This window comes from Camelina sativa, chromosome 7 (assembly GCF_030686135.1).
Source record: "Camelina sativa cultivar CO46 ecotype springtype chromosome 7, ASM3068613v1".
Classification (NCBI taxonomy): Eukaryota; Viridiplantae; Streptophyta; class Magnoliopsida; order Brassicales; family Brassicaceae; genus Camelina; species Camelina sativa.
Window position 1 is genome coordinate 10,029,061 of NC_141886.1, and position 60,948 is coordinate 10,090,008.

The following is a 60,948-nucleotide window of genomic DNA, read 5'->3' on the forward strand; positions in this document are numbered from 1 at the left end:
AACGTTGTTTACATTGTTCACTTCTATTTTTCTTCTTCTTCGACTTTCTTCCTTTTTTATTAACTCTCTCTTTGTTTTTATGTGATTTTAGAGGTTATTTCTTCATTGTTTTGTGCATATTCATGAGCATTTAGGTTCTTAAAGTTACATTTTGCATCATTGTCTGATTAGAGCTTAAGAAGTATATTTATGTGCAATTAGATTCATAAAATCCAAAAATTTTAAACAAAGCAGACCTTATATAGTGATCAACCATTATAAACACAAAAAATCATTAGAAATTCAGTAATTATTTTAAACCATAGTTAAATGTTGACCTGATTTCGACCCGACCATAGTTAAATGTTGACCGGATTTAAATCAACTGCAGACCCGATTTTAGGTTTAATATTGGGGGGAAAAATACACATTAGGGTTTTTCTTTTCCGATTCTCTCTTCTTCTTCTTCCCCGATACTCTTTCTTCTTCATTTTTTTTTTGTTTCAACTGACTGGAGCCATGAGCCAACTTTCTTCGGCTGGTTCGTCTGGGCTAACTTCGAGAAGTTCTCAGGTTGGAGTTCTGAGTAGGTGCTGGTGTGGTGGAGCGATTACGACCTACACCTCAAAGACGGATGAGAATCCATATCGAAGATTTTATAGATGTGTTGTAGGTGTGAAGGTAATCTACTTTAATCTGCCCTTATTCATCATAATAACTGAAATTTACAATTGATTGTTATCAAAAAATCATTTTAGGAGAAGAAGGAGAAACCCATGTTCCGTTGGGTTGATGATGCTCTTCTAGAGGAGATTAGGATTGTTGAAAGCAAACAAAACCAACTCTTAGAGGATCTAAAGAATATGGTAACAAACAATGTGGAGCTCCAAAAGGAGATGGTGCGGGAGATGGAAGAAAAGGTGGAAAAGAATATGATTGAGATCATGAGGCAAGAGCTAATGGATGCAAAGGAGAGTATGGAGAATTCGAACAAGAAGAGGATTTGTGTACTCGTTGTAGTGGCAGTTTCAATGGCATGGCTTTATGGAAAGATGATCTGATGTGTTTGGTTTCTGTATTGTGTTGTTATGCTTAAGACCCTTTGTTTGTTTGTTTTTGTGTACCCTGGTTGTTTAAATGCAACACCATCAAGGAATTTCAAAACTGCTTAAGACCCTTTGTCGTTGTTTGTTTGTTTCAAAGAAAACACCATCAAGGAATTTTAAAAATAAATTCATTAGAATATCAATAAAAGTACTGAAAAATTTAACAAAGGTCTACAAACTGAGAAGAATACATTGGAGGTTCATATGACTCCATTCAATTAATTAGCACAGGGTCTCTTGCTGCTACCCAAAGATCAACTGCCATCTTCAAATGAGCTTCCTTGATATTTTCATCGTTTATCAAATCAAAAGGTAGATTAAGCATGTGACACTCGATATATTTCAGGGCATAAACTCCACAATCACAATTAGAACGATTTAATTTAGGTGGCAAACAGACCTCGATGATCTCATATTGAGTCAACAACGGAGCTTTCCCATCAATCTTTCTGTGAATCTCCATCAAAAGACGAGGGATGATGTGTTCGAATGACTCAACGTGTCTTCTGTTGTGATATTGATTACAATCGAAGACTTCAATTGTTCTTAGGATGAAGTTAATGCAAACTGAGATCCAATGATTACTGTTAACGAAGACCGGCACATAAATTATGTCGAAATCTACAGCCTAACTTTTCCCCGTCTTTCCATGAGATGGCAATTCAACTTTGGTGTAGCCTAACAAAATTTTATTCCACGCGTGGCTTCGTCCTGCTGATCTAAACTTGAAGTACTCGCTTTTGCCGTGCATGCTAAACTGACAATTCATGAAACCAACACGATCTAACTTTAGGCGGCCTAAAGATGTATGCTCCCGAAATATATACATCATTGCACCATCCTTTTTCGTGTCTCTGCTTCTTTTTCATCTTCTTCAAGCTAGACACTTCTGGAATATTAGCTTGCTTCTCACTAGTTTCTACATCACTGGCGGAACTTCGTTGTCCCCTCCAACAGAAAATTGTTCTTCAACATCCTCAATATTGTCATCTTCCACACCATATCCTTCAACACTTTTCCAAATCTGATCTCCAAAATCATAGCCTGATCAAAGCATCCAAGTTATCTACTTCACAATCTGTAATTTCATCACACCTCATAAATTCTTCGGACTCCAATACATCATAGTTTCCTGTGGAGGAAATGTATGAATAAATTACATCCTGCCAAAAAAAAAACAAATCAACATACATTCAATTTGTTTATCAATAACAAAAAAATTCAACATATTCAAAGACAATGGAGATAAATAAAGAATGAATAGTAGTCAACTAACCTTTTTTCCAATTGATTTTTCTACAAGGACGAGTTCATCATAGGATACTTTTGCAGCACCTTTCCAATTAGAACATTGAGTAGCTGTAATCTCCTTGTCAATCTTCTCTCCCAACAGTTCTCCAATGACAAGAATTGCTTCCATAACCCAAACTTGAAGAGCATATGAGAAACCATTGAGGATGTAACTTATGGGGTTCTTCAGTTTTTTTCTTGCTTCCATAATAGAGTTAACTAAATGGTCAAAAGCTACAAGACCCCAAGGATAATTCCTAACCTTATCAAGATCCATGACCAGCTTGATGTATGAATGTGGTATAGCTTTCTTCTCATCTTTAGCCATTACCAACCCAACAATTACACAAACATACACAAACCGAATTATGTCTTCTTTTTTTCCCCACGTGGGAGCTGCTTCATGGTGGGTCTTCATCAAACTTTGAATGGTAATGATACCACCTCTCCTCAACAATTTACTCCAAAACCCATTATCATCTGTCCAATTCTCTGAATCACCACTAAAATCATCATTGTACTTTAGCCCAGTAACTGCATGAAATTCTTGCATGGAGAATCTAAGCGACTTCTTACCAAACACAAACCACAGCTCATGTCTTCTCTTAGTCACCAACTGCCTACACATGATGTTGTGTATCAACCGAGCTGAGTACTCAAGACCATTCTCATACAATGCAAATATATGTGCGAAAACCGGATCACCCTTCACAATCTCATACTCCTCTGGTAATGCGCTCTTGATTTTGTGTAAAATAGACATCCGACATGAGTTATTTATCTGGCCAACTTGTGGCTCATTTCCAACTTCCATAAGTCGCTTAGGATACTTGTTTTCCATTCCTGCCGAATAAAATAAAAGATGAATTAGTATGAATTAGCCACAACTGAAATAAATCAAATATTACAAATCACATATTTAGACATGATAAATGGTTTCAAAAAAAAATGTAATGGAATTCTACATACCTAAGAAGCGGTGAAGATGCAACAAGCGAAGATGCGAGAAGCTAAGAAGCAATGAGAGAAGGAAACACCTCTGAAATCATAACAAAAATCAACAAAGATATGAGAAAATTAAATACTAAAGAATTCAATTTTGCAAAACGAAAAAAGCGAGATTACTAAAACTATGATTAAAGTCTGAAATCGGAGAGCTTCAACCTCATCATTTTCACATTATTAAGAAAATCATTGGAAATTTGTTAATTTACTTATAATTATACAATTATGGGTAGAAATCGAGATTAAAAAGGACAAAGTCATACATGCAAAAAAAAAATTCCACAAATCAACTACCTAATTCGATCGAGATGGAGAAATGGTGAAGAGAAATCCAAACTGAAAATTTGTTAATTTACTTATGATTATACAATTCTGGGTAGAAATCGAGATTAAAAAAGGGACAAAAGTTAAACATGCAAAAAAACTTCCACAATTCAACATACCTAATTCGATCGGGATGGCAATTCAATGGTAAAGAGAAATCCAAACTGATCGAGCTTCAGATAGTGAAGAAAAGACCACCAAAACAAACAAGAACCCTAATATGAGCAATCAGATGAAGAATCAAAGAACCCAAATTACTCGTGAAGCTTCACCATCTACAATGGCAGAGACAGCTCTAACACTCGACCTTTGTTTTTTTTTTCCAAAACTCAAACTCATATTTGAACAAGTTGATCCAATAAGCCCGACTTTTGAATTTTGTTTTTTAATTTTTTTTGTTTGGTTTTAATGTGAAGAAAATAAGGAAACTAATTTTTAACGTTGATTGTTTTTCTAATTTCAGTTAATAAAAATAAAAATTTAATTTGAATTGTGATTAAGGGTAAATTTGACTATAATTTTTCTCTAAAACCTATTTGACCAAACTTAAAAAAAAAAGTGTAGATGGACAAAGTTTTTTAAAAAGTTCCTTTATTTCCAATTTTCCCTTTTGAATTTAAACTTAACCTTAACATTTTAACTTTAACTATAATTTAACCTGTGGTACACCGCGTGCATATTATTTTCATTATTATTTATATTTATATTGTATTTGTTATTTAAATATTGGATGTTTTGCAAATAGGGAGGAAATAACTAAATTTTCCGGTTGTTTGTGCGGCTAAATCTTTATATTATTTTTTTAACCCGTAATATACTTCATGATCATTTGTTGTTATATTTAGTTTTTTTTTGTTTAGTGTTTGAAATTCTATTTTGGTTTTTAAATATTATAACAAAAATAAGTGATATAAATACATAATAAGTCATTTATACGCTATGATTAAGTCACATTTTTCTTAATGATTTAATTATTTTACACAATCTTAGTTAAATCAACTTAGTTTTATATGTCAAGTATTTTAATATTAATAGTATTTACAAATAATAAAATGAGGATTTAACCCGTGTTAGCACAAATTTAATGATATTTTATTAATTCCAAAATGTCCTTTTTATAGCTCATTTACTATATAACCATATAATATAGTATTTAAACTTTTTTAATTTTACATATTCGTAATATTTTAAAATTTTATTAAGTTTTTATATATTAATTATAATTATTTAAATAAATTTGAATCGGAGTTTTTCTTACATTAATAATCAAAGCTCACAGGTTTTAGAAAATAAAATGGGAATCAAATTGTTGTTTTCTTTGTTTGCAAAGTATTAAGTGATAGAATATTATCAAAACACAATAGATTATGTGGTTAAATATATCATAGTTTTTTCCATATTGATTTTGTTGTATTTTTTTTAGTTGGAATGTAATGTAATATTTAGGAAACGAAATCTGAAGTAATACTATTTTTGGAAATTTTTTAGGGATTAACTTTGTAAATAAGTATAAATAAAAGGGTAGAACCCAAAATGTACTTCAAAAATGTATATATAGATTTGGGAATATTGGTTTCCTAATCATTCAAAATTTGGGTTCTGGTTTTTAGGGACTTTATTATTGTTAAAATAATTATGAGGATTGTAAACTTTTCTTATGGAATATCAGTTGTATCATTTAAATTTGAGAGATTATACCATCTCTAAAGATAGTTTTGAATTTTTTATGTAAATAAAACTTTAATGGGTAGAGTAGTTTTTAGAAAAAAGCGAAACATATAGATGTTGTCTAGATTTTATTGCAATAAACGTTACAAATTTTGGTCGATTTAAGAAGTTTTAGTAATTGAAGTTCTGTGCAATGTTATTTTTGGAAATTGTTTAGGGGTTAATGTTGTAAAAAAAATTAAATAAATAAAACTTAAAAGGCATAACACTAAATCAATATAATAAAAGAAGAATGTGTTGTATTCCTTGTGTGACACATCAGCTTCAACATTGAAGTTGGTGTTGACACCTCAATTGAAATCAATAGCCAATAAAAACATTTGAATTAATAGAGCTAAGATTTCTAAACCAATAAAAAAACTATGTGTCACTAGGCATATCAATTAGGCCTAAATCCCGCAGGTTGGTCCATTCCGATCTTGAAAAATACCGGGTTCGGACTTAAATATATTTCCAGAAAAATTGGACCTTTTGGACTCAGTCCGTTTAGGCGCTTTAGAGTTTTTAGGGCTTAGCCCGATCGGGCTCGGGCCGGCCTGAAAAGCCCTTGTACAAATATAATTGTACTTTTTGGTTACCATTATTGTTTGATTGCAATATTTGATTGTAAATAAAGTTTAAAACTCTAATCTTAGTTTTCATATTTACTTAATAACCTTATTTAATATTTTTAAAATCTTTATCTTTGATATTTTATATGAATTATATATATTTTTATTTGGAATTAAGTATTAAATTTTATTTGGTTTTTTTTTTTTTTTATTATAGATTAAGTTGGTTTTAGTGAATATAAATGAGTTCTTTAAATTTTGATTGATTTATTTTACATTACACCTTTAAACATTGCTTTTTAAGACATGTTATAAAATAACTTATAAGTTTGAATTTTTGATTCGTAAGATAAGTCTGGAAAAGGCCGAAAAGTCTTGTAACCCTGTTAAAGTCGGGTCGGGCTTTGAAATATAGGCTCAGAAATATTTTGGGCCGGGCCAAGAAGGGCTCAAATATATGCGGATTTTACGAATTTCGGGCCGGACCGAGTCGAGCCAGCCCGATTGACACCTCTATGTGCCACATCACGTTATCTTTCACTTCATAAACCCTTGCCGACATAATAATAATAAAATGAAAAAAAAAACAAAGCCTCTAAGGGTTTGTTCGTCTCCTTCACACTATAAGACTGCTCTTGAATTCAGTTAGAGAGAAGAAACAAAAGAATCGTCACAAAGTTTTGCTTTCAATGAAACAAACATAAAGAGAAGAAAACGCACGACTCGTGCGGCACGAGACATGGAAGAAGCATAGGTCATTGTTAAAGGGGCAAAGCAATCTCACCAAATTCACCTTTGATTAATTCGAACAAGAATTTCATCAAAATCTACAGATTCTGAAATCAAATTCTCCGGTTATCGAGAACTCTTTGGAAGAAGAAGCAAGGTTAAAAATTAGGATAGTGAAGAAATTTGAAAAAATAGAATAGAGAGAGAGAAGGAGAAAAGAGAGAGAGAGAGACATAGTGATGTGAAGATGAAGGAAGAAGAGAAGAGAGACATATAGATATCAATTCCTCAGGTAAGTCCCTCCCTAACTACACAATTGTCGTCTGATATACAAAAGATTAAAAACTTCACAAAATAGCAACTTGGGCATGACAAAGTTCATTAATTTCTTTTAGAATTGCAGGTCTAATTGAGGTAAAGATGTTAATTTTATTCAAGCTTTTAGAGTTGCTTCAAGAAGAAATATTAGTGTTTGCGTAAATTGACTCACCTCTTCTTTGTTGACTTAGGTCTTGAATGAAGATGATATTGAGCAAATTGCTGCTTGGGATCCAAACGTTTTCTTTTTTCAAGGTTTAGTATAATACATGTTACTTACTACTACTTCCAGAACTCTCTATGTTATCATTTTTTATTTCTTTTTCGATCTTAGTAAATTTCAAAAGCTACATCTTTGATTTGTAGCAAACAACAGATGATAGATTGGAATCATGGTCGGTTATATAGTTGCAATATATTGAATGGTTGGAGGCGCACTTCGAAGTGCATGCAGGCTTCAATATATGAGTTATGGACAGAACGAAACAACCGACTTCATCGCAATATTCATCGCTCACCTACTACAGTCACATGCCTAGAGAACACCATTAAAAACAGAATCACCACCTTAATATCACAAAGTGATTCAATATGTTTGGTTCAAGTCGTTGGTTCTCCTAAGCATGACCAAGACTTCAAAGCTTTATAAAGGATATCTTGTGGAGAAGGAGACAATGATTTAAACCAAACACTTTATTCTAAAGTCGTCAAGCTAGTTTATCAACGTCCACGAATAATTTTTACAAAGGCAAATCTTATCCCATTTATCATGTTGTATTGAAAAATTGAACTAAATTGGATGGCTTCAATTATTGAGCTTGATTGGCAAAAATATTGTACTTGGTAGTGATATATAATGAGTAAGTTCGAGTTATAATAAAAAATAATCTCATTTATATACAATATCATCTAATTTATATATCATTAAAATAAATTTTAATGTTTATTTATCTAAGTATTTAATTTTTTGAAAATCATTTATGTAGACTCACGCACCAATGTGTAATAAAAATTACTTTAATCAGAATTTGTTTAAGTCTAATTTTTTTCTTCATTTTTTACTTTGAAAATTACAACAAATTATAAAAATACAAAAACAAAAAAAGAATACTATTGACCACTACAAAAAACTTATTAATTATGATATTCGATTTCAAACAACATAAAAACAAATAGTATTTCAAAAAATATAAAAATAAAATTAATAATAAAAAATAAATTAAAACAATATGCGGTGTAGCGCGGATACCAGCATAACACAGTGTACTTCAAAAAATTTAATATGGATTAAAGTTTTTTTTTTATGAGAAAGTAGAACAATGAATCAATGAAGATATAAATGACTAGAAGAGTCCTAAAAGTTTATTATAGCTCTCTGACCTCTATGATCCGACTCCCCAAGCGACACAGTTGTAAATTTACTCGCCTTCCTTTATTAACTTTAACTACAAAAAGACATCTCAAACGTCTTTTTACCCAATAAAACCACCGAGTTTACGCTACACCTCCCCACACCAGATCCTCACCTTACTCCATCGACCATCGTCGCCAGTCACACATGGTCATCCATCAGACCAGCCAAACACTCTCTCTCTCTCCTTCTTAGCTCTCTCTTTCTCTCTCTAACGATCACACTCCCAGAAACCTCGCGGATCGGATCTTTCTTCTATGGAGAAAGCTCTCTAGTCTCACAATTTTGACTGATTTTGAAACGGTTAGGGTTTATTCTCTCGGACTTGGGAACTGTGATGGTGTTTTCTTCAGAAATCGTTTGTTTTAGTGCCGACGGTGGGTGAGAGAATTAGTTAATTCATCCGGCGGAGTTAGTTTCTCTCTCTCTCTCTCTCTGCTTCGGCGGTGGTGGAATATGGCTGCTTCACCTGCGAAGTTCTTCTTCGGGTTTCTAATTGTTTCCATCGTTTTGTGGATGATCTTCATGTGAGTTATTCTCTTCCTGCTCGAGTTGTTTTGTTGCTGATCTTAGTTCTATTGATGAAACAAGTTCAAATCGAAGTGTTTCCAATTCTATTATATGATAATTTACTTGATCTAGTGGTGCAAATCGTGGCTTATAGTTCCAATTCTCGTGCAGACTTTGTTCCAGGTTGTTTGCCTGGATGCTTAGTAGAGTGCTGGGAGCATCTGTTGTGTTCCGGATTGGTGGGTGGAAATGCCTTAAGGATGTGGTGGTGAAGTTTAAGAAGGTGAGCATTGTGTACTTGACCTGAACTTATTATTTGTTAAGGGAGGGAAGAGAAGACTTAAGAGTGTTTTTGCCGTAGCTGAGAAAGAATGTGTCTGTAGAGGCTTGAGAATAAGATCAATGTAGTGGATGTTGTGTTTTTGCTGTAGCTAAGAGAGAATGTTTCTGTCGAAGCCTGAATCAGATATATGTAGATGTTGTTACTTTGCTGTAGCTGAGATAGAATGTTTTCTTAGAAGCTCGAGTCAGATCAATGTAGTGAATATAATCAGATTAATGTAGTGAATGTAGAAGCTTAAACCAGATCAATGTAATGGATTATGGATGTAGTGTTTTTTCTGTAGCTGAGAGTTCTGTAGAAGCTTGAATCAGGGAAATGTAGTGGATTGCACCTTTCCTTTTTACATTTCACTTTCTTGGGATTGGTACTATAGTCATCTTGGTTTTAAATAGTGCCATTTAAAACCCAGGTAGTCATATCATTTTTACATGATGGATTGTGTTCTACTGGCCACTGGAACAATAGTTCTTTGCCAATAATTTCTTCGACAACAAAGTTTATCTCAAGGAATGATTTCCTGCTGATTTGAGTGTTTTCCAGGGTGCCATTGAGTCGGTGTCTGCTAGTGAAATTAAACTAAGCTTACGCCAGTCCTTGGTCAAACTTGGCGTTGGTTTTCTTTCTAGAGATCCAAAAGTGCAAGTCTTGATATCTGATCTTGAAGTTGTGATGAGGTCCTCAACTTCAACGACAAATTTACAGAAAGCTAAAAGTCAGAAATCTCGAACTTCAGGCAGGGGAAAGTGGATGGTGGTGGCTAATGTTGCAAGGTTTCTTTCACTTTCTGTCGCAGATATGGTTGTGAAGGTAATTGATTTGAGTCCAAATTCTAGATGTAGCTTTTATTTTATCTTGAATAGGGACTTCTCTGGAAACCACTTTCATACCTATGTGAAATGCAGACTCGAAAGGTGATTGTGGAAGTCAAGGAGCTGAAGTTGGATATAAATAAGGATGGTGGGACAAAGCCAAATCTATATGTTAAGCTAAATGTTCTGCCAATTCTGGTTCATTTATGTGAATCACGCATAATTTCTGATCAGTCATCTAATGTAAGCTTTGAAAGTTGTACTTCCCCCCAAGCATCTTCGGCCTCTCCAGACAGATCCTCTGCTGCTTTATTTTGTGATGAACTCTCACTTTCTTCCGAGTTTGGACATGACAGGTACCGTCACTGGTTCTGATTTTAAGTGAAGTAAATCCTCCTTAACTGGATGAGTTTTGTCGACGGTTTTAGGAAATTTGTTTCACTGTCTAGAATTCTTCGTGACTTTCAAGATGGCTGTGCCCTTATGTTAAGACAATAAATCTATATTGAAACAGTGGTTTGCTCACTGTTGGTACTTTTTTTTCTTCTGAATTTAGGGCAGTAGGTATTGTTGTACGAAATGTGGAAGTTATATCTGGTGATGTGATTCTGAATTTTGACGAGGATTCATTTCCCAAGAGCAAACAATCATCTGCTCCAGTTCATTCAGATGAAGTTAGAGCGTCAGCTACTGTTGCCTCATTTGCCAAGAAACCCCATAAAGAGAATCAGCTGTTGGCAGCTCTTGCAAAGTATTCTCCCTCGTTTCCTGATAAGGTCAGGTTGGCTTAATAGAAAGTGACTTGACTCTTTTCTTTGTGTAGTTTTGTAACTTTAGAAGAATTTATCCAAGATCTACTGACAGTTTGGTAATACCGAGCAGGTTTCCTTCAGTTTACCCAAACTGGATGTCAGATGTGTGAATCGAGAACATGATCTTCTTGCTGAGAATAACATCACAGGAATTCATCTAAGAAGTGTTAAATCAAAATCTTTTGAAGACACAGGGGAGAGTACACGTCTTGATGTTCAGATGGAACTCAGTGAGATTCATGTATGCTCGTGTGATGGAAAAATTTCAGATATTTGATTTCCAAAAACTATTATTTACTATTTCTGTGCTGATGCTATGGTCTCGTGGTTCTTTGCAGTTTTTTAAGGAAGCTGAGGCATCTATTCTGGAGATAATGAAAGTTGATGTGGTCTCTTTCATCTACATCCCAATTCAGGTTTGAAAGCCATGACATTATATTTCTATATTTCAAGGTTCTCTAAATTTGACTCAATACTCTGGCTTGTGATAAAAGATGCCTATTTATTTGTGTCTTAACAACTGAATTTCGATTGACACGCTTCCTGCTGTGCAGTATTCTTTTGTCTGTTCTTTCATCATTGTGTGGCTTTTTATATGAGTGTTCATCATCAATAAGGTTTTCAGTAGCTTCAGTTTAATTTCCAGTACCGATGCCGGAACTGTTGCAGGATACGTCGGAAGTACATATGTTTTTGAAGAGTTTATCTCTCCTGCTTATCAGCTTTTAAATTTTATTCCAAATATTCCCTTGTACGTTTTTGACTAAGGAAAGCACCTAACCATTTCATAACAGAGAGAAGTGTTTTCCGATTTGTTATTTGTTGTGTATTTTCTGCAGAGTGGAGTTTAATTTAAATGATTTTTCTCTGCTACTCAGATTTCTGTTTGTAGTTTTACTTCTCGATTTGCCTATGAGTTCATGGGCTCTTTTAGTTCCTGCTTGACATTGGTAACAGTAGTTCAATCGCCAAATATTCCTGCATGATATGCATTTATGTAGAACAGACAGTATGCTATGTTGGTATGCATCAGATTAAGATTTATTTTTCTAAACTATGTAAGTTTATGTTGTTACATATTATTTTGATGGCTACCTTCTCTTTTCAGCCAGTTCTGCCTGTTAGAGCTGAAGTTGATATAAAGCTAGGAGGTACCCGATGCAATCTATTCATTTCTAGACTACAGCCATGGTTGCGCCTTCATTTCTTAAGAAAGAAAAAACTGGTCCTGCAAGAAAAAGCTCACACACTTGAGAAAACAAAAGCTGCTGATATGAAGGCTATAATGTGGACAGGCACAGTTTCAGCCCCGGAGATGACGGTTATGCTATATGGTGTTGATGATTTGCCTATGTATCATGTAAGTAACCTTTTCCATGTATATCTGTAGTGGTTGAACATGAATCAAACTGTATCGTGCTGCATCCCATTATGGGCATCTTGTTCTAGTTATTATTCGACGTAAATAGGTTAATTTTAGACTTTGTACATTAACTGAACCTTATCTGTAGTTATGAGATAGGGCGATAAACCTTCAGATGCTTGATTGTTGAGTTCTTAATTTTGTTGTGCAATATATAAAATGGCTTACTAAATGCTAAACAGTATTTTATTCTTGGTGTTTTATATGCAGTTTTGTTCGCAGTCTTCACATGTGTTTGCAAATAACATCTCAAGTCTGGGCACATCAGTTCATGTTGAACTTGGTGAATTGAATCTGCATTTGGCAGATGAGTACCAAGAATGCTTTAAAGAACACCTTTTCGGAATAGAGCCAAACTCTGGTTCATTGATGCATATAGCAAAGATTAGCTTGGATTGGGGAAGGAGAGATAGGACATCATCTGACGAGGTTGGTTTCAGAAGTAAATTGGTACTCTCAGTAGATGTGACCGGAATGGGTATCTATTTATCTTTCAAGCGTGTTGAATCTATCATAACAAATGCTATGACCTACAACGTTCTCTTTAAGACATTATCTGTTGCTGGCAAAAAGAGAAATAAGACTGGTGGAGTGCAACCATCCAAAGCATCTGGGAAAGGAACTAGGCTTGTAAACCTCAATCTAGAACGTTGCTGTGTAAATTTCTGTGATGATACAGGATTGGATAATACTATCATTGACGATCCTAAATCTGTCAATTATGGATCCCAAGGTGGTCGGGTTTCATTTAAATCACTGGCTGACGGCACACCACGCACTGCGAGCATTCTGTCTACTGCTCCTGAAGCTTATAAAAGACTGAAGTACTCAGTCTCTCTTGAAATATCACAGTTTAGCGTTTGTCTCAACAAGGATAAACACTCAACCCAAGTGGAACTTGAAAGAGCAAAATCCATCTACCAGGAGTATCTGGAGGAGCATAAGCCTTGTTCGAATGTCACATTGTTTGATATGCACAATGCGAAGCTTGTACGTCGATCTGGTGGTCTTAATGAAATTGATGTCTGTTCTCTCTTCAGTGCTACTCATATTTCACTTGGTTGGGAACCTGACGTCCATCTATCTTTTTATGAACTGTTTTTGCGGTTGAGATCCCTGGTGTATGCACAGAGGCATAATGGACCTGAAAGCGGGTGCGATAAAGGCATCTCTAGTGTGAAAGATGGTGGCCCGAGTGAAAAAACAAATCAGTCCAGTTCTGTTGACAAGCAGAAGAAAAAGGAATCTATGTTTGCTATTGATGTGGAAACGTTGACTATATCAGCTGAGGTAGGAGATGGGGTGGAGGTTACGTTGGAGGCACAATCAATTTTTTCTGAGAATGCCTGTATAGGAGTGCTTCTTGAGGGGCTTATGCTTGCTTTCAATGGATCTCGAGTATTTAAAACTACAAGAATGCAAATATCAAGAATCCCTACTGCTTCTTTGAATCTGTCTGATACAGTCCCTGTAATGACAGGTGGTCCGTGGGACTGGGTTGTACAAGGGCTTGACATGCATATTTGTATGCCATACAAACTACAGTTGCGTGCTATAGATGATTCAATTGAAGAGATGTTGCGAGGCTTGAAACTTATATCTGCAGCAAAAGGAAGATATATTTTATCAAGAAAGAGAGAAAGCTCAAAGCCTAAGAAATCTGGTCCAAAATTTGGCCGCATAAGATTTTGCATACGCAGACTTACTGCAGATATTGAGGAAGAACCAATTCAGGGTTGGCTTGATGAACACTATCAGCTGGTGAAGAAAGAAGCCTGCGAGTTGGCTGTCCGATTGAAATTCCTTGAAGATCTTATACACAAAGCTAGTCAGGCTCCTAAAGGTGCAGAAACAAGTGATGCTTCAGATGAAAGAAGGATGTTTTTTGATGGGGTTGAAATTGATGTCGAGGATCCTTTAGCTATTAACAAAGTGAAGGAGGAGATTCATAAACGTTCGTTTCAATCGTATTATCAGGCATGCCAGGGTTTAGCTCCCTCAGAGGGTTCAGGTGCCTGTAGGGAAGGATTCCAGGCAGGCTTTAAGCCAAGTGCTAGGAGAACCTCTCTTCTTTCTGTTTCTGCCACAGATTTTGATTTGAGCTTGACGGCAGTTCATGGTGGTGATGCTGGTTTGATAGAAGTCTTGAAGAAGCTTGATCCTATTTGTCAAGAAAACGATATACCCTTTTCACGCTTATATGGAAGCAATATCTACTTGAATACTGGATGCTTGGTTGTTCAGTTAAGGGATTACACACTTCCTCTCCTCTCTGGCACCTCTGGCAAATGTGAAGGTCGCATAGTACTGGCTCAGCAGGTATTATTATTTTTGTGTTATCCTTTCCCATGCCGTCTCTATATGGTGGATTACTTCTCTTTTGTGATTGATTTTTTTTGTTAATGTTTTTTTCTGTGATTATTTTTTTTATTCTAGAGCATAGTAATGGTAGTAGCTGATTTATTTCCTGGGACCTTTAGTTTTATTGGTCTGCTCCAGTACTATATATTTCTGAAATCCAACAAATTTAGTGGTTTCGGATAGTTTCCATCCCCAGACGATTTGTTTCTCACTTCATTCTCAATCTACGCAGAACATAAATGCTCCTATTAGTAAGAGATCAATATTCTTTTCTTCTCGTCCAATGCATGCTTGTTTGGATTATTATTCTTCTTTGCACGCTAGACAAGTTCTCGTAGATCTGTAGTTGTGCATTTGTATGGAGCTGGGATTGCTTATAGATGTAGTATTTTAGTTCATCGTCACAGTGAATTTACTAGCACAATGAAATGCCTGTTGTTATCAGTTGACTGATTATTTAACTGCTTGTAATTGTTTTTTTAAACTAGGCGACATGTTTTCAGCCACAAATTTCCCAAGACGTCTTTGTAGGAAGATGGAGAAAAGTGCGAATGTTCCGGTCAGCCAGTGGCACAACTCCACCGTTGAAGACTTACTCAGATCTGCGTATACACTTTGAACAAGGAGAAGTTTCTTTTGGGGTTGGATATGAACCAGCTTTTGCAGACATAAGCTATGCCTTCACAGTGGCTCTTCGTAGAGCTAATCTGAGTCATAGGAATCCAGGTATGGCACAGGTTATCAAAAAAGAACGAAGCTTACCCTGGTGGGATGACATGAGAAACTACGTTCATGGCAATATTACTTTGTCTTTTTCTGAATCAAATTGGTCTGTTCTTGCTACAACGGATCCATATGAGAGTCTTGATAAACTTCAAATTGTGACTGGTCCTATTGAACTTCAGCAGTCAGATGGTCGTGTGTTTGTCAATGCTAAAGACTTTAAGATAAAATTGAGCAGTCTGGAGAGTTTGATTAGTCGACATTCCTTAAAAGTTCCAGTCGATGCCTCTGGAGCTGCATTTATAGAAGCTCCAGATTTTAATCTTGAAGTTACAATGGACTGGGATTGTGAGTCTGGGAATTCTTTGAATCATTATCTATATGCATTTCCAGCTGAAGGAAAGCCTCGTGAAAAGGTCTTTGATCCATTCAGATCAACATCACTCTCGCTTCGGTGGAATTTCTCACTAAGACCCGAAAAGTTCCATCAGTCTTCCTCAGGAACTGAGAACCCAACAGACGTTGGAACTGTCTACACTTCGCAAGACAAGCCGGACAGCATACCTCTTGCACCACCAGTTATGAATCTTGGAGCTCATGATTTGGCATGGATACTTAAGTTTTGGGGTATGAATTACTATCCTCCACACAAGTTACGTTCTTTCTCCAGATGGCCTAGGTTTGGAGTCGCAAGAGCTGCAAGGTCGGGAAATTTGTCTATGGATAAGGTAATGACGGAATTTATGCTCCGTGTAGATGCCACTCCTTCCCTGATAAAGTACATGCCTTGGGATTCTGATGACCCTGCCAAAGGATTGACCTTTAACATGGCAAAGCTAAAATACGAATTATGCTATAGTCGCGGGAAGCAAAAGTATACATTTGAATGCAAGCGGGATGCACTTGACCTTGTATATCAGGGTCTGGACCTTCATGTGCCTAAGGCTTTTATTGACAAAGATGAGCATCCATGCATTCCAGGAAGTGGTCAGTTTTTGAGAAAAAGTACTCAGAATGCTTTGATAGACAGAGTACCCTCTGGGAAGGACCATAAGAGGGATGAGAAGCATCGCGATGAAGGGTTTTTATTGTTTTCTGATTATTTTACAATCAGAAGGCAGGCCCCAAAAGCAGATCCTGAAAGACTGTTGGCATGGCAAGAGGCTGGACGAAGAAATCTTGAGATGACGTATGTGCGGTCTGAGTTTGAGAATGGTAGTGAAAGTGATGAACACATACGATCAGATCCTAGTGATGATGACGGATACAATGTTGTCATTGCTGACAATTGTCAGCGGGTCTTTGTTTATGGCCTCAAACTCTTGTGGACGATAGAGAACAGGGATGCTGTTTGGTCTTTTGTTGGTGGAATTTCAAAAGCATTTGAACCTCCTAAACCTTCTCCTTCTCGTCAGTATACACAGAGGAAGCTTCATGAAGAAAACCAAAAGGATTCCTGTCCCGAAACGCATCAAGGGGAAATGTCGAGATCTTCTGCAAGCCCGGGAAGAAATCTCCCTTCTCAGCCTATGGAAATGGCTAAACCTCCTTCATCACCGTCACACTCGTTAAAAATTGAGAAATCAGATGACAGAGTTGGTATGTCTTGTTTTCTTTCAATGTCTGTTATCTATCTTGTTACTCAAACTTTATCAAATTACTGGAATTTCTTAATATAATGAATTTCTAAAAAGATTAGCATTTGACCTGGATGTATGAACAGGTATAGTTGAGACCATTGAATCTGAGGAAGAAGGAACTCGTCACTTCATGGTGAATGTCATTGAGCCACAGTTTAATCTTCACTCAGAAGATGCTAATGTAAGTATTTACTGATGCATAAGAATGCACATTTAATACCCACTTTAGAGCGTTTCAACACTATGGTTCTTGGGTGATTAAGTTTACCAAGCTCGCATACAAACTTCTCTTGCCATGTGTTATAGCTGTGCATTGTAGATTTTTGTACAAGCTACATGGTAAATATTATTAATAAACAAAATTGTCTTTGTGTCTTGGGTTTAAAAAGTGTTGCACTGACTCGTTGATAAACTTTACTTTGATGGATATCAGGGTCGCTTTCTGCTAGCTGCTGTCAGTGGTCGTGTTCTTGCGCGATCATTTCATTCCGTTATGCGTGTTGGTGTGGAAGTGATTGAACAGGCTCTTGGCAGTGGAAGTGTCCAAATTCCAGATAGTAGTCCTGAAATGACATGGACACGGATGGAAGTTTCTGTAATGTTAGAGCATGTGCAAGCCCATGTTGCTCCTACTGATGTTGATCCAGGTGCTGGATTGCAGTGGCTCCCGAAAATTCGCAGAAACTCCCCAAAAGTGAAGCGTACTGGGGCTCTACTTGAAAGAGTTTTCATGCCTTGTGACATGTATTTCCGGTATACTAGACACAAAGGTGGAACCCCTGATCTAAAGGTAACACCAATTCCTTAGTGTTTTTTAGTCAAAATTTCATTACATCGTCTCTAGAGACATGTTTCGTCGCTTTCTTGTGCATAGGAGAACAGTTAGAGTTGCTCGTTGATAGTGCAATAGTTATAGGAGAATTCTGAAACATGTCATATGTATTCTGCATTGGATCATGGAAGGAGATGAAATGTCTCAAAAGAGAGAAAAAAAAGTCTCTTCATTTTCATGATAATACAACACCATATGCTGGAAATTGGTGTACATTTTAAATTCTTTGAAGTGAGTGGTGTAGCAACTTTACTTCACATTTACTGATTGAAGATTTTCTCATATAGACTAGTACAATTCTATGAACGACTGAATTTCTGTTGGCTCTCAGGAGTAATTCAGGCAATTTACACATGTGATTGATACCTTCATGTCTCTGAGCAAAAATGTTTCTTTTGTTTCCGGGTCTAATCAGAGACTTAACCTCATTATTAATTTCTTTCAAGTAATTTAATTCTTATTTATACATTTGCAGGTGAAACCACTAAAAGAGCTCACTTTTAATTCACACAATATAATAGCTACAATGACATCTCGGCAATTCCAAGTTATGCTGGATGTGTTGACAAACCTTCTCTTTGCAAGGCTTCCAAAGTGAGTATTTAACCTGAATAATATTATAGGGACCCACATTTTCATGTCAATATTCTGCATTTTCTCTTGTTTCTTGCTATAAATAGCCTTAAATAAACATATGTGATATTTTGAATCCATACCCCCTTCAGTTCGCTGATGATTAGGGCTAAACTTCAAATACTTTTTTCTTCTTTGTTAATTTTTTAAACATGTCCTAGCATTAAGGAGATCCGTTTTATGATCCAGGCCTAGGAAAAGTAGTCTCCAATGTCCCACTGAAGATGAAGATGTTGAAGAGGAGGCTGATGAGGTAGTTCCATACGGAGTTGAAGAAGTAGAACTTGCAAAAATCAACCTTGAAGAGAAAGAGCGAGAACGAAAGTTGCTTCTTGATGATATTAGAAAATTGTCACATTGTTCTGACAATACGGATGACACACATATGGAAAGGGAAGGTGAATTGTGGATGATTAGTACCAGAAGATCCATTCTGGTAAGACTCTACGGAATGAATTTGCTTCATGATTCATTGGTTACTGCTTCAACTTGTTTCATTAACTAGTGTTAGCTGTGCATGCAACTATTCGATTAGAGATTTCTGGTCTTCCTAAGCATCAGCATTATGTTTCTGTTCTTGATGTTGACTATTATAAAGTTGATGTTACAATTTCTGCTGGTCTGTTTTAGGTGCAAGGATTAAAAAAAGAGCTCACATATGCACAAAAGTCTAGAAAGGCGGCTTCTGCATCTTTAAGAATGGCGTTGCAAAAGGCTGCACAGCTGCGAATAATGGAGAAGGAGAAGAACAAAAGCCCATCATATGCTATGTGTATTTCCTTGCAAATAAATAAAGTTGTTTGGAGCATGCTTGTAGATGGTAAATCCTTTGCTGAGGCAGAGATAAATGACTTGGTACGTTTATACATTATGTTCTTAGTCCAATGCCTCTAAAGTGATAGCATCAAAATTATGTTCTTCTATTGTTCACTTACTGTTTACTCTTTAGAATATAGAATGATGAGAGTAACTTGCAGAGAAATTTGCTTACAATCTTTCCTTTGTTTACTTAATTTATCACTGTCTTGGTCTGTTGGATGTATGCAGCCTGTTTAAATTTAAAGCCGTACATATTAAATTGGGTTTGCTCATGCAGATATATGACTTTGATCGGGACTACAAAGACATTGGTGTTGCTCGATTCACCACCAAGTACTTTGTTGTTAGGAACTGTCTAGCCAATGCAAAGTCAGATATGCTCTTATCAGCATGGAATCCTCCACCTGAATGGGGAAAGTAAGTTTTCTTTACATGCTTCTCCACAGCGCCTGTTTTATTTTCCATGGACATACTACATACTTTGCACTTTGTCTTTGGATTTTCATACAGTAGTGTATATTAAGGATCTTATTTAGTGTGATGTGACTCTTCTTTACTTTATAATCATTATTTTATGCTGGTTCTGACTTCGGGAGTGTGATTCCTTTTTATTTCCACATATGTTATAGTTGGCTACAGCCACTTAACTTTTGTATCAATTCTGATAAGTTGAAGTTGAATTTCATTAGAAGTGATGTGATTTTATTTACAGGAAAGTTATGCTACGTGTGGATGCAAAGCAGGGAGCGCCAAGAGATGGGCATTATCCACTTGAGCTTTTCCATGTAAGTTTCCTCTTTCAACACTCTGTTACTGGATTTGCAAATTTACAAAAGACCCAACGGGACCAGTAGAATTAATTATCACTAAATTTATATGACTGTTTTACATCTTTTAACTGAGCTATATTTCCTTTCTTGGGTTAAATATGTCTGATAATCGCTGCAAATCTTGTAGGTGGAGATTTATCCTCTCAGAATCCATTTGACAGAGACAATGTACAGAATGATGTGGGAGTATTTCTTCCCAGAGGAAGAGCAGGATTCACAAAGGCGACAGGTCAGATATAACATCCTAATTGCGCCTACAGATGAAAGTCTGATTAAAGTAAGTTTATATGAATGCTTTTTGGGTTAATTTTGTGTCCTGCAGGAAGTTTGGAAAATTTCGACAACAGCTGGTTCAAAACGTGTAAAGAAAGGGTTGGCAGGTCATGAATCTTCTGGAACAACTAGCCACGCCTTTAGGGATGTTGAAGCATCTCGAGTTAGTTCTGCAGCTCTCTCTTCTTCTGCGATTGTGCAGTCACAAACCAATGCAGACTCTGTCCAAGTAGGCTTTAACCCTAGTCTGAATTCAAAGTTTTAAATTTCTTCTCTATTATTTTTTTTTTTTTTTTTTCTGATTTTACTTGCATTCTCTTTGCAGAAATCCAATATCCTAAGCCTCAGATCTAGCACTGGTGGTTCAGCTCAGGAGTTGAGAAGAACATCTTCTTTCGATAGGAGCTGGGAAGAAAATGTGGCAGAATCGGTAGCTAATGAACTTGTCCTACAGGCTCACTCTTGCACTGTGTCATCTTCCATTGAACAACAGGAGGATTCCTCTAAACAGAAGGTCAAAGAGATGAAACCTGTCAAGTCTGGCCGCTCTTCTCATGAAGAAAAGAAGGCTGGGAAATCACACGAGGAGAAGAAATCTAGGCCTAGAAAGATGATGGAGTTTCACAATATTAAAATTAGTCAGGTAAGTAAAGCTAATTTCTAAACCACTTTAAATTAAGGTCGGAAAATGGTTAATTGGTTTGCTTTAACTAGTTTAAATAATTTCAACTCAGGTGGAGCTTCTAGTTACCTATGAGGGCTCAAGATTTGTTGTTAACGACCTCAAATTGTTGATGGATACATTTCATGGTCTTGAGTTTACCGGGACTTGGAGAAGGCTTTTTTCCCGAGTTAAGAAGCACATAATTTGGGGAGTATTGAAGTCAGTTACTGGAATGCAGGTCAGAAATGTCTTGCGTGAATGAATATAGTCATTATGAATCCTCTTACTTATGAAAATGATGTTTAGGTTATGACAAAGATAAGCAAGCTTATTCTTTTTCCATTCAAACTTTCAGGGGAAGAAATTCAAAGATAAGTCACATAACAATCGAGAGTCTACTGACAATGACCTGAATCTAAGTGACAATGATCAAACTGGGAAACCTGATCAACAACAAGTCACATGGTTCAAGCGTCAAAGTGATGGAGCGGGCGATGGTTTTGTTACTTCGATTCGAGGACTCTTCAATACCCAAAGGCGCAAGGCTAAAGCATTCGTCTTGAGAACTATGAGAGGTGAAGCAGAGAATGACTTCCACGGGGATTGGAGTGACAGTGATGTAGAATTTTCTCCTTTTGCTCGGCAATTAACTATAACAAAAGCTAAGAGACTCCTCAAACGGCACACGAAGAAATTCCGTCCAAGATCTCAAAGAGGTGACGAGAACACTCTTAACCCTACTTAGCTGTTCCCAGTCAGTAACTACTGATTCCTATAGAACTGTTCAAGAAAGTGACCCCCTTGATAAATTCAATATTTTTAATTTGATAGATAAGGATAGCAGTCACATTGGCAATTTTATTGTCAGCCTCTGTCATTAACTCAGCATTTTGATTTGTTTTTTCTTCTTAGATTCAACATCTCAGCAAAGGGAATCACTTCCATCATCTCCAAGAGAGACCACTGCATTTGAAAGTGGCTATTCAAGCGGATCTTCACCCTACGAAGATTTTCGCGATTAGAAACACGTTCTGACCAAATTTTGTTATCCCGGGTAATATAGGAGAAGGAAAAAAAAAGTAAATTAAGAGAGAGAGACATCAACAATATTGTACAGACGTTAGTATATTGGAATATAAATTAAAACCACAGGTCACTTGTTCAATCAATCTTTCCATTTACTTGAGTTTACAAAACGTAGGCCCTGCTTGGAGAAGTGCGTATCAGAGTCGCACAGACAGCTTTGATTTCAGACAAGGCATAAAAAGATGGCTGTTTGGGAGTCGCTGAATTCACTGGCGTGGAATCACAGCGGCAAGGGATCACCATTCCAGCGACAGAGATGAAAGTGGGATGAAGGGAAATAAACTTCTTCCAGTATGTCCCTAACACGGTCATCACTGTTCATTGAGGGAAAAATGCAATAAAAGCAAAACAAAACGCCCAAAATAACAGTTAACTTCGATTTTTATATAGTATGAAAAGCTTCCAACTATAAACCTGCGTGAAAGGAAAAAGCATTATCTACCAGATTCGTAAATGTCTTCTTATTTTCTGTAATATTATACCACTTTAATCGATGTTAATGCACTGACAACTGAGTTTAATTTCTTAATATGCAATAAACATGTTAATTATATATATCGCTAAACCTTGATGGCTTGATATATATATATTAGGGATAATGACGTAATCCTTAGCATATATTTGTGTTGTATTTATCGTCCTAGTGTGATAAAGGGTTCCGGACCGATATATTAGCATCTAGAGCTTATCATATGTAAAGTCTCTCTTGTATAAATACCACATGGTCGTTAATCAATAAGGTAACTCAGTTTGATATCTATTTCTACATAGTATCAGATCCAAATTTAAAAAAAAAAAAAAAAAAAAAAAACTTCTTTTTGTTTTAAAGTGTCAGATAGTTTCGACTTCTCTTGCGTGCCAAGTAATACGATGTCTACTGTTGGAGAACAATTATCTGGTTCATCCGGAGCTCTTATCTCAACGTCGTCTTCAACGATGGTGTCACCATACGCTCTGTCCAGCTCCGACAACCCAGATACCGTGATCTCCTCTGTTCTGTTGAATGGAGAAAATTACAATGAATGGTCTAAGGAGATGTTGAATGCTCTTCAAGCCAAGAGGAAGACTGGTTTCATTAATGGGTCCATCAAGAAACCTTTAAGCGATGATCCTGATTTTGAGAATTGGAAAACGGTGAATTCGATGATTGTGGGTTGGATTCGAGCTTCGATTCAGCCCAAGGTGAAATCCACTGTTACGTTTATCTTCGATGCTCACCTATTGTGGGATGAATTGCGACAGCGGTTTACAGTAAGTAATAATGTCCAGGTCCATCAAATCAAACCTCACCTGAAAGACCGTAAATCATATCAACTTCCCTAAAATCTATCAAAATTTCAAATTTACTAAATCCCATGAAATCCTCCAAAATCATTGTTTCAATACACCCCTTAATTTAAAAGAAAAAATGTAAAACAAAATAAAATTTTATATTTTAACCAAATAAAACAATATATAATTCATATAAAATATCGTAGATAAAAATTTTAAAAGTATTAAGCAAGATTAATTGTATACTAATCGTATCACCTCTTCAAGCACATCTCTATTGTCTAGTATAGTATTGTTACATCAATTAACATCTCTCTATTGTCTATGCATCTTAACTGCTTAAGATGAGATATATTGCACATTTACAAGGCAGTGAAAAGTGTCAAGTCCCCTCTGCAGAACACAAGATTAGCCCAAAATCTAGAACCCCATTGCTAAACCAATGGATTAATCGGACATAAATTTACATACACAAGATAGAATCAGGATTTTGTGCTCCAGATTGGGCTCGGTTTCCAATGTTGAGGATTCTCGATAGAATAAACAAGAAGGGCTCCATCTTTTGTCCCTGCTAAGAAACACTCTTCCTGAGTTACAGTTAGAGAAGTGATTATTTTTCCCGCTCCATTATACCTTCTTACTACGTCAAGTGTGTTCATAGACCGGACAACTATCTGTCCTTGGTCACCGGCACTGACCAAGAACTCTCCACATTTACTAAGTTCAAGACAGTTGATGCGTCCATTTGACTCCGAGCTAGCCAGATGTTTTCCGTTAATGGAGTAGAGGTGCAGACTAAGATCATCATCACCGTACAAAACAATTCGTCCATGGTGCGATGCAGCAAGCTTCGACACTGCACTGCCTGAAGGATGTTTTAAAGATCTTATGTATCTTCCTTCCCGCAATGTGTGGAATACACAGGTTCCATCTTTTGACCCACTAATGACTATATCAAGATCAGTGCTGACGTATAGGCAGGTTATGATATCATCATGACCGCAAAGAATATGAGAAGGAGCATCGGCGAGGACAATATCTTTCCGCATTACGTCTGCCTGCGTATTTTTGACCCTCTTTTCAGGTGTTCTCATGCGGAGAATGTCCCACACCATCACAGTCGTGTCATAGCTACCAGTAGCAAGGATACTCGAATCAGCAGTCACTGCAGCATCACGATATATTCAGTAACGCATCAGTGGCTTGTGGAATTACAAAACATGATATATGTAGACCTGGTTAACGAGAACCCTATTTTGATAAACAAGTTAAAGCACCTAGGTTGTGGAACTGGCTGAATCCAACTCTTACTATTCTTCACATAATTTCATATTGGAGTATTTCTCGAACATTAACAGCATCCTATTCTAGAAGTCTAATATTGGCTAGGAGCTCATCTACGTGATCATTTATTCATTTCTAAGAAAGCAGCAGTATCTTCAACCAGGCAAAAGAAGCAGAGAACAAAGAGCATACCTGCAACACAACTTACGACATCTTTATGATGTCGGATGCTCTGGACTACCCGTCCATCAGACAAGGATATGACGTGAAAACTGTTCTCCCAGTTTCCACATGAAACCAGAAAATTTTCCAGTGGTGCATGCATTGCGGCAAAGCACTGTGATCCGAGTTCAACATTGTCTGCTAGGGGACTTCCAATGTTACGGGGAGAGAGAACATCAGAACCAACTCCAAAGAATGGATCCTGCAATGACCGAGGCCTCAACTGAAGTGAATTAAAGAATATCGAACTGAAAGAGTCCAAAAGGATGACACTGAACATACCTGAGCGCTAGAAAAAGTAAAATTTCCGCCAGAATGTAGTTGAGTTGTCAACCAAATCTTGACTGACAAAGTTAGACCTTGGTTAACGAGAACTATATTTGAATCCACTACACCAACATATAGAACTGCTGATGGGGGATGAGTTGTAGCGGGAAGAATGGAAGTCAAATTAATGGAAGCAGGCGCAAAGTACAACGGATGTGCAATTGGAATAGGTGGCCCTCTTCTTGGATGTTTCTTCCGGAAAATTTGGATGGGAGTTTGACCAAAATTAGCGATCTGATCTTCTATTGCTGATATTTGCAATTCATCTTCCATATTTTCGGGGTCGACAGCACCTTCATATGTAAGGTAGTAAAAGATATTTGCTGCCTGCAATTCAAGTTTTTTTTTTTAGTACGAACAATTCGGGAAGCTTCAATACCATGTAAACAAAAAAAAAGAGAAATGCTTATGAAATATGAACTATCACAGCTGGCAAGAAATAAGGTAGTTTTCGAATATTAATCAGGAGTACCTCCACAGCTGGTTTGCCACGCTGTTTGTGTCCAAATATCAAGTCAATCCAATCATGGAGATGAGAACTAACATACTCGCTCTCTAGGGCTTCTCTATTACGAGCAATGAACATCTCTGGAGAACCCTGCATATATAATCCGTACCTAAGTTCTCATGGAGATAAAACAACAGAAGAATGCAACAATGGATTGGAGGTACATTCAGGATTTCTGGAATCCAACCCCGTCACTACGATTCCTTAACGCCCAAACACCACCAAAATAAAGTTCTAATTTTAGTTTGTTACTGAACATTGCTATAGTCTCCAAATAATAATTATCCTATAGGTGTTATCCTTTTTAAAGGACCAAAAACGGCTCATGAACATGTTTACCATATTTCAAGATTGGGTAGCAAACATTAATAAATTACTCTTAGGAATCACATATGTAGTGGCATATTCAGTTTTCGCACCAAACTTCAAACTAATTCAGCGTTCAACTACAAACTACCGTGTAAATCCTATGTGTGAGAAGCATACCTTAGCCCATGGAGGTAGACAAACATCTCCAAGAGGTTCACCATCTTGTTTCACTCCAAGATGGTAAGAGTTAGAATTCACCAGAAATTCAGGCATGTAGAAGAACTCAGGGATCAATTCTTTTACATCGCTTGTATTGGACAAGCAATTCCGAAAGGACCCCTCAACACTTTGGAAAAGACGATCTGCGTGATCAAATTTACCACCCTGGCCACGGACGGAACTATTTAGTGGATACATTTGTATTCACCATTTTTCATAATCTATTTCAAAACAGAATTGCCTATAATACTCCAGAAATCTGCTATTGGTCAAAGTGGGAAACAAATACCTGTAGACTACGATGAAGGGATGTAAACGGCTCTAACCTCAAAAGGTAATACAACACACTTCCCATACTTGAATAATGGGATCCGTAATAGAAACTGCATTAAGTTCATAAACAAAAATTACTAAGGTGCCGAGGGGGGAAAGTATCTCTTCAATACAGAAAAAATGCCTGCAGTGTACCTGGGTATATCAGGGTCAGAGAAGCTGTGATCTGTCCTCAAAAATCTGTCAAAAAAAAAAAAAAAAAGTCATATGGTAATACATTCATGCCACTAATCTCAGAAACTAAATTCATGTCGTTGCTTTATACTAACCTCAAACCTTCTTGTATCTAAAGCTCCAACCGGTTTAGAAAGATCACGAAAGGTAGACGCTTTGCTAAAATCAAGAGTCTCTGATGAGTAGTCAGCCACTACCCAAGGGAAAACAGGATACTGAGTCAAATCATTATAAGATCTGCCTGCAAGGGTATTGAGAATCATCAAGTATTCAAAGTTTGTAATTTCTCTCCTTCTCCATCTGTCTCTGGCTGTTTCTGCCATCTCCATAGCTACACGTCTATCGACAAACGAAATAATTGCAGTCCTATCCCTAGCAACATTCTTTGGGAACAGGAAGTCGTTCCTGGTAGAAACAATTAACATCCCGACCTCCTTTGCATTCTTTTGCGACGCAAAATTTAGAAAGACTGGGGGTACAGATTCCTGGAAGAAAATCTCCAGAGCTGTGTATTGAAGCAAATACCGCGTCGAATGAACACCTTTCACCTATCAGCAACATGACCATCAAACGTTATCTAATATGCTGAAAAGATGCATGAATTTCCAAATTAGTTTAATGTTTTTTACCTTCCCTATTTTCCATCTTCTGTGGCGCTTAACCTTTTTTAATGGTTTCTTATTGTTGTTTCCTGATTCCAAATCTAGGAATGTCTCACTATCATAAGGTGAAGACCATTTGACAAGGTTCTGTTTATTGTCAGCCTTTGTTACATCACTACCCTTTGTAGTGCTAAAGTTCTTGAAGACAGCTGATCCACCCGTTCCTTCCACCAAAAACTCCCCAGAGAAATGCAATACATTTTTCATAACTGCCAACCAACCAGCCAGTTTCCTCTTCGGAGTTATAAGAACACAAGGAACTGATGTCAAAACCTGAGAAATAAAGCGAAAGCATGTTATACATAACCACTTTATTGTCTACTTCTTCAAAATCTGTGAAATATGTACCTCGCTGGTATCAACTTCTAGAGAGGATGCATCCACTTTATCCTGTACGACATCCTTGAGGCCACTGCTAGTTCTCACAAGCTCCGAGAACTGGATATCAGCAGAAGTATCCATGAAAGTTTGCTCACTTTGACTGCTGTCGTTCTCACAGGATTCTGAGCCACCCTCATCAGTTATCCTGCGAATGCCTTTTAGTAAAAATCTCTTCATCTGTTCAGGTATATGTATCACACCAGACTTGCTTTCATTAATAACGTTTAAAGTCTCATTTTCAGTGGCGGTGGAAGTAGAAGGTGGATGACACAGCCTTTCGTCAAAATGATAATTTCGTCTCAATTTTGGCCTACGCCTCCAAGAATCTTCTGTCCTGTCGAGTTTCCAGTGGTTTAAAATGCTATTAGGAAAAGGAGTTGCAGACCAAGGACCTCTCTCATCCATCAAAGATCGCAGCATGTGAATCCATTTCTCAGTAACATTTTGCTGTTGCTCTTCATGGCTTAATTGCACTGCAACTCGTCTATTTTCATCCCATGTAAGAACAGTTTTTAATAAGTTTTCCAGCTCATCATCAAAAGCTTTCCTGCTGTTGCATTCTAAAGACGATGTTTCATTATTTCTTTCAGAAAGGGTTTGCACTTGACGAGTACGATCAGATATCAATGTTTTCATGTATGTTGTTTCATCAGTGATTGCAGCAAGCACACGGTCTTTGTGTATAAGATTCTGGATAGAGCCCATTTCTTTGAAGATTCCACCAGAATCAGAGCTGTCATCCTTAACCATACCACTGGTGGCAAGGATGGACTTTCCGCAACTAACAGTTTCACGTATCAAGTGTGATATGACATGAAAACGAGCCCCGTCATCTAACTTTCCATACTGGTGTCTCACATACAGCAAACACCCAATAAAGAGATGCAATCTGCTCTTGCTTTGTTCATCATCGGCAGCTAAAAAGGAAGGCAAGAGTGAGGTCACCTGCTGTACACATCTAGTGGCTTTTTCGAGCGAAGACATGCACAGATAAAGGGTGACGAGCCTAAACACGATTCGCGGGCATTTCTCCCCCCTTAGGAGCATGGCTTTATCAACGGTTTTGTTCATTTTTCCACTCAATGCACTGCCAATCCCTCCTGACACAACAACTGCGGCCATTTCAGCAGCTGGAACATTCAATGATTCTACTAAACCTCTTGCTCTTTGGCCAATAGAGGGACCAGTAGCCGAAGATTTGGGAGATATCTTGACCGGACCCCTTCCATTAATATCACATATTATTCTCCACAAATTGTCATACAAATTCCACCATCTTTCATTGGTCATAAGTTCAGTTACTGTGGTGCAAGACTGCTGACTTTCTGTGTTTCTGGAAAATGAATGATAAATTACATCATAACCAAAACTAGCAACCAAGAAAATGAAACAGCAAATATTACGAATCAGAGTCACTGAAAAACTTTCTCTTTCTAATCAATATACTGGAATGTTGTACTATATCGTAAAAGAAAAGTAATATAGATGGTGTATTATCTGTTAAAGCAGCTTCTCATATATTTTAGAACAAGTGAAATATACTAAGAGAATCGCAGAAAGAAACCAAGTAATATGCTTTATATCACATAGAAAACACTAGCCACAATTACCCAAACTCACGTGTCATAATTTTTATTGGAAGGCCAGTTATGTTTCTCTACAACAATATCATGGACTTAAAGTTATGCTACCCATACAATGTACTCATAATGGATACTATGCTATCCACACTGGAGATGATTGCATGTCTTATTACAATTTATACTTTATACAGATAATCAACTCCTTATACAATACTTTCTTATGAGAACTTTGTAACAATAGTGTAAATGGCACGAAACTAATGATGCAGTGAAATGAAATCCATAAAGAACATACCTAGAGGTTTCTTCCGTCAAAAATTGTTGAAAATTTTCGTCTAGCCCCAAACTGTGGTCTTCACGATTTCCAAGTTGTAATAAATCCTCTGAAAAATCAGTGCTAATTGCTGGAAACTGGAAGAAAACATTTGACATCATGTAAAGGAAAGCACATATATGATTTTCTCAACAGCAGGAAACTAGATCAAACCACTTATTAGCATTTACCTTAAATACAATTAAGTTATTTGAGTTTAGAGAGCGTCAAGTAACTTTTGTTAATCCAAGATGTCTCACTAAATAATTTTACTAATACCTTCACCACCCTGACTAACTGTTCATAGCAAGTACATGTAATGAATGAATGGAAAAGACACCAAAAAATCTAAATATCAACCTAGTTAACAATCCTTGGAAACGTAAAAAACGCAACCAAAAACTCCATAAATCTCAAGCAACACGTAGGACAAGAAGGGAGTTTCAGAAGATTTTGCAGCATGTCAACATGGATTTAGTACAATTTAGTTCAACAATCAACTGCATGAAAAAAAATGAAAAACCAAGAATAGGTAGGTCATACCAGGAGCCTACTGCCAAATTCACGGACAAGCATCTCATCAACGAGCCGCAAGAGATACAGTACATTGTCGCGACATGGATGCGAAAGGAAGATATTATCTTCAGATGAGAGTTCCACCAAACGCTGAATCAAGTCCTCATAGAGATCGCGGAGAAAAGACCGGTATGGGGCATCATTCTGTGATGAAATAGAATAAGCACAGAATAACAACAAATTTGTTCTAAGATTTAAGGAAAAAAAAAGTTTTGATTAACTTACATGCTCACTCTGCAAGAGTATGAAATTCACAGTTTCTTCTAGCTGCTGCCAACCTCCCTTCACAGATAAAATATAGTGGCAGAGAACAACACAAAAGAGACCTCTGACAAAATGTTGCTCATTTAATGCCAAGTCATCATGATTAATCAACTCAGATCTGTAGTCTTTTATAACATCAAGTTTCACAGACGCTGATAACCATGCACTCCATCCAAATTCCTACACATAAGATTTTGTATTTTAAATTGCCATTTTAACACTTGCATAACTAAAAATTACAGCCATATGTGTCTATACCATCAAAGCTTCAACATTCATAGGATTTGAATCTAGAAGATCGAGTATGTCACTGATTATTTTCATTCGTGCTAATCCATCCTTGCAGCCGGACAGGAATTCGAAAATAAAAACAAAAACTTGTGGAAGAAAAAAGTGAGAGCTGCTTGGTTTGCCTTTGAGCTTATCAACCTGGTTGTGTTTCTGCAAAACCTACAAGAAGAAAAAGAAACTAAAATTGATCTTCCAACTATATTTTCTGGAAAGTTGAGAACAAATTATTTGCATTCTTCAGCTGATACCTGCTTTGGGCTGGCCCCCCCAAGAAGCACATCAAACAAGGTCGCACGCAAGTTATCTGTCTGAGGATATTGAAACAACCTATCAGACATGGCCAAAAAAATTGGTTGCGTTCTAGAACCAATTTTCTTATGGCCTTGTGATAGAGACTTAGTTCTTCCAACAGCAAGATTGAAAAACTTAGGTCCTTTTTTCTCGGAAGGAATATCATAAAGAAGCCTTCCAAGGAACTGCAAGCCGAGTAACCTTATAGGCTCGTAATCCCTGCCAAACACAAAATGTTAAAGTATGTGACTGATATTGTGTTTGCCTCATAATATAGAGGGAAAAAGCTGGGTAACATAACAAAAAGTTACCTCTGCAGAAGATTGACAAAAATGTGACATCCACCGATAAGATTGACTTGTTCAAGAAAATAAACAAGGACTGATGTTTGAGAAATGGCACGGATAATCATATGCAGAACATCTTCGATACATGCTACATCTTGGCATGTCTCAAAAAATGCTGTCAAAGCTTTCACGTCCCCTGATGAGATATTCTGCCTGAAAAACAGAGGAAATTTTTGAATAAAACTGAATACATGGACTTGAGTACAAGTTTCAAAAAATATCCTATGATGTATTTGAAGCTAGCTACATAAAGGGTAAAAATATAGAGGCGAAAGAAACTGTATTTTTACAGTGGATGACATGCCTCAGACTCATTTCACCTAGGCTCAGCAAAAGGAGACGAATTTTATGAATTTCATCTTTACTTGGTCTTTCTGTAATAGTCCGAGCTGGATGCATAAGAGTTTTGCTTCCTTTAAGGTATTTTTCAGATTCCCAGTAAAAGTTCCATACTATGTCGATAACTCTTGGGAGTCGACAAAGGCTTCCCAGAAGTCGTGGATCATTATCTAGCTGTTGGATGAGAAACATGTAAAGTTCACGCTGCACATTATAGGCCGCATGGAGCCAAATGTGAGGATTCAGGAAAATGCTAGATATCGCATCCTCCACAAGCTGCTCAGCAAACCCTGGATAGACAAAAATAAAATAAAAAGAAACTTAAAGAACCAGCCCCATGATCTACAAACAACTTTAAATACTGAATTAACAGACGGAAAAAGGCAAGAATCCGACTAAATATACGAGCTACAGAAAACAGTATATGATTCCAACCATTGGAGGAAAAAAAACAATTCTAAAAGAAACCAAAATTAGAAAAACGTTTCCACTTCATGTATAAACACGACTGCAATATATAGTACATGAAGTGAAGCATTAGTATGAGGCAATCATAGCACATACCAGAGCTTGAAATAACGTTGAATAGGTGTGTCAAGGATGAAAGCGTCTCTAGATTGAGCTGCTTCGGTTGAATAGACTGTAACAAAAATCCTAGTATGGGGAATCCAGAGAGAAGATGCATCTGTTGCTGATTTGCTGGATTTTCATCCAAGACAGACGCAATAAGTTCAATAACTTCTGCTATCATACGCTCTTTTGTTGGCATAGCTGAATTTTCCTCTTTAAATGCTTCACTTTCACATCTATCAGATTGTGTAATCAAAGGAAAGAAAACCGATATCCCTCCGACACAGTAAATAATCTGCTGGAGCAAGCGCCGCGAGCATAGCTGAGTACCAACCATAATATCGGCCTCAAATGCGAGCCTTTCTTGTAAATGATCTGACACCCGAGACACATTAAACAATCTCCTACCATCGCTCGCCTAAAAGGAGGAAAATTTTGTTTGGTTAAATAGGAAAAAGAAAGTTGTTATTAAAGATTGGCATAAATGATAGCAAATAACTGCTTAAAAGGGTGGATGACCTGTGCATTCAGTCCAAAGGAAACCTTAGATGCAAGCCCATCTTTTCCATCAAGAATACCACTCGGAAATGGATTATCAGAAAAGGGACCAGTCATCTCATTCTCCAAGAATGCATACATATAGCTTGGTCCTAGCGAATAAATGGCCTGAACTTGCTCGGAAGACAAGGAATCATTAAACAAGTAAACAGGGCCAATTTGGCCAAAAAACGGGAAAACATCTCGGATCGATTCCAGGCCATCGTTATCTTGGATTTGTGGCAAGGTGATTCTTGTACCAATTAAGCAGCTGGTAAGTACATCAGCAACTTTGGGATAGCTGAAATATAAGATAACGGAATCAACTACTGTAAATAGAAAAAATAAAGCAACCAAGCATTACACAATCTGACTTGTCAATAATTCTATAAATATTACAACAAGCCCTTAAAAAATGTAGTAGAAAAAACCTATGTGGAATCACCTGCATCTTTCAGATGACACAAGATCCCCATCAACATAACACCTCAAGAGGCTTCCACCCCAAAATGCTCTTCCAATACTATGAGATACACAAATAAAATGCCATTTTTTACAGACCAAGTTGGTATGCACATTTACACATTGCCGTTTCAGATTCAGAGACTGAAAAAAAAAACAGAGAAAATTGTGTTAGGAGAGGCGTAAGTAAATTTAAAGAATGAAAAAAAAAAAAAAAAAAAAAAAAAAAAAAAAAAAAAAACCCCTCAAAAAAGTGTCTTACAACATACGATAGCCCATCCTTCCCAATAGCAGCAAAGCAACCCTTTCCATTTTTTGACATAAAACTGAAGATACCCATTTTGCCATCTCCAGGAAAGCTTTCTACCCTAAGCCAACAGCAAAAGGAAAACCCCTTATTTGCAGGCCACTGAACGGTTGTTCTGATTACAATCCCCTGCGAATGTGAAAACAATTTACAAAAAAGGTAAGAATTAAGTATAAAAAAATTGTCAGAATTTCTCTACTCACCAAGAAAAGTGTAACACATTAGCATCAATATCTCCAATAGAGTACCACCATTTCTTGGTATCAAAAATGCAAATACTTTCCACCTCTACAAAGCCGCCACTATGTCTAAACATTTACCATTTAAATTTGAGGCATGTTTGATACAGTTACGGCAGTGTAAATTAATCAGTATGCAAAAGCAGCTTTAAATAACTGATGAGCTTATACTTTATCTCAACTAGTTGTAGCAGTACGATAGCACATATATTTTAAGTATGAAAACTTTCTCAAGTGGGACAAAGACTTACAGAATCAACCCCGTTCATGTCAAAAAAGCCTGTTGGTCCTTTCTCATTCAGCATTGACAACAAACAAGCCAATAAAAGTGAGCGGTATCTCTGTTGATTCCCCACTCTTTCACTCCGAAGAAGTGCAAATATCTTACGTATATCCTTCCCAGAAATACTGTGGCCACCATTTGTCTGAGTTAGCTGTGTTATTTTCAAGATTACACTATCATCATTTTCCAGAGAAAACCAATCAAGAAGCAGGTGAAGCATTCCCGCCCGAACACATGAAGCACGATTCGATATGGAATCCCTAAGGAGTTGCTGAAACAAATTTAGCCCATAACACTGCAAAGACTCGCTGCTCTGCCATATCATACACCTCCACAGTAAGGATATATCCCAAAACCAAAATATGGGAAAAGGCAAATCTAAGTAACGAGAATTGCACCAACCTTCTGAAGTACATTTAAGTAAAGTATGATAACATCTTCATTCTGGATAGGAAGAACAAATTAACCATGGAAACAGGAAAATTAGAGTTAGCCCCAGTGAACTAGGTATTACAAGAAAATTAAAAGATAAATCATTAACTGATAAATTAAGGAAACTACATCACCTTTATAAGAGCACTGCCTTTATCGTCAAATTTTCCATCAACAAGCATATCAAGTAACGCGTCTAAGAGCCTTTGGGTAGGTTTCCATTGGAAGAAATCCAACAATAAGCTTTGCAGTGTCTGATAACCCTTGCCCGCAAGGGCTTTAAATGCAAACTGAAGGGCACAAGGAAGCAGTTGCAAAAACTAATTATACCAGTGCAAGAGACCTTTAGATTCAAACTTAGCTCAGAAAGTCTTCCAAAACAATAAAAGTTCATGTGTCTTTCGTTCTGCTAATTTACTATTTGAGATGACACTTCCAACATTTCTTTCACAATAATATTGACATGTCATCAGCCTTATCTACATGAATCATGGGGAGAGAAGCGATATTCTTATTTTGGTAACACAGTAAGCAGAAACTTTACAGAAACAAATTTTTTTGTCGCTAAATATGCTACAAAAAGTTACTTCTTCCACGAACCCATGTTTTTTCTCATCCAGAGGTGATAAGTGAACAAGCCAATATTAAGTGACCATTACTGTAGCGAAGAGCAAAGGAAAAGAAGAAGCACCTTTGACGTATCATTATTCGCAAGCAGGGAAGTTAGAGTCTGAAGGACATTTAAAACCAACTTCTCTCCATTTGCTTCATCAAGATTACCATTTAATAGAGAGACAATGTGTAAGAAACACTCCCCCTCACGGAACAGGGCTTGGTAATACTGGATTGGCAAAACAGTAGAAGAGAAAATTTAGAGGAAGCACAAAATAAAGAGAAGGATCTACAGTAGGAGTAGCTGACGCCAAACAGACATTACAAGCATTATATAACAAACATAGAGTCCTACCCTCGAATTAATCTTGATCAAATCCCTCATACCCGCCAATAGATCAACAGATAAGTCAACAAAATCATTTTCTCTTTCCTTCACTTGAGTGAAAGTTTCTAGATATTTGGAACACACTTGCGATTTTGCGCTTTTGTCTTCGTCACACGAAGGCCTGATCTGAAAATAAGGATAAAAAAATCCATTTTATTCTCCTTAACGAACTAAAAGATCAACAGAAGTATAGTAAAGACTACTTACAAGTACTTAATTGAAAGAGATACCTTCATGAGATCAATAATAAGTTTCATCACATTGTTTCTTACGGCTTTTTCCCAAAATAGCTCAAAAAGACAATCAACACAAACAGAGCTTCGCAAAACATAAACTTTTGCATCATCTGCCGACGAGAAAAACTCTGTGAAAATCCCAACGCATGATTCCACGCACTCAAACCAACAATCCTCTGTATGACTTGTTGAATCAGACTTCTTAACAGGTGAATCAACTACAACTCCACTGTCACTACTTTCGACTAAAGATCCGGGCTTCCTACTTTCCCTAGCTTGATTACAAGCCAATCTGAGCACACGACAAGCTCCATTCAATGCTTTAAAAGAAAGTTTATTTTCATTTGAAAGCTGTAACGAACGTAACAGCCTCTGTGAAAGACCATTTGCAATCCTGGGTGTAGTTGCAGACTGCTCAAGAGCATCTAATAGTACAGATACACTGGGCTGCACAATCACAATAAAACAAAAGCAACATGACTGTACGATCACACCAAAATTAGCCACTAACTAAAGAGAAGCAAAGCAACATTTGTATTTGGTAGTATGATTCAAATAAGGAAACAACAACTTCAGCATCGGGGAAATTGAACTAAACCCTCAAATTCTTATCTCATTTTCAAAAACCAGAATCATCCAATAAAGGCGTACCAAATGAGACGTAGTTGCATCAGAACTTGGAGACGATGCTGCGATAGAGTCGGATTCCATTTAGCTCAATCGGGGTTTCGTGTGTTCAATGATCTGTTTCAAGATCTCTAGCCGACGGTTCGATCCCAGAAGAAATTAACCAGAACTGGCGCATAACCGTTGGTTCTTGGATTCACTACGAAGAGAAACGGCGAGGGACACAGCTTCTTCAGGTCTGTGATAAAGAGTTGCTGCGATGAAGAAAGCATCGGAGCAATTACCCCCAAATTCTGCAATCTGCAGAATCGAAAGAGTGCAGACAAGTATTTAGAATTTACAAAAGCAAGTCCTCCTTTTTAGTAAAGTTTTCTAAATTCCTCTTTACATTATATTTATACCAAACGTCACCCATTTTCTTCCGGTTAGGGAGGCATTCGGTTATTCGGTTCGGAATTGGTTCGGGTTCCAAGTTTTTCGAATTTTAGGAAGAAAATTCATTCAAGTAGCCCTGGGCATATTATCCAGACCCAAAACCCGAACCCGAACCCGAACCGAAGTAGGGGGTTCGGTTCGGGTTTGGCTAGTGTGTAAAACCTGATCGGATATAATATATCTAAGGTTTGGGTATCCGATCGGGTTTGGATTTTACCCGATACCTGAAAGAAAACTCGATACCCGAACATATATACATACATGACATTACATATATATAATAGAACCTAAATTCCTAAAACTAACAATCCTTAATTTCTACTATTCCTCTTTTATCGTAGAGTCTGTTCGGTTTCCCATCTACATTGTTAAAAAGAAAAATATAAAATCAGATTTCATCCCCAATTATTCAAACTAGAAACACCAATTCAAGTTGTCGCATCTTTTTCTCCTTCTGAAACTTCGCAGAGAAAATCAAAGGTTTGTCTTCTTACTCTTCGTCTTCTGTTTTGCATAATATCTTAATTTGCTAAAATAGGTAAAGTACAAGTAGAGCAGAATGTTCTTGTTCTTTGCTCTTGTTTTGAGATTTTAATGGTTGGAGATTCTGATGGTGAAGTGTTTGTCTTTTGGTGTGAAGCAATTTGGTTACAATTTGGTTTTGATTTGTCTTTTTCTACAGATACAGAAATTTTTTTCTTTGATGTGATCAAGCTTTGCTTGATTTTTGACTGTTAATGATGATGCATTGCTTGATTTTTGGCCGAGCTTTGCTTGATGATGATTCTTAATGATGAGTTTTGGTTTGAATGTGCTTAAGCGCAGATGGATTTATCATCTCCAAATTTTGATGATGAAGAGAGAGATATACACGAAGAAGAAGAGTTTTTAACACCTGAGTCTAATCAAAGGGGAAAAACAAATAAACACGTAACAGCGGATCCGAGTCTGAGCAACCTGAATCTAAGTCCCAAAAGACTCTCAACCCAAGATCAAATGTATGGTAACATTTCATAAGATTGAAGGACAATCGTGACAAAGGTAATTGCAACTATTGTGGAAAGGAATTCAGTTGTCCAACAAAATCAGGGACAAAAACCTTGTGGAATCATCTAAAAATTTGCAAGGCATACAAGGCATGGGAAGAATGTCAAGATTCTAGTGAAGGTCAACAGATTATTAATAAAGATGGAAATTTACAGTTTGGAAAAGTGCCTGAGCATATTTTTAGAGAAGCATTGAATGAAATGGTGGTGATAGGGGAGTTACCATTGTCGTTTGTAGAAGGAATTTCACTTAAACACTTTTGCAACAAGGTGATGCTTCTATATTCTTTTGCGACTTGTTTTAATATACATGACTCTAATATACATGATTTTAATCGATTTTTTTCTTATGTAATCCACTTAGGTACCTGTACAAGCCGCATTCAAGAAGGACAGCAGGAAGATATATAGTAAAGATGTATGTTGAGAGGAAGGCTACTCTTAAAAAACCGTTTCTCACTACCAAGAAAAGAGTCTCACTGACAACTGATATACGGTTTCCTCTGTAACCGATACTGTTTTTTGTATCAAAATTTCAATATATTCTTATCAATGTTTTTACTAAATTAGTGAAGATACTTATCAATGTTTTTTTTATTCACATGTTCAAGTTATATGGTTATAACTGCCCACTACATTGATAAGAGTTGGCGTTTAAAGAAGCTAATTATAGGATTCAAGCATGTTGAAGATCATAGAAGTAAAACAATCGCCAATACACTTCTGAAATGTCTAGCTGAATGGGGAATAGAAAAGGTGATTACTGTTATTGTGGATAATGCAACTGCTAATACTAGTGCTCTGAGTCAGTTTCAGTCTGTTTTCTCTTTAATTAGTGAAGATTATTTGGTTCAAGATTGGGATTTTATGCATGTGAGATGTGTTGGGTATATCATTAACTTGATAGTGAAGGACGGTATGGCTGAAATTGATGAAAGTGTGACTGCAGTCCGCAATGGAATCTCATATGTTAGATCGTGTCCAAATCGGAGGAAGTTATTTCAGCTGAGAGTAGATTCTGGTAGGTTTTCAAAGGGAAGTTTGCCACTACATTTCTGCACTAGATGGAATTCGGCATTTTTCATGTTGACTAGGGCAATAAAGTTCAAAGGAGCATTTGATAGGATGGAGTTTGAAGATAAGCTGTATAATGATCATTTTTTAGAGACTGATAATAGAGTGAAAAGGATTGGACCTCCTCAGAGAGATGATTGGCGTAAAGCTGAAAGGTTAGTGAAGTTTCTCAATGTTTTCTATCATGCGACATTGGTTGTATCCGCCTCTACTACTATGAATGCATTCAAGTGTTATGGTGAGATAGTTAACATAGCAGTAAAGCTTCGATTGCTTTGTCATAGTGTTGATAATGACGTGAAAGTAAATGCAAAAAAGATGTTTGACAAATTCGACAAGTACTTGGATGGCCTGCAGAACATCAACAAGATGTTAGTAATTGTCAGTGTTTTCGATCCGAGAAAGAAAATGCAGTATGCAAATTTGTGTTTTGAGGAGCTATATGGAGAAGAGAGTTTAACAGCTAAGACATTGTATGATTCGGTTATGAATATCATTTGTGATATGTATAAAGAGTATACTACAAGATTCAATGCAGCAGCAAAAGAGGAACTTTCTCAGTCTTAGTCCTCAACTCAGAATACTCAAGAGAGGCAAATAGACCGAGTATTTGACTCCATGGAGGATGAGTTTGATGGGTACAACCCAGTGGACCATAAGTATGATTCGCTGGTTTGGAAGATTGGAGTTAGAAACACAAATGAATTGGATACTTATCTTAGGGAAGAAGTTGAGAATCCTGATTTGATGATGGGATAAGTGAATCAAATAAAGTTGTTTTGGAAGATGTCTACTTGAGTTTCTCTTTATTTTGGAATACTTGAATTTCTCTATTGTTTGTAGAATGTTTTGGAAGACTTGAATTTTTTTTTTTTTTTTGGTTTGACATTGAGTTTAATTGCTTAAATTACAGGTTAAGTGTTTGATATTCACTTTAGGTGTATAAATTTGATCGGGTTTTCGAAATCTGATCAGATTTATCGGATTTTGAGTATACCCGAACAAACTCGAATCTGATCCGAACCCGATCCGATAGTATATAAAACCTGATCGGATTCTATAGGTGTAAACCCGAAAACCCAAACCTGATCGAGTTCGGGAACCCGAATGCCCAGAACTACATTCAGGGCAGAATATGATTAAATTTTAGTGGTAAGATTAACCTTTTAATAACTTTTAGTGGAAAGATTAACTTTTTTATGAATTTTGGTTTGTTTTGTTTGGTTAAAAAGAATCGTCTAGTGCAGTAATTTTTCCCACCCTAATAAAGCTAGTCCATTAAAAACATTGTGCATTTTGGTAAATTTTGGTTTGACTTCGTAAAAAACCATTCCGTTCTGTAATTCTGCTCAAGCCTAGTCCATATAATTTTGTGCATTTCTTCAAACCACTCATGTAGGCTTGTAAACTCATGTCCAATCTAGAACATAAGCAAAGAGAGTTTATTTGCTTAATTAGTTCATATTTTAAAATGTTAGACTTTTGAGGAAATAAACAATTATTTGCTTTTGAACCAAAAAAAAAAAACCTTCAAAGTAAAATCAGGTAGTTTAATCATCGATGAAGTTTTTGCATGTTTGTTTGACTACTGCGATAAATTAACAATTTGTTTTAGTGCTTGTTTCGTAGTTATTGTTGGATCTTAAAATTTTGTTGCTAGATGAGTTTAAAACGATATTAAAACTTTTGTGCGTTGATTTTTGTGATATATCGCTGTGTTTGGTGAATAAATCGTTGTGACACATAAAAGAACAACATTGTGTCGCGTCATTGGTTCCAGTTGCCAACAACTTCAGAATGAATTTAAACCAAAAAAAGAAAAACTTCTGACTGAACAGTCATGCTCTTGTATGGTGCCGAAGCCGAACCCGAACGAACAAATCGATTTCTTTTTGTTTTAGCAATACGTGCTGATTACACAAAAACTGTACAAATTCATTTACTGTACGTTTTAAAATATGTATCCCTTGGCGACAAAACCAAATTCAAGAACATTTTTAATGTACTTTATACGGATACCAAGAAGCATATTTAATTTATATATATAGTTTTCTAATATTGAATCATACATTAGGTGTTAAAAAAATTAAAAAATAAATCATATTAAATGAGAAACGTACAAATTTCTTTATTTCAAACGTAGTAATCTAGTATTTAGCATGGATGGTTAATCTAATCTCATGTAGATTATAAGTGTGGATCACACGTCCCTAAAATAATTATTTGAACCCTAGGCTAGGGCTAGCTATAACGACTAACGAGCAATGGGATGACACAAAATATTTCTTTGAGAAAGAAACATAATAAAGACATAATAAACAAAAAGATGATAAAAAGACGGTCAAAGACTTTTTTTTTTCAAAAAAAACTGTTTCGAAAAAGTATCACATAAAATGTGGTTAAAAAACAAAATATTTTGTTGTGTCATATTTCGGAACCAAAATCATTTTATATACAACCACAAAATTACTTCCACTATTTGTAAATCCAACTGATTCGAAGATTGATATATATTTCCACACAAGCCCTCATGCACCTTTTAAATATATCTAGATAGAAATAGGATACACATATTAATAGTATTCAACTTATACCATATTATTTCTGGGCAGTTTTCTCTTCTCCTAGTCCACAATTAATTGGCATAAATCCATCGAAAAGCTTATCCAACTGAAGTACTCTTAATTTCCAATAATATATATTGTTAATTTTATTTTTATTTTTGCAAGTTTGCATCTGATTGACAAAATACTATTCTACCAAGTATATGTCTTCCTCTATAGTTCCAAGCATTTTCTAATGTCACCTCACTGTTACAGCCTTCAGGCTCACTGGCCACTGCTCACATACATATCACCAAACCACACTTTATCTATCAAGATGAAAAAAATATCATAGAGCTGTGTCGTTGGCCATGGACGAAACTGATCGAGTTAGTGTTACCCAGAAGATAATCCGAGAAGTCCACGAGCGAGTCGTTGGAATTGCTGTTGATACTGAATATCTGAATTGCATAAGCTTTGAGACGAAGAAATGCATTGATTTTATGCTCAAAGTGATGAAACCATCTCTACAGTTACTTCTCACTGTTTGCCAAACATCCACTGCATAAAACATATGGAATCAGCATGTATATAACAAGATGATTGAAAAACTACTAGTTCTTTGGGTTATATACTTAAGTTAAAACAAAAACCTGAGGCTAGATTGAATCTTTTGAGATACTCGTTATGAGATGGGAACGGTTTTAGCATCTTGTCTTTGTTGTAGAGAGCAAATAAACTTCCAGGTAGATAACTTCCAACTGGTTCATAAGGCGAAACCTCGACCGAGATCCTGGCTATTATAGATAACGATAAATTGTCTTTATTAAAGATTAATGTAATAATATATAATACCAATGAAAGATTTAAGTTTAGTCGTTAGAGACAGCAAAAAAACAAAATATATATATATATAATACGTTAATAAGATAAATGTAATTAACACATGATACGTGGACGAGAGGAAACTTAGGCTTACCCATATTCTCGAAGAAGCAATAAACAACAAGAACCAGAACCATCATTGCAAACAAACCTCCATTTCTTGAGTTTGCTTTCATTTTAATAATAACTTGTTCTGTTTTTTTTTTTTTTGGGTGTTTCTGTAATTAATGCTGTGGAGTTGTTTTGAAGTGATCAAATGATATGTGATGCAAAGACAACATGAGTAATTTATATAAGATGTTGTAAATGGATTCAGTTTTTCCTAGTCAAAGTGGTTAAGCATCGTTCTCAAACATGATGACTAATCGTCCTTCACACGCCTTGACTTGACTTGAACAGTTCTATATATTGCCTGTCAAATCAAATGTAACTTACAATATGGGTTGTGTTGACTTGGTATACTTTGAAAAGATCATGTTTGCCCATAAAATATCAATCTTAATACAAATTTATTAAATATTTATAAAATAACTATGTTAATATAAAAATTTAGAAATCTACTGAAAGTAATTTCTACTAGTTTCAATGCAAAAAAAATATATCATATAAAAATGTTAGGAATTTTACCTCTGTGGGAAGTAAGATGAAATAATTAATAAACAAAATTAATTAAAGACATATATATACCCAATAATCCATTGTTTCAATGAATTTGAATTGGAATCTAAGCTTTTAAAAAAAACTTAAAATTTGGTGCTGAACCATATTTGTTGGCCTAAGGCCTTCTCCAAGGGAGAGTTATAAGAGGGGTTTTAAGTGAGAAAAAAAGAAAAAAAATAAATCAGAGAAAAGAAAAAACATAAGAGGACCTCTTATTTAGTAGACTGGATTTTATAATAAGAGACCATACGTGTCACGTTTTTGTTGGACAAACCGTTCTCGTCGATTTTTTTCTTTTTCTTTCTTCTCCCCTCTCTCTTTCGATCGAAGTTCGCGAGTTGACAGTGGAAGTTGGAATCAAAGGATATCGAAGCAGAGGAGATTGGGGTCGCAGGAGATGGGAATCGGCGGAGGCGAATCAGATCACACTAAATGTTTTGGACTCGAGCTTCGTCGTCTTCTTCTTCAACAATGTCTCTCTCTCTCTCAATCGCTCCATCTCCTACGGCTTTCCTATGCTCTCTGACTTCATCTACCGGCGGCGGATTTATCCCTGTGAAGTAGCACTGTCGGATCCTGAGTCCCGGCGCTGTCGCGACGAGAATTGGGTTCTGTTCTGGTGGTGGTGTTTTAGATTCAGGGAAGAGGTGCGGTTCGTATGTGGCGAGGTGTAGCTTAGAAACAGTGAATGTCAGTGTCGGCCAGGTTACGGAGGTTGATAAGGATACGTTCTGGCCAATTGTTAAAGCCGCCGGTGATAAGATTGTTGTTCTCGATATGTACACTCAATGGTAACGTTGCGATCACTTCTTCTTGTTTGTGCGAATTTTGCATACCTTGATTGCAATTTCCTGTTTTGAACGACTTGGTTTTGTCAGTCAGATGTTCTGGGAATTGGAAAACTCATGTACATTTTGTTTGAATCTTTTTTCATTTGAGCATGAATCTTTGAAATATCGAATGCTTAGATTGGTCATTATAATTCATGTTTTGTTTGTTGGGGATGGTTGGATACAAAAGGATTTGGTTTTGTGCATAGTAACTCTTTCCAGAGTGAATTGATAATCCCAAAATAAATGCTTTGTTTTTGTGGAGAATATGGTTTTGGGGAAGCTTTGGAAAGTGTATAGAGCTGGGATTGAAGATTGGCTTGTTGGTTTGTTGCAGCCTGTGATTGATGACTTGAAGAAGAAGCATGTTTATGTCCAATTAGTTGTAGTACATGTGTACTTGTTAGTTGATCAACTGTTGGGATTGCTCTTACTTGGTTTCAGTTGGATATTGTTTTCCACTCACTGAAAGATCTCATGAGATATATTTCACTTCATGTTGTTATTGCTCTCGTTAAAATTTGGTATGATCCCTATAGCTGTCCCAGTTGGGGTCCGGGATTTTGAGATTGATGGTGAGCTTTGGGTCAAACTAAGATTGATACCAACACAGCCTTGGGTGGGAGCTGTATTATGTTCGTTTGTATCACTTCCAAAGGTCACACTTTAACTTGCAGCATTCATATTGTTTAATCTAATGAGTATGCATTAATCTTTCTCTTATGTTGCATCTCCATGATATTGTTTGTGCTACTTATTTCATATACAAACAACCTCTTATAGTAATTTTTAAAACTGTTGGCTATAAACTGGGATTGCTGATTAATGAAGAACTTTTGTTCTTGTTGTAACTCACACATTTTTATTTTTATTTTTTTAAAAACAAGAGACTCAAAATTATATCCTACCATTGGAGGGGATAATTTTAATTAGAATTTAAAAGGTTCTTATATTAGAAACAGTACATAATATATTGATTAAAAATTATAAGAGACTCAAATTTAAATCTCACCGTTGTGGATGCCCTAAGCCCCTAAATACTAGGTAGGAGTTAGGACTGGGTACTCTAAAATTTTCGAATAATTATTTTCTCATATGACTCTTGGTAATAATGTAACATCCGCGAACCAAATTGGGGGATTGGGAGTGGGTGTCGATCGACACTAAGAAGAGTGTCGATCGACACCATCAATTTTGGTTTGACCAAGTTGATTTCAATTGTCGATTTGGGTCGGTTTGGTTTAAGGAGAAAAGTCGACCTAGGCTGTGCCTTTAGTCGTTTACGCCGCTTGAGAGAGAGAGAAAGAGGAGAAAACAGTGTTCTTGAGGTTTGGGAGAGATTGTGAGATTTCCAAGCTGTTTTGGTGAGATCTGTTTCCTGTGGAGTGGAGATCTCGTGCTAGGAACAAAGGAGAAGGCTTCTAAGGGTTGGATTCGTCATTGTTGGGTCAGAATCTTCCTGCAAAGAGGTGAGTGCATGACCATGGTTGATCTAAGCCTGAGAATCCTTTGTTTTGCTTGTCTTGTTGTTGTTTGTGTTGTATTCTTGTGTCTTTGTGGCTGGATGTGGGATTCTATGAGTTTCCAGGAGTTTTGGATGAGTTTCAGACGATTTGGAGGTTTTGGTAAGCGGTTCTTCGACTTTCAACTTCGTGCGGATCGGGTTGCAGGGTCGGTGTCGATCGACACCAAGTTGGTGTCGGTCGACACCATGTTAGAGTCAGTGTCGGTCGACACCAACTTGTCTGTTGCGGTTTCCTGGTTTGTTGTGTTGTTTGTTGTTTGTTAAACATTGGTATCTCGGTTGCTTGTGTGTATAGCCTCACTGAGTGTTTATTAAATACTCATGCATCTCAATTTGTGTTTGCGGTGCAGGTAAAGGCAAAAGTGTGACAGTGGAATCAAGGCGATGAGGAGGAGGATGATCTAGGGCCTCATTTGTGTGATGTTGGGTATGTATGGTTATGTTGTTGGAACCTTGGTTAGATCCATGTTAGGTTGTTGGATAGAAGGGTTAGGAATGTTATTGTATTAATGTTATATTGGTTTGGTATTATTTGTATGTTTCCGTTGTGTATAATGTCTATTACTGGTTTAATGATTAGTTGTGGATTGGGTTGATTTAATTAAATAGTATGGGATGCTTAATTACATATTGTATTTATTAAAAAAAAAAAACGGATCGGATTGTTTCAAATATGAGTATATATATTCAAAACAATGATATCCGATGAAAATAGATATTCAAAACAATGATATCCGATGAAAATAGTAAAAGATGGTCCGATGAAAATAGATGGTCTGCGTTTTTTCTTTTTTTTCTTGACAAAGATGGTCTGCTATTCCGCTGAATATTTGACTGATCTTATCTGTAAAAAATTTATATACTTTCGTACACCAATATATAAATATGTATATGTATATATCATTTATATTGATTCATTTCCTTGACCTTAAATTTGGGTTTGCTAATCTTTGAAAAATTTGGTTTATTAACAAATTAAATGCATTATAACAGTATTACTTTTGGATCGTTTAATTTGTGTAGATATATAGTTGTAAATTTCCTATTTATCAAGTATTAGAAATTAACTAATAAAGCGCGTATTTATTGGCATTTTGCCTCTCCATAACTGAGCCCCCCCCCCAAATGCATCCCTGAAAATTCAATAAGATGTGTATTCACCTCGAACATTCTCTAGCATAAGGCTGGTGAACATGGGTATCCATTTAACACCCGTTTTGTTACTCGGTTCGTTATTGGATATAACATACAACCCAAACTTGAAACCCTGCTCTGTTTGGATTTATGTACGTGCTACTGTGGCTTCTGCATGGCGAGACGAGTTAGATTTGATCATAAGTTCACGAAGATTGGTATTCTTATCCCGTTTTTTTGGTTGTAGTTCCAGGCAATATTACAAATAGTTTTACCTTTGATGATATTACAAACATAAATCACAACACTAGAAAAATATAATGATAAAACATGAATATCAGTGGTGGTTCATAGTGTTATTTGATGATAGTTCTTCTTCTTCACCCGAGTTAGTGTATATCGATTTGAACAGGAATTAAAATGAACAAAAGAACCAGTTATTTTAAAGGTAACAAATAAATGGTTCATATAATTTTTTATAAAAAATTTCCTGAATGATAGATAAAACCTCCCTCAATATATATCAAAATTTGATTCATGTTTTTATCTGTGTGATTACAAGTAAAAAACAAATAGGCCACAAACCTTAAACAAATGTTTATCTTTAACTTTTATTATAAATATGCTATGAGTTTTTACTGTAAATAATTTTGTAGCGATATTAGTAATCAGGAGGCCAAAACCCACAACAGAAGCATTTTGTAGGGTTTTTACCTTGAGAATCATGCCCCCCCTAAGCTTTTACTCCTCTTTTTGCACACCGAGTCGCAATCATTGGGAAGACAAAATCCAGTTTTTGTGTTAATTTTGAATGGAATACATCGTCTACTTTTTTTCTGCTCCACATTGCCTAATGCCTACCACTCCTGTTACCATAACATTTAAAACATATAAATTTCAGTTTCGATAATGAGAGTGAAAACAATATTTTTCATCTAGTGAAAAGATATTATGAGGAGTTTTTTGTATGATAATAAAAGATCTACAATAAAACTATACTAATAACCTTATGAGAACTGCATATATAATAGAAACATAATAAGAAAAAATAATTTTAACATATCAAATAAATTTATATTAAAAAATTACGGAGCAAATATTTATGAAACAAAAAAGATCATTTGATACATTTATTTATAAATGAAGCAAAAATAATTGATGATAAAAAATAGAAATAATTGATTTATATCACAATAGTGCTTCTTGTTCATGATATATTAAGATCATATATTATAAATGAAAGAATGAACCGAAATAGGTAAAGAATTCTAGAAATCTATTTTGCGATTGGTTCTGTAGGTGCATTTTTTAATTTAGAATTTTATGAATTTTGAGGTTTTAGAAGAAAGGAAAAAGAAGCCAAAATCTATATTTTTTATTTCTGTAGTGAAAACTAATTTTCATACATTTTATAACTTGGGTGAACTGTTATTGTAGAGAAAATGATATGATTATAGTGGTTTATATGCAATATATTAAAATAATTTGAAATGTGTATACAAACCTAGCACAAATATGATGACAATAGTAAGAACGGTAAATGATAGTTGAAAAGATTTCTTCATGCTCAATGGTAGAAAAGAGTTGATGGTGTTCAATAATTAAAAACAAAAGATGAAAGCTTATCTATACATTTTTCCACATATAAACATATCTAATTTAAGCTAACTACTTTCTTAAATTCCGGTTTTAAGGGATCTTGCTTCCGTACTTTTATTTTTTTCTCAACACTTTATTGGAGAGGTGATTTCTAAATCCATATCTCTATATTAGTAAAAAGAAGGGGAACGTCTTCCTGGCGGGTCAGTATGCCTTTGATTCAATTAGTCTCTTTTGTAGAACAATCACTAATCTTCAGAATTTTATATTTTTGTTGATTAATTAGTTCTAGAAAATCTGTTTAAGATCGTTCACTGTTTTTATTTACCAATCTCACACACTTACGAAAATATGACACTGATAAATCAAATTGCTGCTTTAAAGGTTCTTTTCAAGAGCCAGCTTCAACAATCACAAGTCCAACATCTTCTCAGGAGAGAAGTAGAGATAAAGTCTCTCATCTTCAACATGAAGGATCTACAGCATCAAGTAAGTTCAATGTTTCTTTTCTTTTTCATTGACTAATAAAATTATCCAAGCTCTTGGCCATAACACACTTCCTTTAGTATGCTTCTAAAGTGATAAAAACTTAAGAAACGCAGATATATCAACGAGAGACGACGACTTGCAACAAAATGTATAAGTGTAACTGCTTAAATAATTTGTAGAACAATCTGATCTTTATGATCTTTGGTTTTTGTTTGTGAAGATTATAAGATTGGTGGTGGTAGATTAGCCAAGAAATTCTAAATCTTCATGTGATAATAAAGTTATATTTTGGATTCTCTTATGCTGGTACAGTTGTATTAATGTGACTTCACATTTGGGTTCGGTGGTTCTTTTCCACAAAGGTGCATCACTATTGAACTGCAAAAATATGGAGAAGATTTGAGAAAGTTTCAATATAACACTCTCAACATACTAAAGGTCCTGAGCTATATAAAAAATTGGCCTTTTCCCCTATGTATTTTTGGTAAAAAAAATTTTTGGACCCTATTATTAACCAAAAAAACCAAAATAATGAAAAGACTCGGTGCTATGGCACACCTAGCACATGTCTAGAGCCGGGCTGAGTAGAAGAGAAGCAGATAAGTAGAAAATATGTGAAGGTGAGTTGATGAGACAGCATTACATGTAAAAGATCACCTCTTTTATATATGGACATTTGTTCTCATGATGTATGCATTATACAACACTTTGAGAAGTATATTAGCTGCATGTTAATATTGTAAAAACTCCACATAGTTTACATAGACTTAATATATTTAGTCCATTACGTATATACGTAATTAACCAAGAATATGTATTTTCATGTATTTATACTGATCATTTTTAAAAGTATATCTCAAACTTAATTATTTGCAAAATATTTACATGTATTTATTTTATACATTAATATCATTTACTCATTATTTTTTTTCTTTTTTATTCCAAATTTATGATAATTTTTTGTTTTTCATATATTTTATTATATGAAAACTCAGTATATTATCATTCTTTATTTGTTTATTTCTCTTCCACTATTTCACCATAATTATATGTACTATACTAAAATAAAATATAATATATATATATATATATATTTCAATCTGTAAATTATAATATATTTTAATTTGTTATAAATTGCATATATTTGTAAACATTCCCCCGCGTTATAGCGCGGATACGATCCTAGTGGAATTGTAAATTCTTAAAATCAAAAGACATGGATTTTGAAATAACATGTTTTATCTTTGGATTTGAGTCCTTCTATTTTACACTTTCAAATCCATTCAAATCCATTTAAAACATAATGTGGATTTTGAAATCCAAAAACAAATCATTAAATGAATAACATAAGATTTTAACAAGTATTTGTAAATCATAGAACCAATAACACATGATTTTGATAAGTATTTTAAAATCAATGATTGAATAGCACATGATTTCTGTTTGCATTTCCAAATCCATTAAAATCATAGAACCAATAACCCCTCTTAGACTCGCTCATTTCTATTTTCCTACAAAAATATCCAAATTCAGTTTTAAAAAAAATATGAAAATTCATTACAAATATACACATACTACATATATACTATATATCCCAAATATAGTATGGCTTGTTTGAGTGTTAAAATGGAAACTAACAAAATTTAACAAAAACTACTGTATTACCAAGAGATCCTGTCTTTTTGTGCTTCAGCACCTCTGTCTCTTTCGACGCGTCTTCGTCGTTGACTCTTATCATATATGCTTTGCTCTTCTCAGCTCAGTGACTCTTCTTCTTCTCATCTTAGCCTAGCTCACACTGTTTGTTTCTTTTTGTCCAGGACTAATCAAAGGTTCAGTTCCCACAAGAACCCATACAAAAAAAAAAAAAAAACAAGACTCTTCAATCTTTTGAAATTAGAGCTGGAGAAGCTTCGAGGTAAACTCTACCTACCTACCTTCCATCTTATTCATTTGTAAATCCGATTATCCTAAGGTTTTATTTGGGACAAAGATAGACAACTATTGATTAGAACACAAACGTGATGTCCATAAAATCTTAAATTTCTCATGTCTATTACTTTATTACAGTATCTGAAATAAGAGATCTTGACACAGATTCTAGAAGGATGAGCACATATATGAAACTTTACATGTCTGTAACGTACGTAATGTTTTTTTTTTTTTTTTTTTAGTTACAAGGAGGTTCGGGCCCAGGCCCATAATCCCCCAGGGCCCGGGGAAGACCAGGTGAAAACCCCTGGCCAAGTAGAAATGACTAACAATTTTGCGTTTGGAGGGAATCGATCCCTGGCCTGGACCTACGTAATGTTTGTGGTCTTATGTAATGTTTTTTGTTAACATTTCTAGTCGTGTACCTATGACAATGATTACTTCTATAAATTTACATGACTATCTATACAATGTGCAAACAACGTCGTGATTACTCACACGTCACACCAGCTGTATGATAAGTATCGTCACGTAATTGAAGATTATATGGTTAGTAGGTACCAAAGTTTTTCATGTACGTTTTTCAAACTTAAAGGTAAACATTTAAATTTCTTTTATGTGTGGTTTTGGTGTTGCCGTCTTTAAGGGAGAAGCATGATCAATGTCTGCTAAGTGCTAAGAGAGCTTGTTAAGAGGTGGAATAACCATAATGTTATGGTTAGATGGTTCGTCAGATTCTTTTATTATATTGAACGTTGCTTGGGGAGAGGCACTCCAACACTGAGAGAAGTTGGTTTGACATGCTTCCACGACCTGGTTTGTCAAGCAAATTCCAATATATAGGTTATAATTTCTCACAGTCTCAGAACTTTTTTTGTAACCGTCCATGCAATTATTTACCTTAGGTTCATGAGATGCATGCATTCCATGGCCGCAAAAGCTGTAACAGCACTTGTAAGTAGTAACTACAATGAAAAAAGTTCTGGTCCAGCCTGATTATTGATTTTTGTATCTAACAAAATTTGTGTGTTTGCCAGAGTCGTAAGGAACGTGAGGGCGAACAGATTGATAGGGAACTAGTAAAATAACGTATTAGATGTCTATGTGGAGAATGGGATGGGAACTATGGAAAAATATGAAGAGGATTTTGAAAGCCTCTTGCTTCAACATACTGCTTCTTACTATTCTCTCGAGGCGTCAATGTGGATCCAGGAGGATTCTTGTCCTGATTACATGCTAAAGGCATGTCCTCCGATCCTGTTATATCATATTCGGGGACTGTGTTTTCTTGTGGTTATATGTATTAATGTCAGTCATTTTATATAGCAGGCTGAGGAGTATCTAAAGAAGGGAGAGGGAGAGAGTCACTCATTACCTTCATTCAACCACTGAACCCAAACTAGCTGAGGTTCGTTAACATATTCTCTGAATTATAATTAATTATTTCATATTTTAAGATTTTTTTTTAACTAGGAGGTTCGGGGTCGAGGCCCGTAATCCCCCAGAGTCCGGGAAAGACCATGTGAAAGCCCCTGGCCAAATAGAAATGAATAGCATTTTTGCATTTGAGGGAAATTGATCCCTGGTCTGGACCAACATGGCAACTCTTCTTCAAGTGAAAACCACTTAGTTTCATAAGTTGGTCACAAGGATATGCACAAACACTGATAGTGCTTGTTAACATTTTTGAATGCAGAAAGTACCAAATGAAATGTTGGTAGTGGTTGTAAAACAACTTCTAGAAATGAGCACTGAGGCCTCAAGGTCTTGTGTATTTCTAAGAAATGACAAGGTTAGACGAATATTGTGTGTTGTGTTTTTTTTTTTTGTGTTTGTTAATCTATACTAGTATTTTTGCAGCTGCTCAAAAATATTTTTTATAAAGTTTTTACATTTAATGCATTGACTTTAATATTAGTTACCAAAAAATTTAAAATTAATTATAGGTAAGATTTTAAAAAATAAAGAAATCTTTCTACCTCATTCAAACATAAATATATGATTCCTTTTCATTTTTATTTGAATTTTATTTAAATTATCTTGAATTATTCTATAATACATTTAGTTAATAAAAATTGTGATTTTTTCCTGCATAAGATGTAATACAAATTTCTAAAAACGGACATACATTACTCAATAGATGAATAAAAAGTACGGGTACAATATCCCACATCGCCTAAAAAATTGGGCAATAGTTCAGAGTTATACTATAAAAGAGACCAAAATGATTCATAATACAAATGAGTAGAAAACTTAAGTTATCAGGCATTCAAACTTAAAAAACTTTTATTTAGTTTATTTCAGTTCTTTATTTCAAAGATTTTAAAAAAAATGTTATAAAAATTTACTTTTAAAAAGTTAAATATTATAAATATTTATATTTTATAAAAAGTATAAATATTATAAATATTTATACTTTTTTTTGAAAGTTAAACTTTATAAAATTTATAAAATATTAATAATATTTAAATGTTTAAGAAGTTTCAAATATTATAAATATTTAAACTTTATAAAAAGTTTAAATATTATTAATATTTCAACTATTAAAAAAAGTTAGAAGACCTTTAAAATATTAATAATATATTTAAACTTTTACGAAATTTCAAATATGAGAAATACTCAACCGTTTTAAGAATTCCAAGTATTATAAATATTTAAACTTTATAAGAAGCGCCAATATAGCGGGACAGGTTTTGTCGATATTTATATAAATTTAAAATATCATTAATTTGGTGTTAAACGGGTAAAACATCATTTCATTATTTTGTTAACACTATCGGTATCCGAGAATAGACATAACTAATTAAATTGATTAATAAATATTATGTAAAAAATAAATTATATTGCAGTATTATATGGTTTAAACTTTAAACCATTAAATTATTAATTATTATATAATTATAACATATTTAAGAAACAAATACAACTTATAATTTAAATATTTTTAGTTATAAATAATTTGTCCCACGGTGTACCGCGGTCCTAATCTAATTCTTCTTATAAGCAAAGTATTGGCTAATTTGATGTATAACGAAAATCACTAATCTGATTAAAAATATAGCATTGAAAAATATTAAGAGAGTATGGGAAATTAGCATTTTAGTGTGTTTTTTTTAATTAAAAATTTTCACACCCCATCAAATTCTTTTGGATTTGATGTATGTTTTAAAAATGATTCAAAATTATCTTTAAAAAATGTAATTTTTTTCTGCATAAAACATTATTTGAATATATAAAATCGGATGTAAAAACATTATAAGAGCAAATAGTGTTTAGATACAAATAATACTATATAGAATCTATATGAATAGAATGTTATACTATACTATTTTGTAGAAATCTATGTTAAACGAAAAAATAATAAAAAATCAAAAATGTTTATAAACAGAACATATAAAATGAAATAAAATAGAATAAAACAAAAAGTTTGAAACAAATTGTTTCCTAAGAAATATACAACATATGAAACGTAACATGCTGATTTTAACAATTTCCGAATAAATGATACCATATCCTAAGGGATACAATATAGAGAACCAAAACTATCGAATTAAGCGCATGCTAAAATTAGATTACATGAGGAATAAATTAATAGAATATAAATATATATATTAAATGAAATAGAATAATATTGTACTCTATATAGAAGAAATAGTTACATTATTTTAGTTACACATTGAGTTAAAGTTGTTAAAAAATAAAAAATAAAAAACATAAAAGAGAAAGTTTATTTTTGAATAAGAATGACCTACATTCCCGAGGCCAATTATCTTCAGAATCTCTGGAAATAGATTACACAAATTCTCTACATGTTTTTGATTATCTCCCAAGCATTTTTAAACCTATGGCATATTGGTGTATAAACCTTTCTTAAAGTATGAGTTTAGGCGTGGGAATACGGCAAAAATCAACCCAAACTATTTGTCAAACGCTTTTTTATACTTAAAATTTAGTACCCGGTAAAAATTAACCTAAACTATCCAAAAGTTTAAATTTTAAACCTAAACTATGTGAAATTGGCCGATTTCAACATCTGTTTAAACAATGTTAATTAGCGGGTTAACGGTGCTGAGTCAGATAATACCGTGGCAAACACATGGTAAAAAATTCCATACGACATCGTTTCGTTTTTAAATAGTGCAAAATCACATGTAGTAGGGTTTGAACTCAGGTGGACGATGCCTGAATAAAATTAGCTTTTCTGCTATAACCACTAACTTATTGTGTTTTGTTTTGTAGGATACATTATTAAACAGATTTATCTGTAGAGCAATAGACTTGTCGGGCTTTTCATCTTCGTCTCTCCTCTCCTCTCTGCCTGCAATCATCTCTCTTTTGTTCTCACAAGCATCACTTCCTTTAGCGAACCGTCCGCATTGTTCATTTAACGTCGTTTATTCTTCTACTATGCCGAGGAATTTCCGGATCTGTGGACTCCGGCGAGAAGTGCTTGGTTTATCTTCGTGGAGGCAATTGACCTTGTGTCGTTTTCAAATTACGAGTAGAGACAACCTTTTTAATTTCGATTATGATTTGCCAATTTATGATTCAAATTGATATGGATAAGTTTAAAGGCAGAACATAAAGCAAATTGTTCTTAGCATGATTGTTATTGGAGGTACTTGGGTTAACAGAGGCTTCGTGCATTCAAAAGCTTTACTTGGGTTAACAGAGGCTTCTTTTCCAATTTGATTTTTGTATTCTAGAGCTTTCGTCCCCGCAGCTGGTCTCCGTCCCCATGGGAAGCAAAAAAGGGAAAGAGAAGAAGAAGAGACAAATGAAAATATGATATATTTAAGCGTAATTTTGGTGGCTTATGCTCCGCTGGTGTTTGCCAAAAAAAAAAAACAAAAAACAAAATGCTCCGCTGGTTTGATTCCATCTTGTAACCATTAATATTATTTTTACTTCAAACGACGTCGTTTTGACTGATTTTAATTTCATGTGTTTACAACGGTGTTATCTGACTCAGTACCGTTAATCTGTTTATTAATACCGTTTAACACCATTTAAATAGATGTTGAAATCGGCAAAATTCACATAGTTCAGATTTAAAATTTAAATTTTTGGATGGGTTAAGTTGATTTTTACCGGGTACTAAAGTTTAGCTATGAGAAAGCGTTTGACAAATTATTTGGATTGATTTTTACCGTTTTTCCATTTACCTGTCAAATCTACTTTTCTGACTTAATGGCACACAACCTTGGTGAGAAACCTTGCCATTATCTACAATTCTACATCATGAATTTGCGTTTTAATATTCATTCTTCCTTTCTCTGTCGCTTTACCCTCGTTTTTATTTAGACCATCGTTAGCGGTAGTTGCTCAAGCCATTGCTCAACTAAATTTTTTTATTAAAAATTAATAAAAAAATATAAGAAGGAGAGAGAAATATAAAGAACCGTTCTCAAAATTCTCTCGGTAGAAACGCTTCTTAGCTTAATGCTACATATGTCACTTTTTTATTAGGTTACATAATAAAATATTAATTTCTTTTTTTTTTGAGTAACGGGGAAGCCAACGCGCTAATGATGCTCTTATATATTGAACTTCTAGGCTCTAGCGAAACCTTTTTGCATTCTCATTTGTATTTCCTTTCCCACATGTCAAATGATGTCCCATTATATTAGTTCCATTTTAATGGGATTATTACTTATCTTACCACCGAAGTCGACTACTAATTAAGAATACTTTTTTCTACAAAGTTTCAGCAACATGTGAACAAATAAACTATAACCTGCAACGGTCAATTTTTCACATCCCTCATATCTTAAATAATTCAAAAGAACCCTTTTTATTTCAAAAACAACATCGAGTCTATTTGTGTCACGTTTTGTTCTGTCATTTAATAATAATCTTACACTATATCGCCACACGCAAATGGATTGGTCCAAACAGGTAACTTTGACTAATTGCTTGTTAATAAATAGGTCGTCGACTCGAATCTTTCTTTCGATTATTACTTATCATCAGTATGCGTATTGCTTCTCTCAACTTCACTACAAAAAGTACAGTACTACCATGAAATCTTGTTTCTTCCACCATCTCTTCTTACTCACCGCCGTAATCTTTCTCCGGTTTTTGACTCTTACCACAGCTGCCATGTGTCATCCTGATGATGAGACAGGTCTTTTAGCTTTTAAATCAGCTATAACCAAAGATCCTTCTGATATCCTAAGCACCTGGAACAAAAGTACTAATTGCTGCTCCTGGGAAGGTGTCAATTGTCCTAACAACAACCGCGTTGCCGTACTCACTATCCGCATAGAGTCTAATGATGCTGGACTCTTTCTCTCCGGTACAATCTCCCCGTCACTGTCTAAACTCCAGCATTTGGAAGGGATCGTCTTTATCAATCTCAAAAACATCACTGGACCCTTTCCCTCATTTCTGTTCCGATTACCACATATAAAGTACGTGTACCTCGAGAATTTACGTCTCTCTGGTCCTCTTCCGGCCAACATTGGCGCGCTAAACCGCTTAGATACGTTAACCGTTAAAGGAAACCAATTCAGCGGTTCAATCCCGAGTTCTATATCCAAATTAACTCGGTTAAACTACCTCAACCTCGGTGGTAATCTCTTAACCGGAACCATACCGTTAGGTATTGCTAATCTCAAGCTCATGTCGAATCTGAATCTCGAAGGAAACCGTCTCTCTGGAACCATCCCGGATATTTTCAAATCCATGAGTAAGCTCCGAATCCTCACTCTCTCCCGCAACAGATTATCAGGTAAGCTCCCTCCGTCGTTCGCATCGCTCGCACCGGTTCTTGCGTTCCTCGAGCTAGGTCAGAACAATCTCTCGGGGTCGATACCTAGCTATTTATCAAGATTCATGGCGCTCGACACACTAGATCTCTCCAAGAACCGGTTCTCCGGATCCGTGCCGAAGAGTTTGGCCAAGCTGACTAAAATTGCTAATATCAATCTCTCTCACAATCTTCTAACTGATCCATTCCCTGTTTTGGACGTGAAGAATGACTTATTAAGTCTAGATCTATCGTACAACAAGTTTCACATGGAAACGATCCCGGAATGGGTGACCTCGGCGTCGTTACTCAGCTCTTTGAAGCTGGCTAAATGCGGAATCAAGATGAGTTTAGACGATTGGAAAACAAGGCAAACTGATCTCTACGATTCCATCGATCTTTCGGACAATGATATCTCAGGGAGTCCGGTGAGGTTCTTGAAGGAAGAAAGGCAACTACGGGAATTTCGGATGTCTGGGAACAAACTCCGATTCGATTTGGGGAAGCTAAGTTTCTCCAAGACGCTTGAGACGCTTGATCTGTCAAGGAACTTAGTTTTCGGGAAAGTGCCGGCTAGGGTGGCTGGATTGAAGATACTAAACTTAAGTCAAAACCATCTTTGTGGAAAACTTCCGGCGACGAAGTTCCCAAAGAGTGCGTTTGCCATCAACGACTGTCTCTGTGGCTCTCCGCTGGGTCATTGTAAAGGTTGATGATGCTTAATGGAATCATTCATCGTTATGTTTTATAGTTCTTGAACATCATGTGTCACTTTGTCCAAAAAAATATGAACATCATGTGTCAAAAGTTCCATATTCTTCTTTTGTCTTTATTTATTTTTCACATTCTCTTTGCTTTATTTACTTATTTGTGTTTCAGAAAATCATTTACTTTATAAACAGCAACTTGAATCAAAGAAATTTGATAGACGATATTTTTAATTTTAGGTTCTAAATTTAACGGTAGCAAAAGCATATTCCTAGTCATTTTATATTCTAAAAAAAACTAACGGTGGCCATTTTTTAACAAGGTATATATCATATGAACACCGTTTTAGGTATTCTATCTTCAAATGCTCATAGCACCGAAGAGAATACCAAATATGATTCCCTTAAACAAGGTCCCTCCAGACAAACGAAATTCCTATAAACTAAAAGAATTTAATGCAAAAACATTGATAACTTGTGCAACGCTCCGACTACCATATTTTTTAGTGGGTCTTATGTTTATTCCCGGTCCATGGACTCATATATTTTGTGCGCCCAACGTTTACTCCTGGCCCATGAGTTCACTCATATCTGACGGTCGGTTTGCTACGTCTGGAAGGTTTTAAAGACTTGTTTAACATCCTTATAGATTACTAAATAATTTTTCTCTGTGTTTTGTCCTCACTCGCACAGTTCTAACAATCACTTCCCGGAAGATCACCCATCCTGAAATTACTCCAGCATAAGTACGTTTAATTTAAGAGTTCTCTCAGAATCTTTAACCGATAAGATAAGTGTACTTTGGTGACATAGATAGTCGAATCAATTATTTTAAATTTCTCCGCAAATCTCTGAAACCGGGGTGTCAGAACTTGAAAATAAGAAAATGAAAAAAATAAAGAAAGAAAGAGAAAGGAGAAGAGAGAATGAGAGAATATGTGTGCATGTGGAGAAGAGAATGCATGAGAGAGCATGTGTTAGCTGTTCATAATATACCATAGGCAAAACTGTCATTAATATAGAAAATACAAAGAATATTATAGGGTGATGGTTAGAATGTTTAAGTTAATTTTGTGTTTTTTTTTTCGGTGTTTTGTTAATTCTTATAAGCAAAGTATTTAAAACATTGTGTTTTGCTATATTGTTTCTTAATTGTTAATTCTTAGATGGATGTACGTCCTTTACCATTCAATCCCTTAATGATGAAGATAAAATGAGAACTTTGAGAGATTTTGATTTTTTATTATAATCTTAGATTATGTTACACTCTTGGAATACAATGACTTATATAGAGGCAGAAGGAACAATCTAGAATAAGATGAGTCATTGTGACAGCTGTGGAGAGCTAGTCATCATCTTTATCTTGCAAGACACCAAATTTGTTATTGAGCAGATGAGTTGCAGGTACAGTAAACCTTGTCTTCACTTGAGAGTGTTGAATAGGCTTCAATGGGCTTCCTCCTTGTTGGACTGTTTTGTGGCCCATCTCACATATATCACTTATATTCCCCCTCAAACTTGTGGTGGGTGAATCACCAACACCAAGTTTGGTTCAGAGATCCTCGAACTCCCTCTTTGGTAAAGACTTTGTGAAAATATCAGCCAGTTGAAGTTTTGCAGGTACATGTTGTGTTTCAATGTGTCCCAACACTACTTGCTCCCTTGAATTCACACTTAAATACACTATAGAGAGGTTGTTGCATTGGAGCAGAGTATGAAACTGTTGTGATATTCTCAAGTCATGAAGAAGAAATGAAAGCCAGGTGATCTCATGAGCAGTAGCTGTTAGAGCTCTGTATTCAGCCTCTGTTGACGAGTTTGAGACTGTTTCTTGTCTTCTTGCTGACCAACTAATCAGATTAGGACCAAGAAGTATACAGAATCCGGTTGTGGAACGTCGAGTCTTCTTATATCCGACATGATCACTATCACATAAAGCTGAGGGTGACAAGTTAGAGCTTCTTCTTAGATATAAGCCCATGTTTATAATGCCCTTGATGTATCAAAGTATTCGTTTGAGAAGACCAAAGTCAAAGACCGTTGGTTCGTGCATCCGTTGGCATATGAAATTAACAGCAAATTGAATGTCACAAAAACACACTCAAATGGGCAACGGCGCCAAATTGGAACAAGTTTATTTTGTGGTGTGAATGATGATGTATGCAATGGTGAGATATGAATGGAATGATGGATGAGTGTTTCAATTCCCCTTATGCTATTGCAGTACAAGAGGTATCAATCCTAAATGAGTGTTTGTGAACAATTAAGATATGCATATGAATCTAAGTTAAGACAAATGTAAAGATTGTTTGTCACTAACAATCCTAGGAAGAAAATGTAAAATGCAGAAAATAAACTACAAGAACTAACAACTAGATGCAAATGAAACTGAATGATTGAAACAGTGATAAAGCAAGAACAGAAACAGAGACTACTACTAATGAACTAATGCAAGATAATTAATGAACTGAAAACTAAATGTATGCAACTGGAATGAAACAGGAATGAAACAAGACAAACACAAATCATAGACACAGAGTTCTGGGGATGAACTCGAGCAGCACTCGACCGAGTGTAGGTCGAGTGGGTGGTCGAGCTAGACTAGACGCAGAAACAGAGCAATGCAATAAAAACAGAGTAATGCTAAATCCAATCAAACAACAAGCAAGCAACAGGATTAAGACTAAGATTTCAATAAACAAAGGAGGTCCTGAGGATGGATTCATGGGATGGACTAATCATTGTGGTTAT

The 60,948-nt window shown here is 35.6% G+C and overlaps 4 protein-coding genes, 1 long non-coding RNA gene and 3 pseudogenes across 6 annotated transcripts; 5 read left to right on the top strand and 3 right to left on the bottom strand.

Annotated features, from left to right (window-relative positions):
• Nucleotides 1–498: 498 nt before the first annotated feature.
• Nucleotides 499–1,040, top strand: LOC104704500 (uncharacterized protein At4g04775 pseudogene; annotated as a pseudogene).
• Nucleotides 1,041–8,360: 7,320 nt separating this feature from the next.
• LOC104700854 (protein SABRE) lies at nucleotides 8,361–22,278 on the top strand. 2 transcript variants are annotated; one of them, XM_087458109.1, is made up of 23 exons: nucleotides 8,361–8,968; nucleotides 9,123–9,234; nucleotides 9,835–10,101; nucleotides 10,197–10,459; nucleotides 10,660–10,879; nucleotides 10,986–11,156; nucleotides 11,254–11,331; nucleotides 12,024–12,275; nucleotides 12,549–14,657; nucleotides 15,188–17,021; nucleotides 17,146–17,243; nucleotides 17,496–17,852; nucleotides 18,370–18,488; nucleotides 18,717–18,963; nucleotides 19,158–19,382; nucleotides 19,624–19,763; nucleotides 20,059–20,131; nucleotides 20,304–20,405; nucleotides 20,499–20,678; nucleotides 20,775–21,092; nucleotides 21,184–21,351; nucleotides 21,469–21,829; nucleotides 22,026–22,278. In XM_087458109.1, the coding sequence occupies exons 1-23, from the start codon at nucleotides 8,898–8,900 to the stop codon at nucleotides 22,133–22,135; spliced, it is 7,875 nt and encodes a 2,624-aa protein (XP_087314235.1). In that variant the 5' UTR covers nucleotides 8,361–8,897; the 3' UTR covers nucleotides 22,136–22,278. The 2 variants fall into 2 exon arrangements, with proteins under 2 accessions (XP_087314235.1, XP_087314236.1); XM_087458110.1 differs by having other exon boundaries at nucleotides 8,602–8,968; nucleotides 10,665–10,879.
• A 1,406-nt stretch (nucleotides 22,279–23,684) lies between these two features.
• On the bottom strand, nucleotides 23,685–36,951 carry LOC104704501 (BEACH domain-containing protein B). The gene is given in 29 exon segments (XM_087458111.1): nucleotides 23,685–24,636; nucleotides 24,948–25,179; nucleotides 25,260–25,631; nucleotides 25,777–25,902; nucleotides 26,299–26,505; nucleotides 26,630–26,723; nucleotides 26,809–26,838; nucleotides 26,840–26,853; nucleotides 26,943–27,395; nucleotides 27,477–27,782; nucleotides 27,858–29,223; nucleotides 29,769–29,884; nucleotides 30,330–30,506; nucleotides 30,588–30,806; nucleotides 30,885–31,076; nucleotides 31,166–31,427; nucleotides 31,520–31,708; nucleotides 31,860–32,184; nucleotides 32,459–32,882; nucleotides 32,984–33,302; nucleotides 33,447–33,607; nucleotides 33,726–33,899; nucleotides 34,261–34,605; nucleotides 34,695–34,736; nucleotides 34,859–35,014; nucleotides 35,416–35,565; nucleotides 35,692–35,850; nucleotides 35,955–36,407; nucleotides 36,612–36,951. Coding segments are annotated over 29 exon segments (7,806 nt in total). The 5' UTR covers nucleotides 36,672–36,951; the 3' UTR covers nucleotides 23,685–23,953.
• Nucleotides 36,952–41,827: 4,876 nt separating this feature from the next.
• LOC104700855 (uncharacterized) lies at nucleotides 41,828–42,838 on the bottom strand. The gene is made up of 3 exons (XM_010416452.3): nucleotides 42,665–42,838; nucleotides 42,339–42,482; nucleotides 41,828–42,246 (listed from the first exon to the last, which is right to left on the bottom strand). Exons 1-3 carry the CDS (start codon nucleotides 42,744–42,746, stop codon nucleotides 42,035–42,037), a joined length of 438 nt encoding a protein of 145 aa, XP_010414754.1. The 5' UTR covers nucleotides 42,747–42,838; the 3' UTR covers nucleotides 41,828–42,034.
• Nucleotides 42,839–43,408: 570 nt separating this feature from the next.
• On the top strand, nucleotides 43,409–46,211 carry LOC147941133 (uncharacterized). Its single transcript, XR_015562814.1, has 2 exons — nucleotides 43,409–44,021; nucleotides 45,936–46,211. It is a non-coding gene; the product is annotated as an uncharacterized LOC147941133 (long non-coding RNA).
• Nucleotides 46,212–47,380: 1,169 nt separating this feature from the next.
• LOC109125420 (defensin-like protein 147) lies at nucleotides 47,381–48,284 on the bottom strand (annotated as a pseudogene).
• Nucleotides 48,285–48,669: 385 nt separating this feature from the next.
• LOC104704502 (cullin-like protein 3) lies at nucleotides 48,670–55,528 on the top strand (annotated as a pseudogene).
• A 1,171-nt stretch (nucleotides 55,529–56,699) lies between these two features.
• On the top strand, nucleotides 56,700–58,354 carry LOC104700857 (uncharacterized). Its single transcript, XM_010416453.3, has one exon. It carries the CDS (start codon nucleotides 56,761–56,763, stop codon nucleotides 58,201–58,203), a length of 1,443 nt encoding a protein of 480 aa, XP_010414755.1. The 5' UTR covers nucleotides 56,700–56,760; the 3' UTR covers nucleotides 58,204–58,354.
• Nucleotides 58,355–60,948: the final 2,594 nt, after the last annotated feature.

What these genes read in the sequence shown, in the direction of transcription:
- LOC104700854 (XM_087458109.1), top strand. Translation starts at nt 8,898, where the DNA reads ATGGCTGCTTCACCTGCGAAGTTCTTCTTCGGGTTTCTAATTGTTTCC. An exon ending in GCATAGTACTGGCTCAGCAG is followed by an intron (nt 14,658 to 15,187) that starts GTATTATTATTT and finishes TTTTTAAACTAG; the next exon opens with GCGACATGTTTTCAGCCACA. An exon ending in AGGCAGAGATAAATGACTTG is followed by an intron (nt 19,383 to 19,623) that starts GTACGTTTATAC and finishes TTGCTCATGCAG; the next exon opens with ATATATGACTTTGATCGGGA.
- LOC104700855 (XM_010416452.3), bottom strand. Translation starts at nt 42,746, where the DNA reads ATGAAAGCAAACTCAAGAAATGGAGGTTTGTTTGCAATGATGGTTCTG. An exon ending in TTGCTTCTTCGAGAATATGG is followed by an intron (nt 42,483 to 42,664) that starts GTAAGCCTAAGT and finishes TATCTATAATAG; the next exon opens with CCAGGATCTCGGTCGAGGTT. An exon ending in AAGATTCAATCTAGCCTCAG is followed by an intron (nt 42,247 to 42,338) that starts GTTTTTGTTTTA and finishes TGTTTTATGCAG; the next exon opens with TGGATGTTTGGCAAACAGTG.
- LOC104700857 (XM_010416453.3), top strand. Translation starts at nt 56,761, where the DNA reads ATGAAATCTTGTTTCTTCCACCATCTCTTCTTACTCACCGCCGTAATC.